Raw genomic sequence first — 71473 nt, 5'->3', positions numbered from 1 at the left:
CACACACACACACACACACACACTGACATTACCTTGGAGGACATACTGAAGCGAAACTCAATTCAACACTATAGTAAAGCTCAATTCAACACTTTAGTAAACCTCAAATCAACGCTACTATTTCACTCTCTCTGCCTCTCTCTCTCTCACACACACACACACATGCATGCACACACATATGCATTTACACACATACACACTCACATGCATGTGCACACGCACGCACACACAATCACACACACCATAAGCGTATGTCTAGGTGGGGGGACGCTGCAAATTATTCCCCATCAATATTTTGAGATGACAAAATTGTCTCCACCAATATTTTTGCTATTTGGACTATTCCGACAGCCAGGACGACAGTAAAAGAAACACTGTCATTTGATTGGCTGAAACCGTAGGGGGTTATCTGACGCGCACGTGAGAGTATCAAAGCGTACTACTTCACTTTGTGGTGACACAGGCAGACAATTGAGCGAGTGTGTGGGGTAGGCTAACTCATCAGGGATGTCTACCAATACATAGCCCAAAAAAGGCCAGTGTAAAACATTTTAATAATCCCTTCGCCTTTCCGCATGCACATGTTGCCCCTTTTTGTGCTTTGTAGATCAGCTATGCCACCAAAGAAGAAAAGGGACACACAAAGCTTTTTCATTACGCAGAGTCTAAGTAGGCAAAATAACTAGCCGCACAAACTGGCAACTACAACTGGTCTAGCCTAACATGACCAGGCTTTCAAATGCAGATTCTACTGTGAAAAATAGCATTACCTGTTGATAGTATATGTTACCCTACCAGGATATTGTCACAGCTAAACCTAGCTTCTGTAATCTTTCACCCAAGATCAGGAGTCATGTTGAATAGGGGTGTGCAGCACGGACAGTTGCATATAACACAACAGAATAGAGCTCACATAGAGCTACCAGGTCACTGACTGTTAATTAAGCCACCATAAGTTGTTGATGTAGTCTGCACAATGCAAAGACATAAAAGACAAACTATGGTGCATTTCGATACTGCTATACATGGCGAGACATGTATCTCTTCTATGATCACAGAAAGAGAAAACACAATGAATTGAATCCACATATCCTTGCACTATACGCAACTATTTTCCACTAAAACCGTGAGACTGAAGGCTAATTACGTTCACGTTCTTCCTAAAGTGACAGGAACTCAATTAGACGTACACACCACAAATGTGATTATATTAAAGACAAGTGTAGCCTAATAATTGAAATATCAATATGATGTATTGAAATTACTAGATATGTTTAGCTATTAGTAATTATGTAGATCTTAAAATACTATAAATTATTAACAAAAAATATGAAGTTTATATGAATTACAAAAATGAAATAAAAACCTATGACATAAGCCATCACTTTCTACGTGTGTGTGTGTGTTTGTGTGGAGGGTCGAGCAGAGTCTAGGATCGCCACTGGTGTGAATGATCACGCAAAATTCAATATTACTGATGCCATCAAGGCTGGGGGGCCCCAAATATCGAAATTGAGATTCTTCACTTGGTATCGGTATCAAAACAATAATTTTGGTATCATGACCATAGGAGTTGGGGATGTGTCCCCACATAAGCTGACACCAAACCTACACCCTTGAAAAACACACAGGGCCTTCAGTTGTTATGTGATCATCTGCAAGGAGATTGATGACCTTTAGTGACCTTCCTACAGGGAGATTGCCATCTCAAAACACTCAAACACTGTGAACCACAAAAACAACAGCACCTGCCTGACCTTTAGTGACCTTTCTCTCCCAACCCCCAGCTTTGTCCGTCTGTGGTGACCAGTCATCTTCCCCTATCCTAAAGTACACACACAGCTGAGTGTGTGTGTGTGTGTGTGTATTGGTTTGGACACATCTTGCTGCATGTCAGTCTGTGAGTAGCTGTGAGAGCCACACTAGAACAGCATAAGATCCACTTCAGAACCGCACTAGAACTGCATAAGATCCACTTCAGAACCGCACTAGAACAGCATAAGATCCACTTCAGAACCGCACTAGACTTGGCCAGACCTTTACAACAGAATTTGAGCATCTTGCTTGTGTGTGTGTGTCTGGAGTGTGAGTGGAACCTTACCCAGCACTATCCCTGAATAGGATCCAGTTAATGATTACTCTGCTAGTTAATCAGCACCTAACTGAATTAATCACACACACACATACACACACAGCAAACTCCCAATCATTGAAAATGATCACAGCTTTCAACTGAACTAACCACACACTCACATATACACATCTACCCACTCCTGATGCGAAGACGCCCAATGTTATGTTTAAACCCTACGTGTACAGGACAACGGGGTAAGTTGACCCAAAGCAACCTGGGGTTAAGATAAGCCACTCCTTTTTCTAGGAAACTGTAAACAAACCAAAACAGCACTGTGCCTACCTACTTCAGAGGCCACTGTTCCCACTTCTTTTGGCCTACCATCAAATGCTTGACCTCTTTAGATAGCTCAGACCCTGTAGTTTCTTAGGAAACGATCGGAATAGCTGTGTGAAGTGCTGACACAGAGCTACAGAGGCTAGAATATAGTTTTTGCTTTAAATGATTATTATTTCAGCCCTCTAGGTCAGTGGTTCCCAACCTTGTGTCTTGTGTACCCCCTGGGCCTATTTGTCATCCCCTGAGTACCCCCTCACTCATACGTGCTAATGGTTCTTCAAAAGTAGAACATGACTGATTATTGAATGAAAATAACTTTATTTCATCTACTTAATTTGAACATTTCATTCTCAGGCATTTTCTTAAATTTAACTCAAATTAAGAAGAAAAAAAAAGTAATATAAACAAATAAATAAATACGAAATCAAAATAATCAATTTGCTATATATATATATATATCTTGTAACATTTAGGCCTACCACAAAAAAAAACTGGAGCCCCTTTGAATAAGTCCCCTTTAAACAGGCATTTAAACTTTAAACCTGGAACAAAACACAAAATAATATTCATTCACTAATAGGCCTAGCAGTTCTTTTCCTCAGTCATGTGAGCTTTCATGAGACACCTAAGCATCAGTCATGTGAGCTTTAACGAGACACCTGAGCTTCAGTCATGTGAGCTTTCATGAGACACCTAAGCATCAGTCATGTGAGCTTTCATGAGACACCTGAGCTTCAGTCTCCACATCTAGTCTGTTCCTCTGCTTGGGTTTTGATGTCAAAGCTGAGAAGGTCAACTCACACATATAAGTAGAACCAATATAAGTAGAACCACGTTCCATTTTCAGCCCACGTTCTCCATCTTCAGCCCACATTCTCCATCTTCAGCCCACGCCACGTTCTGCATCTTCAGCCCACGTTCTCCATATTCAGCCCACATTCTCCATCTTCAGCCCACGTTCTGCATCTTCAGCCCACGCCACGTTCTCCATCTTCAGCCCACGTTCTCCATCTTCAGCCCACGTTCTCCATATTCAGCCCACGTTCTCCACATTCAGCCCACGTTCTCCATCTTCAGCCCACGCCACGTTCTCCACATTCAGCCCACGTTCTCCATCTTCAGCCCACGTTCTCCATATTCAGCCCACGTTCTCCATATTCAGCCCACGTTCTCCATCTTCAGCCCACGCCACGTTCTCCATCTTCAGCCCACGTTCTCCACATTCAGCCCACGTTCTCCATCTTCAGCCCACGTTCTCCATCTTCAGCCCACGCCACGTTCTCCACATTCAGCCCACGTTCTCCATATTCAGCCCACGCCACGTTCTCCATCTTCAGCCCACGTTCTCCACATTCAGCCCACGTTCTCCACATTCAGCCCACGCCACGTTCTCCATATTCAGCCCACGTTCTCCACATTCAGCCCACGTTCTCCACATTCGGCCCATGCCACGTTCTCCATCTTCAGCCCACGTTCTCCACATTCAGCCCACGCCACGTTCTCCATCTTCAGCCCACATTCTCCACATTCAGCCACGTTCTCCATCTTCAGCCCACGTTCTCCACATTCAGCCACGTTCTCCATATTCAGCCCACGTTCTCCACATTCAGCCCACGTTCTCCATCTTCAGCCCACGCCACGTTCTCCACATTCAGCCCACGTTCTCCACATTCGGCCCATGCCACGTTCTCCATCTTCAGCCCACGTTCTCCACATTCAGCCCACGCCACGTTCTCCATATTCAGCCCACGTTCTCCACATTCAGCCCACGTTCTCCACATTCGGCCCATGCCACGTTCTCCATCTTCAGCCCACATTCTCCACATTCAGCCACGTTCTCCATCTTCAGCCCACGTTCTCCATATTCAGCCCACGTTCTCCACATTCAGCCCACGTTCTCCATCTTCAGCCCACGCCACGTTCTCCACATTCAGCCCACGTTCTCCACCTTCAGCCCACGTTCTCCATATTCAGCCCACGTTCTCCATCTTCAGCCCACGCCACGTTCTCCATCTTCAGCCCACGTTCTCCACATTCAGCCCACGTTCTCCATCTTCAGCCCACGTTCTCCATCTTCAGCCCACGCCACGTTCTCCACATTCAGCCCACGTTCTCCATATTCAGCCCACGCCACGTTCTCCATCTTCAGCCCACGTTCTCCACATTCAGCCCACGCCACGTTCTCCATCTTCAGCCCACGTTCTCCATCTTCAGCCCACGTTCTCCACATTCAGCCCACGTTCTCCATATTCAGCCCACGCCACGTTCTCCATATTCAGCCCACGTTCTCCACATTCAGCCCACGTTCGCCATCTTCAGCCCACGCCACATTCTCCATCTTCAGCCCACATTCTCCATATTCAGCCCACGTTCTCCATATTCAGCCCACGTTCTCCATCTTCAGCCCACGTTCTCCATCTTCAGCCCACGTTCTCCACATTCAGCCCACGCCACGTTCTCCATCTTCAGCCCACGTTCTCCATCTTCAGCCCACGTTCTCCATATTCAGCCCACGTTCTCCACATTCAGCCCACGTTCTCCATATTCAGCCCACGTTCTCCATCTTCAGCCCACGCCACGTTCTCCATCTTCAGCCCACATTCTCCACATTCAGCCACGTTCTCCATCTTCAGCCCACGTTCTCCACATTCAGCCACGTTCTCCATATTCAGCCCACGTTCTCCACATTCAGCCCACGTTCTCCATATTCAGCCCACGTTCTCCATCTTCAGCCCACGCCACGTTCTCCATCGTCAGCCCACATTCTCCATATTCAGCCCACGTTCTCCATCTTCAGCCCACGTTCTCCATATTCAGCCCACGTTCTCCATCTTCAGCCCACGCCACGTTCTCCACATTCAGCCCCCGGTCAGATGGTAATTCCATCAGAGGCTCGTCCAGCCTGGCAGGAAGGCTGTTGCTGCTCTCACTCACCATGACTGGGTTCCTCGCCCAATCCAGTCTTTCTGACTTTTTTCAATGTCCTGAAAATAATGGCTTAAAATCAGTGCAGAGTTTGGACAGATGTGCTTGCATCAGTTTGACCACTGGACCCCTGGCAACATCAGTGGTGGCAAGATGGGTATTGAGTTGCACCAGTTTGACCACATTTCCTCTCCCATAGTTTGAGCTTTTTTGTGAATCCTTGAACTTTGGACTCAGGATAGTAGTACATAACTTTATTGCCCCCGTGGGGCAGTTGGGTTTGCGGCGCAGTCGCAAGGCACTTCATGACAGGACATCAGACATGTGACACAAACAAATAGTCCATACATCAGACACAGACAGACATAACATGAAGAACATACATCACACACTACAATACACTATACACCCTTGGGTATGACCAGGCCAGCTGGACATCTAGCTTATTTTGACTGATTTAAAGCTTTTATGGCTTGTGGTATGAAAAAGAATTTGGATCTGTTCTTGGTCAGGAGGGGTGGACAGAAAGACGTCTAGATGGCAGTAGTTTAAAATGAGATGCCAGGGGGTGTGTATAGTCACATACAATGTTATTGGCCTTTCTCACCAGTCTGTCTTTGTAAATGTGTTCCATACTCGGTAGTCTTATCCCAAGTAACTTGCTGGCAGTTGTAACTGTTTTTCTGATTGTCTTTTTCTGAGACTCAGTGACATTTTTTTCTGAACCAGCAAGTAATACAGCAAGTTAAAACACTTTCAATAAAAGCAGTATAAAACATTTGGAGCATTTTGTTATTGACATTAAAAACAAGCAGTTTCTTTAAATAGTACATTCTTTGCTGTGACTTAGTGTGCAAAAGATCAGTCCATGAGTCCCACGTAAGCTTGTTGTCCAGTACAATGCCAAGGGATTTGTAGTTTGTAACAACCTGAATAGTCTCCCCTCTGATAAAAGTGTCGGTGGATTGCTGCGATTTTCTAAAATCTATGGACATTTCTTTGGTCTTATTGGTATTTAAAATTAAATGTGACTGGTGGCCATTCTAAAAAGGAGCTGTGGATGTTGTCATCGCATCAGACAGAAATGACCCACTGTGACCCGCTGGACTCTACTGGTAGTATTATCTATTATCTGGGCCCGAGCCCGGCCCTGGCCCGAGGGGGGGGGGGGGGGGGGGGTTGGGGGGGGGCGGCGTCAGCCCGGCCCGACAGGTTTTCAGAATTCTCAGGCCCGAACCCGTATCAAGCCCGACTTTTTTTATTTTTTAACCTCCCATAACAATGTTTTAGCGTGATAGAACACTATATTCATTGGATTTGTTCGAAAATTTAATCTGCCGCTCTGAAAATGGGATAACGCTCTGCAGTTAGAAAAAAACAGCATTCTATTTTTCTGTGAATAAACCAACGGTTTCTGACAGATCAAAGTGGACATTGTGTTGCCCCCTGCAGGTAACCCCCAGAACCTAGTCAACGTCAGCCGTTTCTCAGACGTAACCCCAGGCCTAAGCGGTTAAAACCTACGATACCTCCCTGGAAGTTATTGTAGATGGCAGGGACCTACTGTCGAGTGCAGTCGCACGACTTCCCTCTGCGGCGCAGATAACCCAAAACTCCTATTATTAAATATCCCCCTTGGAAGTTGATCAGGCTTCCGTGGTGGATTTATTGAGATGTCTATGAAATAAGGAGCGACTACGCCTAGGTCTCGAACAGTTGGCTAACGTGCGAAGATGTTTGACCCTAGAGTTTATCTAGAGACACAGGTTATAGGCTACTTCTTGCTCAGGTTTTATAAGGATGGAGAATTAGTTACCGTCCAGCAGCACCTAAGTCCAACTAACCCAAGTCTTAGAAAGAGCAGATGAATAACCACAGAAGAAACCAGTTATCTTACCCTCCTGCTGGAATTCGTAGAAAAACCCAAGAAAAGACAAAAAATACTGCTTGAAGAATGAGATGTCAAGGTTAAATGAGTTCTTTACTTTTCAGCACTCTGGAGATGATAACAAAATGCGGCGTAATATCCACTTGCAGGTTACAATGTTGTAGAGAATATAAAAAGAGTAAATCCACAAAAGAGAGTACGATAAAAATAGTAATCCACAGATGGAGAAGAGAATACAATAGTAAATCCACAAATGGAGGAAAAGTATAAAAAAGAGTAAGTCCTCAAAAAAAGGGAGAAAATCCGCTGATAGTCGTTCGGCAGTCTCTTTACTGTCGGAGTACAGTGCGATCCCGGCAACAGGTGGTGCGGAGTTCCGATCCGCGGCTTCAGCCTGGCACAAAGTTCCAACACTCGGTTTCTCAACGAAGTACGGACAACGAATCCTGACAATCAAGCGTAACAGCAAACAGCACGTAGCAGTAGAAGAAAAAAAGAAGAAGCAGCCCCGATTGTCTAGTTCAGCCCCTATTTATACTAGGTAGACTTGACCTCCCCCACACATTCCTGAGACAAATCAATCCTATTTTCCCACGACAGTTTAGAAACTTCTAGAAGTTCCCACGAGGGCTGGGAATATTCTCACGTTAGCTGGGAAAATAGCTGGGAATATTCTCACGGCAGCTTGGGAATATAGCTGGGAATATTCTCACAATTGCTAATACATTCTAGAAGTCACTGATCTTACCCAACAATTTAAAATGACACGCATTCACATCCTTCTCCGGGTTACATTTCGGAGATGATACATCACATTCAGGTTTACAGATAGTTTCCAGAGGTTACACAAACAGTTTACATTCAATGGCTATTATCCATATGACACATTACATTTAGCAACATACACTTTACAGTCATCAAGAGATCGATTACATTCTTACAGGTTACAAACACTTATGGCATTAACCTTCACACAATGCAATCTGAATACATTCATTTAAACAGTTTAAGACACTTTACTCATTTCACAGTTTTGAGACATACAATTCTTTTCATGCATAATTTCCTAGACTTTATAAGGTTATGCTACTAAAATACTTGTAATGATACATTTCATTCATCGCACTTTATTATTTATTATGAGGTCATAATACTGCAGTGAGTTGGGAGAGAGAAAGGAAGAACACATAGGCTACTACTGGCAAATCCTCTCCAATTGTTTACAATTGGACTCTGGGCGTTTGGAAACAGCTGAGGGAAGAGGCTACTTGAAACTGCGAGTTTCGGTCGGTGTGAGCGAGCGGACTTTCAGTTGACAGTAATTAACACCCTTTTGAACAATCTAAGCTGTGCGAACGTCAGAGGGCGGTCTACGCTGATTCATCATTAGTGAGACGCGAGGACAGCTGCAGGCAATTCCTGTCAGCATAACAATAGAGGCTGTTGCTGAAGCGTCAGCGTAAGCGTCAGCCCTCGTTTCAGCCGTCCTCGTTTAAGACGGACGCGGTCAAGACAAGCAAGTTTACCTGTGCAAGTTCACCGAGCACAGGCGCCGACAAAGGCAAAAATGTGCCATTCCACCATATCTGTTATCACCGGCCATCGCAGAAAACGGCATCATGCCAAAAGGGGCAGAAATCGCCTTAACCTACAGCAACTTAAACGGTCCTCACCTACAGAAACCTCTTTCTCCATGGGCTTGTGGAACTGTCAATCCGCAGTCAACAAAACGGACTTCATAGCTGGCTATGCCAACCATCTTTCGTTGGAACTCCTTGCTCTCACTGAGACTTGGATCAAACCAGAGAACACAGCCACCCCGGCTGCACTCTCCACTAACCTTACACTATCCCACACCCCTCGTCCATCTGGACGAGGAGGTGGGGCAGGCCTGCTGATCTCCAACAAATGGAAATTCACCCCGCTACTGCCTTCAAACAAATATGTCTCATTCGAATTCCATGCCATCACAGTGATCGCCCCAGCAAAACTCTACGTGCTGGTCATCTACCGCCTTCCAGGCCAACTAGGTGACTTTATGGACGAACTTGACACTCTGCTGTCCTCCATCCCTGAGCATGACTGTCCGCTTCTTCTTCTCGGCGATATCAACATCCACTTAGATGCCCCAGGCTCAGCGGACTTTCTGGCCCTGATCCACTCCTTCGACCTCAAACTGGTTCAAAGCCCACCGACACACAAAGCTGGCAAAGAGCTTGACTTGATCTTCACTCGGAACTGCAGCACAGACACCCTCACGGTGACGCCTCTCCATCTTTCTGACCACTTCTTCATCCGGTTCAACGTCAGCCTGACAGAACAGCCTCCGGCTCCTCAGCCGATGGTCACGTTCCGCCGCAACATCCGGAACCTGTCTCCAACGCACTTTTCCTCTGTGGTTGCCTCCGGTCTACCTCCACTCAACACCTTCTCCTCTCTGGAGGTTAATGAGGCCACAGACTCGCTCTGCTCCACACTGAGCTCGTGCCTAGACGAGCTGTGCCCTCTTACCACAAGGCCAGCTCGATCCAAACACTCTCATCCATGGCTAAATGATACCCTCCGATCGCAGCGCACCAGACTCAGAGCCGCGGAGAGGAAATGGCACAAATCCAAACTAACTGATGACCTCAAAAACTACCAGACACTCCTGGCCTCCTTCTCAGCCAGCATCACTGCTGCTAAGACGGCTTTCTACAATGACAAAATCAACAGTGCTACAGACACTCGAAAACTTTTTTCAACCTTCAAATCGCTACTCAACCCTCAGATGCCTCCTCCTCCATCCAGCCTTACTGCAGATACCCTCGCCTCATTTTTTACAAACAAAGTGGCGGCAATCACCGGTCAATTCTCTACATGCCCACTCAACGCATCGGACTCAGATACCGCACTCCTACAACCTCTAGGGACTGCTAGATCATCTTTTTCAGCATTCACGCCTCTCTCCGAGAATGAAGTATCTAGACTCCTGACATGCAGCCGTCCTACCACATGCTCGCTGGACCCTATACCTACAAGCCTACTTCAGTCCATCAGCCCGACCATCGCACCAGCTATCACACACGTGATCAATGCATCGCTAACCTCCGGCACATTTCCAACAGCGTTCAAAACGGCCCGGGTAACACCGTTACTTAAGAAAGCTTCTCTCAACCCTGCTCAAGTCGAGAACTACCGCCCTGTCTCACTCCTGCCTTTCTTATCCAAAGGCATTGAACGAGCAGTCTCCAAACAGGTCTCTGACTTCCTTTCACAGAACAACCTTCTGGATCCAAATCAGTCTGGGTTCAAAAGCGGCCACTCTACCGAAACGGCTCTGCTGTCTGTAACAGAAGCCTTAAAAGAAGCCAGGGCGACCGCTCGGTCATCAGTACTCATTCTGCTTGACTTATCGGCTGCCTTTGACACGGTTAATCACCGCATCCTTCTCTCTATACTCGCTAACATGGGAATCTCCGGCTCTGCTCTCTCCTGGTTTGGATCCTACCTCACAGGACGCTCGTTTAACGTATCATGGCTTGGTCAGCTATCTGCACCTCACCATCTCACCACAGGGGTCCCCCAGGGCTCAGTACTGGGCCCCCTTCTCTTTGCTATCTACACCACCTCCTTGGGACAGATTATCCGTTCGCATGGCTTCTCATACCACTGCTATGCAGACGACACACAGCTCTATCTGTCCTTTCCACCTGATGACCCCTTGGTTTCAGCACGGATCTCGGATTGCCTCTCAGACATAGCTACATGGATGAAGGCACACCACCTCCAGCTGAACCTCTCAAAGACTGAACTGCTGGTCCTCCCAGCTAAACCTACCATACACCACGACATCAACATCAAATTTGACTCTCTGTCTGTTTCACCTACCAGGACTGCAAGAAATCTAGGAGTTGTTCTCGACAACCAACTAAACTTCTCAGATCATGTTGCCTCAGTCGCCCGGTCATGCCGTTTCGCACTCTACAATATACGGAAAATCAGGACTTACTTAACTCAAGATGCCACCCAACTTCTGGTTCAGGCAATAGTCATCTCACGACTCGACTACTGCAACGCCCTCCTGACAGGTCTCCCAGCCTGCGCAGTGAAACCACTTCAGATGATCCAGAACGCGGCAGCACGCCTGGTCTACAACCAACCCAAGAGGGCACATGTTACCCCGCTACTCATCCAGCTACATTGGCTACCTATGGCGGCCCGCATCAAATTCAAGGCTCTAACGCTTGCCTACAAAGTAGTCTCCGGTTCTGCTCCCACCTACTTGAATGCCTTCATACAGACATACGCTACCTCCAGACCGCTGCGCTCCTCAGACGAACGACGTCTAGCTCTACCTCCGGTACGCTCAGGCCAATCAAAACTTTTCTCATCTGTTGTTCCTCGCTGGTGGAACACACTGCCAGTTCCTACAAGGGCAGGAACATCCCTCTCCATTTTCAAAAAACTCCTGAAGACCCAGCTCTTTAGAGAACATCTCCTCTCATAGCAACACTTACAACAAGTCTTGCTGATCCTAGCACTCACCAGCCGTCTTAAACTGACACGTAACTGTTAAAAACAGCACTCACTGATGCACTTATTCTTACTGTACTCTAATGTTTTTTTAAATTGTCCTAATATTGTTGAGAATTGCTCTAAACTTAAACTGTTTACCATGTTGTTAGTCGCTTTGGCTAAAAATGCGTCAGCCAAATGTAATGTAATGTAATGTAATGTCATTGTTTGCAGTTATGGTTCATCATCCATTCTTTTATTCACATTCAATAATCATCAAGTATTTCTGAGGTCAGGGTGATCTGGTTTAGTAATCCTGCACATTGTTCAACATCCACTTCAACACATTCATTCACTTCCACGCTTTCAGGTGATCTTAATTCAAGAGTAGGTTGCAAAGTAATTGGTTTAACATTACGATTCAATTCCTGGTCAGTTTCTTTCCTAATTTGTCTAATCATATTTTCTAGATCATAGAGGTTACCTTGATAGCTAGCGCTGAATCTAGCCTTTCTGCGTTTTCGCCTTGTAAGACGTATTGGTTTTGTGCTACCGCTCTGTGGTCCATACGGTCGGTGTCCTGGCGACACGTCAACATAAAAGAGCAGGTTAAAATATGGGCTCATGTTTCGATCAGCAGCTTAAGAACTCATTCATATACAGTAGGTGCAGACCACAAACCTTAACTGAGCACTTTTAATGGCATAATGGCACTTTGGTCGTTTTGGTGTCGTTTTTGGAATTGTTTAAACACCACACTTAAACCTCATTACAGTGTTTATTAGTAGGCTAAATGTAGCAAAAGCCTATCAAAAAGACAACAACTCTTGCCTGGACATAGTAGGCCTAGAACTCAAAAAACAAGTCTTCACCTCAACATGGCGATACAATTATAAGAACAATTACAGCCTATAATAACAGCCTTTACGTCCAATTTAACAACATTGAGCCGCTTAACATGGCAAAAGTCCTCCGTTGTTTGAACACCACAAGAGGAACAGTGTATTTGGCATCATGCAGAAAAAGAACAGCATCCACCGTTTCAGGGGCAAGTCCAGTCCTCCTTTCCTCCATCACTCTTCCAGCTGCGCTAAAAGCTAAAAGTTAAAAGCTAAAAGCGCGCTAAAAGCTAAAAGTTAAAAGCTAAAAGTTAAAAGCTAAAAGCGCGCTAAAAGTTAAAAGCTAAAAGCCAAAAGCTAAAAGCGCGCTAAAAGTTAAAAGTTAAAAGTTAAAAGCTAAAAGCTAAAAGCGCGCTCGCTGCTGCTGCTGCTGGCCGGGACACTGAAGACCATGCGGCCAGACGTGCCAGTGACGGCAATGTGGTCTCGTGTTGCTTCCACCAGCTCAGTAGATCCCTTCCATCAGCTCAGTAGATCCCTTCCACCAGCTCAGTAGATCCCTTCCACCAGCTCAGTAGATCCCTTCCATCAGCTCAGCAGATCCCTTCCACCAGCTCAGTAGATCCCTTCCATCAGCTCAGTAGATCCCTTCCACCAGCTCAGCAGATCCCTTCCACCAGCTCAGTAGATCCCTTCCATCAGCTCAGCAGATCCCTTCCATCAGCTTCCATGGTGGGGTTGAGGCTGAGGTAGACCTAGATTTCATCAGTATCCTCGTTCTCCACTCTGACATTTTCCCACGCGTCCTCAAACTCCGCCAGTGCTCTCCTCTTTGGTGCGGGACCAGCAGCTGCCACTGCGCCCGACCCAGCGTAAATCAACACAATTAGGCTATTTATAAGGCCTATAGCTACATTAATAGGCTACAGGGAAACTAGTTTGGTGGTTACGCTGGTGCGTAAAGTAAAAAGACAAATAGGCCAAATGTAATAGGCAAACATAGGCTAATAAAACAAAAATACCTGATTGTGTAGACTGCTCGTGCCAACGCGCATCCTCTCCCTCCCTGAAGCGGTTTGTCTGGATTCTCACCTGTTGCTGGATGTCGGTCCTCTCAGCGAGAGTAAACATTCATAGTTGGTTGAACTTTAGCCATAAGAAGATGGCAATTTTATGAAGTGGCTGGATTTCGATTTTTTTCATTAACCAGTCAAGGTGTCGTTGGCGGATGACAGCCTGGGAAGGAGTATCAGCCACGTCTGGTTGGCAGTGGCTTTTCAGCTTGTTGGCCCAGAGAACGACAAGGTGCAGTGTTGGGTATTTGTCCCCTTCTGGCTCCTTTTGCGCGTCGCTAAATGGGCGCAGAAATTCCACCAGGAAGGCTAGAACATCTAGGGAGACATCGCGCAATCGTGCGCTCTTACCACTGAAGCTCTTGCAGCTCTGCATGGACTGACTGAATTGACTCCAGTTTGAGGAAGACCGCTATACCTGGTCTCTGCCTTTTGTTTAACATTTCTTGGCAGCTGACTGACCAGGCCTGACTGTTGTAGGTAGCGGACTAAAGCCTTGGCCGCCAACTGGTTCTCTGCTACTTCTGGGACTACTGCAGCCAGCTCATCTGTGTTTAAGGCATGTCGGAGGACTGTGTTATACGGAGGACTGTGTTGTACAGGTGATCTTAAGGCATGTCGGAGGACTGTGTTGTACAGGTGATCATGTCGGAGGACTGTGTTGTACAGGTGATCATGTCGGAGGACTGTGTTGTACAGGTGATCATGTCGGAGGACTGTGTTGTACAGGTGATCTTAAGGCATGTCGGAGGACTGTGTTGTACAGGTGATCTTGACAAGCCAGGTGCCTGTATGGATGGAAAGCGGCCACCACGTTTGCGCCCTGGTCGGTTACCCAGACAACATAGTTTATAACTGATGCAACAAAGCCGAGGACTGTGACTAACTGCTGTTGAAGCTCTTTTCGGATATTATTGTTTTAGCATGGTTTGGGAAGCATGTTGTGGTGAGTAGCTTGCTCTTGAGTTCAAATGTTGGTGTTACATAGTGACATGTGATAGCCATGTAGCTCATCTTACGGAAATCATTTGTCCACATATCTGTTGTCATGCCAATATGTATGAGTGACATCACCTCCTTTATCTCCTCAACTGTCCCTCCTCTCCTTTCACTCGCCAAATTTTGCACCTTCGGGAGATTGTAGCACTTTAAGCTTCACACACTAATTTTGCACCTTCGGGAGATTGTAGCACTTTAAGCTTCACACACTAATTTTGCACCTTCGGGAGATTGTAGCACTTTAAGCTTCACACACTAATCCTGACGCACAGCTCTCCCATGCCCACATCCACCGCTGAAGTGCCCTTGAGCAAGGCACCTAACCCCTCACTGCTCCCCAAGCGCCGCTGTGCTGAAGTGCCCTTGAGCAAGGCACCTAACCCCTCACTGCTCCCCGAGCGCCGCTGTTGTTGCAGGCAGCTCACTGCATCGGGATTAGTGTGTGCTTCACCTCACTGTGTGTTCACTGTGTGCTGTGTGTGTTTCACTAATTCACGGATTCAGATAAATGCAGAGACCAAATGTCCCTCACGGGATCAAAAAATACTTATACTTATCTGCAGCCTTCAACCGTGTGGTTGGTGCCATCGATGGCTGCCAAGTCAGGGTAAAGGCCGCAGCACAAGATGCTGCCTGTTATTTCAAGTTCTACTCCATCCAGCTGCAGGCCATCTGTGATGATGTGGGGAAGTTCCTAGATGTGTTCGTGGGGTACTGTGGTTCAGTTCATGACGCTAGAGTACTGAGGAACAGCCCCTTCTACTACCTGCAGTCCTACCCTCCACCAGGTTACAGCATACTTGGAGATGGGGGCTACCCTCCACCAGGTTACAGCATACTTGGAGATGGGGGCTACCCCTGCCTATCCCAGCCCATCAGCCCCATCACACCCTCCAGGGGTAATCGTGGTCGTAGTGTCAGTAGGAGAGCAGGTGTACGTGGTAGAGGCAGCAGGGGTGGTCAAAATAGGGCTGGGATTTCACATGGTAGAGACAACAGAGGTGGGCAAATTAGTGATGATATTGATGGTTGGATTCATTTGGGAAATGAGGAGGTGTTTTAGGAAAGGATCAAGCCCTTTGATGAGCCTGTTGGATATCAAGGAGTCAGAAATGTATCCAATGATAACCCCCTAGATTTTCTGTCCCTGTTTCTGACAGAGGATTTCTGGAACCTAATAACAATTGAAGCAAACAGGTATGCCAATCAGTACTTAGACTCTCAACAGCTAAAACCCCAATCCAGAATTTTGGCCAACTTATACACCTGGCTTTGGGACTATAATGACAAGGAACAGATTTGAAATTATTCTGTCTTTCCTCCATTTTACTAACAACAGTGAGTATGTTGGGCGGGGTCAACCAGGTCATGATAGACTGTTCAAGGTGCGTCCCATAATAAACCTGATCATTCCGCGCTTTTCAGCTGTTTATGGTCCACACAAAGAACTCTCTCTAGATGAGATGACCATAGCGTTCAAGGGAAGGTCAACGTTGAGACAGTACAACCCCAATAAGCCAGACAAATATGGCTTCAAAGCATTTGTTTTGAGTGAATCCGGCTCTGGTTATGTTTTGCAATGGTAGTAGGATGTAATGTCATGATGTGTAATGTGATGAACCATCTTATAGGAGAAGTTCGGTGTGATATTGACCTAAAGTGTGTTGAAACATGATACCGAGTGTGAACTTCTGTCTCATAGCTCATCTCGGCTTGTCCCCTGCACTCCGAAATCTGGCGCTAGTTAGCTGATGGTAACAGGTTTTCAATGGGGGTCCCTCGGGCATCGGCCTAGCCATGCTAATAAATCAGTTTTACACCATTTACGAGGCTCAAAGTAGCTCCACACTTCATTGGTAGACTTCTGAGGGCCCTGACATTTAAAACGAGACATTGAGAACTTTGAATATGGTAGTTTGTTTACAAGACGATTTATACAGACGTACCTTCAGGAAGTTGGACTACGGAATTATTTTTGGAATCTGATCCCTTATCATACCTGTTCATTCTTACTCGTCGCTCGTCTTATCGTGACTAAATTCAAGATGGCGGCGAATGGTAAACGTCCTGAAGGTACTGTCTGTATAAATCGTAGGCTAAAAGTAGGCTAACCCTCCGTTTTCAAAACAAAACATCAAAACTTATCATCAAAAGATGAAGCAAACCCGACCTTTCACGTTTGTGTTGGGGAGCGATGTTCCAACATTCCATTTGTTTACTTCGGAGAACTGGCACAATCGTAACACTTTTCTATTCTCTCCGTTCAAACTCGATTTACATAAAGCTGTTAAACGTGAAAGCTGTGAAATTTGGCCAGAAAGGAGTCATACATGTTTCGTTCATGAAAGAATTAAAAAATATGTTCTAGTTGTTAAGAATTTAAAATCGTGATAACCTTGTTGATAAACTGCTTATTTCTTTCATGTCTGAAGCATTTGGTCCAGTGGTCTTTGAAGTTGCAGCGGCTGTCTAAAGTTTAACTGGCTGTGATGGCTGATAGCGGCACAAAATTCATAATCCGTTTTTTTTTTGGGGGGGGGGGGGGGGGGGTATACCGCAAAATCGAGGTAATTTCTTGCATACCGACCGTGGTAAGAAAACATCCATACCGTCCCATCAAATGCGTCTGTATGTAGCTCATAACAGCTTCGGTGTGTCGTCATCATCTTGCTGTCCCCCCTCCGTTCTGTGATTGGTTCCTTCGTTGAGGTGAAAACGAAGTCCATGGAATTCACGCTGCTTTAAAATCGCGCGCAAAGCAGCATGGGAAAACCCAGGCTATCCAGGAGTTGTGTCTGGTGCAGATTTGAGACAGAGGATAGCAATGTGACTACATTTTTTTTTTTAAATCTGAATAAATTACATGACCATTCTGCAGAATCTAATGTGTTAGATATTATTAAACATTGTATTAAGCATTGTATGTTTCAGTTCATACACCAGAGGTAAATACATTGTCTACTTGTCCCCCGTGACATTTCTTATCAGTTTGGTAAAGTAGGTAGGTAGTATTATAAGGAATCGTTGATCAATCGTGAATGTGACTTTACCAATTGGTTCAAAGGTAAACATACAAGTGTACAACCAATTCCTTGTAAAGGTTTTACTAATTGAGAAGGTTTTACCAATTTACCAATTGAGAGCAGCCAGACTCTATTCACAATGTGAAAGTCTGGAGTAGTGATGGATTTTATTGTTCGTTCTCATGACAGTTTGCGTCGTTCAGTTCGCCAAGATGATTCGTTCTGAATCGTTCGTTCAGTCAGTGCATTTCCGGTACAACGTAGTTAAGCGGCTCCTCGTTTGTGCAAACGGTCAACACAACACTGTAATTGTAGCGGCAAATATATAGCTGCAACTTCATGATTATGTGTACTTTTAGACAAAGCAGCAGTAGCTAATGTGTTCATTCACCTTGACATTAAATTGACATATTGAAGGTAAATAGAGTAGACTACGGCTAGATCGGCTAATTTCTTTTTTAAAAATGTGTTCATTCATAAAGGAACAAAGACCCAGTAGGCTATGCCGACAAACATGTTTAAAGGCTTGGCAGAAAGATTATATTGATGAGAAGGTTTCAAGTCCCCATTTTTCCTAGGCTACAGAGCCATAATCACTCTGCTTCTATCCAAGAACGAGTGACTGACTGAATGAGAACGACAGACCGAAGTGAAACAGGTGGGGGGTCTTGGCGTGAGAACGAACGAGACAGATTGAAGAGACATTTATTAACCTGGCATGACACAGAAAATACAAAGACAGCATGCCTTTACCATTAGACAGATATTTAAATGTAAATGCCAATATTGAAATGTAAAATGGAATTGTTAATGTAAACCATTATCATTATTTTGTATCGTATGCTCTCCCACTAGTCTCACTAGCCCATTTGTTTTTTTTCATGGAAACGGTTGTTATGCTTTCATGCCCCTCATTGGCTAATTCGATGAGAATGTTTTAGAAACAATACAAACAAAAGCATACGATTGGTTTGGCTCTCGCCTTAGGAAGCTGGGCCGTAGGCATTCACAGCAGCACTAGGTCAGTGTTCAGCGACGAACGAAAGAACGAACAAGAACTGGAAAGGTGAACCAGTTCAGGTCGTTCATTTTAAAGACCCGTTCGAACGAACTGATTCATTCGCGACCGACCCACCGCTAGTCTGGAGTAACCTAATCAGGCTCACCTGAAAAAAGATGTGAAGGTGTGATATAACGAGTGACACAGTGTGAATTATTTGTTACATATTTATTTATTTCACTTCTACAGTTTATTAGTGAATTTATCTCAAATTGCCAGGAGGCGCTCGTCCCTGGCAGCCGCCTCTACCTCCTTATCCCTCGTCTCCCTGAAAATCCTCTCCTCCCTCTCCTCGTACTCTGCAGCCTCTCTCACTCCTCCTCTCTCTTTTGCTGCTCTCTCTCTCCTCCTCCTCTCTCTCTCCTCCTCTCTTTTGCTGCTCTCACTCCTCCTCTCTCTTTTGCTGCTCTCTCTCTCTCCTCCTCCTCTCTCTCTCCTCCTCTCTTTTGCTGCTCACTCCTCTCTCTTTTGCTGCTCTCTCTCTCTCCTCCTCCTCTCTCTCTCCTCCTCTCTTTTGCTGCTCTCTCTCCTCCTCTCTCTTTTGCTGCTCTCTCTCCTCCTCTCTCTCTCTCCTCCTCTCTCTCTTGCTGCTCTCCCTCCTCCTCTCTCACTCCTCCTCCTCTCTCTCTTTCCTCTCCTCCTCTCTCTCTCCTCTCTCTCTCCATCTCCTCCTCCTCTCTCTCTCTCCTCCTCTCTCTCTCCTCTCTCACTCCTCCTCTCTCTCTTTCCTCTCCTCCTCTCTATCTCTCCTCTCTCTCTCCATCTCCTCCTCTCTCTCTTGCTGCTCTCCCTCCTCCCTCTCCTCCTCTCTCTCTCCTCCTCTCTCTCTCCTCTCACTCCTCTCTCTCTTTCCTCTCCTCCTCTCTATCTCTCCTCTCTCTCTCCTCTCACTCCTCCTCTCTCTCTCACTCCTCCCCTCTCTCTCACTCCTCTCTATCTCTCCTGTCTCTCTCCATCTCCTCCTCCTCTCTCTCTCCATCTCTTCCTCTCTCTCTCTCTCTCCTCCTCTCTCTCTCTCCTCTCTCTCTCTCCTCCTCTCTCTCTCTCTCCCATCCTCTCTCTCTCCTCCTCTCTCTCTCTCCCTACAAACACTAACAATGCATTTACATTTCTTACTTACAAAAATACACTACCGTTCAAATGTTTAGAGTCTCTCAATGACCTCAATCACCTAAAACACTGATGATGATTCCCAAACAATCCTAAAGGAGTTTTTTCCAAGATATGCTGAGCACCTGTTGGCCAATTTCAGTTCAGTCATAATTAAAAATGACTACACAAACCTTTTAACAATGGTGTATATTACAAAGCAAGAACTATTCGGACAACTCCACACACATCTTTGTTGCCTTATGCTAAAATGTAATGTAGATCATAGTGTGACATTTCACTTCACTGGGGAAAAGATATGTATGGAACAACCTTGTATTTCTGCACCAAGTTCTCCCGTCGCTTCCTGATGACTTTGTAGTCCAGCCTCCACTCCAACCCCTTTTTCTCAACGAGTTCCCTGGCCCACTACCAGAACAAATAACAGGACACGAGTACTGGGTTCACGAACGCACGAAATGCAACTACAATATTTGTTATGTTTGCTTGCAACAACAAAATTACAACATTTATTTTGAAGAGACAGTGTTGTAGTACTCGAGTCCGAGACTCGAACTCGAGTCCGAGTCATTAGCTAAATTTAGAGACTCGTGACTTGACTTGGACTTGAGCACTGATGACTCGAACTTGGACTCGGACTCGTGCATTCGCACTCGCGATGACTCGTCGAGGACTCAACTTTTTTTGGTAATATATCATAAGGCTATAATTGTAGTATGTCATTAGGTTATAATTTGCTATATGATTTTAATATCTAAATTATTCGTAATACTAGTTTTAGTTCAAGGGAATGTTAGGCTACTGCTTCTTGTCGTAGGCTACATCGCAAGTCACATCATGTTCACATGCAAAGTAAACTAACGTTAACTTTAACACCAAAATGCCTGGAGATATGGCCGCCGCTATTTCAATGTAGTAGCCTAGGCTATTGCCAGGCAATATTAGTTCTCATACATGACATAACATTACCTAAGATTACACTCAGCCTAGGCTAAACAACACACACTGCTGCTGGATAGCTGATCATCGTGACTTGGTGAACAGTGTATTCCCTGACTGACGTGAGAAGCGAGGTTCCATTTATTCATTTTCATTCGGGGCATGCCCTGCCGTGCTTCTGTCTGTTAATTTGCAGCAGGCTTTTATTGGATGAAAGAAAAATAAACTAAACGTTTTCCCGATCAAGATATAGCATACTTCTTAATTTTGGTGTCATAATATAATAAGAAGCATAACATTAAATTGCCTAGTAGAGTGCATGTAGTGTCAATGTAGGCCTACGTGTCTGCGAAAGTGAAACTGACAAACTGAACCTCTCGTGGGTATAGGCCAGAAACAACTATATTAAAAACCACAAATGAACTGGATTACTGTTACTGTTCAAACGAGCGATTTGATAGCCTAATCCACTGCACGAAAAAAAAGGTTCTATTTCTAACAGGTGACTATCATAGCAAATAGTATGGCGATGGCAGCTTAAAAAAACATTTATTTCACTCATCTCGCTGAAATGAACGTGGCCTGTTGCACAAATAAATTAATTAGACAGATGATCTACATCTTCGTTAACCTAAAGCTAGTTTTCATCTCTATTGTTGACGTGAAATATGTCTCCATAGTGTCAGTGAAGTGATAACATAATTATGCAGTTGCCGGTAGCCAGTGTTCACGTCACGGAAGTCAGAAAGAAGCTACCAAGACGGGCCCTGCTCTGTTTCTGTCCCTCCCAAACTGCGCTAAAATTGTGTAGTCTATTTAACAGCCAGAATAAAAAAAATGCCCTTTTATGATCCACATTACCTTTTACAAAATAGGCTTACTCCAACGTTCATCTAGCTCTTGTGAAGTATGACCTTCTACAAAACTGCCTATACAATTGTCAGCAGTCAGTAACAGCATAATGTGACTTAATGGCCTGTGTGATTGGGATGTGGATTGCTCATTTTTTATGAGTAGGCCTATAGGCTATGGTATAGCTATGGTATGGTATTCTCTCCGATATAATAAATACAACACATTGGGTTTGGCAAGAAATTTGGCAATACTACTTTCACACAAGTGATGCCCCCCCTCTTGGAGACAGAAGATTGTCCGTTTTGCTTTTAAGGATTTCATCTGCAATGGAAAATGTAGGCTATGCTTACTTTAGTGCTGGACTTGGACTCGACTTGATCAATAGGGACTCGACTCGGACTCGACATGGATCAATAGTGACTCGACTCGGACTTGACTCGGATGAGTAGTGGACTCGACTCGGACTTGACTTGGAATTTTTTTTTAATGACTTGGACTTGACTCGGACTTGAACACTGAGGACTCGAACCTGGACTCGGACTCGAGGCATAGTGACTTGACTACAACACTGTGAAGAGATTATTTGTTCTGGGGTTGGGCCAGAGATGCATAGACTGCTTTACATGTGTTTAGCCTCCACTACAGCACTGTCAATAACAACGAGCATATGTGATCACGTTAGTTTGAAATGATTTTCAAAGTTCGTAGCGTAATACAACTGGTAATGCATACTTACTCGAATCCTGTAAGGGTCGCATTTCGCCTGCCTGTAAATAAATCAGCGTTGGCAGCACGCCATGGGATAAGCACAAAAAGAACTCATAGTAGGGGGGCCTATGTGTCTAATTTGGGGGCCTGTGGGATTCGCATGTTAATTTTTGGAGAGTATTATATCTTTGTTCTAGGGGTTCTTAAGAGTAAAAAAAAACATGTCTCCATTTTTTTTGAAGGTTTTGAAGGACCCAAATCAAAGGTCAAATTCAGAAAAGGTCAAATATGGTGTTTTGTCCATAAACCTCACATTGCTGGTATTATAGCATAGGGTTTGGTGCCTACAAGGTGTGCAAAAGTGGGCCACATAAACAATACAACATAGTAAAACATTTTTAGGCTGATGATTGATCTCTTTAACCAGAAATTGTGCCTAAAATTCTCGAAATTGTCCGCTAAAAAATAATACCGGTACTTCAATATCAATACAATCAATTCATGCCTATTAGTGTGCTTGAGTGTAGGCCTAGCCTGCTCTGTCAGTTCTTGTCTACACCCATTCAGAGCACAAAGTGCAGAGATCTCTGTTAAATCAAGTGTAATAGACTTAATAGACTTTTACATAGTACCAGCTGAAGTCTGTGCCTTCCGTAGCTTATGTAAGTGTGATGAAAAGAAAGGCTAAAGGATCAGATAGACAAACAGACAGGTGTGTGTGTGTGTGTGTGTGTAACAGAGAGAAAGAGAAAGAGAGACACTACCAGCATGGATGGATTATGAACTTTCAGGCCCATGGGCCCAGGTGTATTAAGGGCCACCCACTAATTGTTTTGCGGGGGACATTTTTAAAAATGTATTTGATGTGATTTCCTATATTCTGGTGCATTTTGGGGATGGCCAATACTTTAATTCAATCAGATTCATAGCCTATATGTTGATATGATGTGTTGATATTGAGGCAATGATTCCATGCAATGGCTTGGGCCCCCTGACTCCTTGTCTCCCCTGGGCTTGGGCCCAGTAGGCCCATGCAGTAATCCATCCCTGACTACCATTGACAGTTGGCTGATGATAGCTGGCAGTGATATAATTTAGAATATCGAATAACCTGAAGCACATAGTGCTCTGTTCTTCATGGTTGGTGATATTAGTGACCTTCTAGCCTTCTACATTTGAGCAAGCACATTTTCATAGTCCATGGTGGCACAGTCTAGTTAGGTTATATTCTGAGGTGTGTCTTTCTGTTAGTCAGGTGATGGCACACATATTCTAAAAGAAACAGATTTTGGGCTATGTATCCAGTGGCAGATATGTGTGGACTGGTGAATGAACCATCACTAGAGACATATGCCAAATGTCTTGTTTTTGTCCATGAGAGAGTATAGAGATGGGGATCACAGATCAGCCAACGATTACATTGTTACAGTGCAGTTATCTTACAAGAGAACAAAGCAGTTTGGCACAGGAACTGCTACAAATCCACCTGTAACAGTGAGCATCTGCAGCATGCTAAGATTCGCTACTAGAAATCATGTGAAGCAGGCAGGACTCAGTGTCTTCAGAAAAGACGTGGTAGACCATCCTCTAAACCTGCAGCAACACCTGCAACTGCATCAAGTCCATCTAGAGGGACTTTGTACACTTGTTCAGCAGCAGCTGCTGGCAGCATAGATAAGTGCTTCTTCTGTCAGAAGCAGACAAAAGAGCGTCTTCATGAGGTGTCCTCTTTCAATGCAGGCAACCAACCAAGAACTATAAGAAATATTTTGAAGTCAATTACTTTTAACAGGTAGCCAGTGTAAAGATGCTAGGATGGGGAAAATATGTTCATATTTTTTGTGTGTGTGAGCAGCTGCATTTTGAATAAACTGTTAGCTCTTTAGACAGGTATTATTACAGCCAGCATAATAGCATTGCAATAGTCTATCCTTGAGATGACAAAACATTAATTTCTTGGCATCTGGTAAGGAGAAGGTCTTCCTTATCTTTGAAATGTTCCTTAAATGGTAAAATTAAGTTTTGGTGATCTGTTTTATGTGATTACTTAGTGCTAGGTCCTGGTCAATTATAACTCCCAGGTTTTTAACACTTGTGGATGAGGTCAGTGGAAGATCACTATATGTAGCCTGTAATGTGGATAGGACATCCCTCATCTTTTTGAACCTAAAACCATGACTTCTGTTTTATCTGAGTTCAAAAGCAGGAAATTATTCGTCATCCATGTCTTTATAGCTCTTATACATGAGTCAAGTTTGGCTAACGGGGTTAATTCATCAGGTTTTATGGAGAGGTATAGTTATGTATCATCTGCTAAACAACAGGGGCCCCAGTACTGAGCCTTGAGGCACTCCATATTTTACCATAATCTTGGTAGATGGTTTATTATGGACCTGTACAAATTGTTGACGGTTAGGAAGGTATGATCTAAACCAAGCGAGTGCTGAGTCTTTGATGCCTATCAAATTTTCAAGCCTAAGTAGTATCTATGCTGTCAAAGGCAGCTCTGAGGTCCAGGAGGACCAGTATAGATACAAGGCTAGGTTTTTTTGTGGGAGAGCTTAATAACAGATGTCTTAAACGACTGCGGTACATGCTCTGACAGAATTATTTATAATCTAGAGCAAAACATTATCCAGGAAGGGGAGACCAGTCTTAAGAAGGTGAGTACAAATAGGGTTTAGTAGACTAGTTGTAGATTTTGATGAGGACATTGTGGAGGTGAGATCTAATATGTTGTGTATATGTAAATGAATTAAATGTTGTTTGAGGTCTCATCTGTGATTCAGTGATTTTGCTATCTTTCAGCAATGGAGTATGTGTATTTGGTGAAACTGATTGGTTATTGATCTTATCTCTAATTGTTTAACATACAATCATAATACTGACATACAATCATACTGTTGAAAATAATAAAATAAATGTTTTATGAACTTTATTCAACATAGCCAGTGATTTAGGCAATATTTATGGTGTTAATTATAGTGAAATATACAATTTAACAAAAATAGGGTTAAAACAGGTTTAAAAAAATGGAGACATAATTTTTCTCCATGTTCAATGACCTCTAAAGACAGTCCAACCACTCTCCAAAAATTAACATTTCAATCCCACAGAAACCACATAGGCCCCCTGACTATCACCTTGCCTGTCAGTAGTATATGTGATATCTAATATTACATCGACACAACACTGTATTCGCCAGCACATAATTTAAAAACTGTCACGAAACTATCATTTAGCTCTAGAGTGTTTAATAACTTACTAGCGTTCACATTTATAACGTGCTCGTCCCAATGGCTGACTAACGTGCTAGGTAGCATTAACATGTAGCGTTATATTAACTCGCCAAATGATTATGTCGGCTTCGGTCAGTTAGGACATGTTAGTAATGCATTAGACGACAGTAAACGTTTCGTATTGCTACTGTTACTTACATTAATATGATAGAGTTCACATTTATAATGTGCTCGTCCTAATGGCTGGCTTAACGTGCTAGGTAGCATTAACATGTGACTTCACACTAACTCGCCAAATAATTAGGCTATGCCGGCTTGAGTCAGTGAGGGACATGTGATGCATTAGACGACAGTACAATGTCTCGTATTACCATTACTTACATTTATATGATTGAGGTGTTGCAGCTCCAGCTGTCTTGACTGAGTTGTCCGCCATCATTTCAAATTTGGGAAAACTTCCGACGTCCCTGGTCCCTCCCCTTGACCTGTAGTCAAGATGGCGCCCGTTCAGTGCGAGTAGGGTCTATGGTTACACACTGAGCTTTTTGACCGTTTTTAGGGGGTCATCCGGGTACCTTCAGTGCACTGACTTTTTGTGTTATCTACACTATATACTTAAAACTAAGTGTTCAAAGTGTGGGAGTAGGCGGAATGAGACAGCCACTGTGTTACTGATCTGAAGTGGATTAGTAGCTATGTTACTGTGTTACTTAGCAGGAGTGGATTAGCAGCTGTGTTACTAAAATGGAGTGGATTAGCAGCTGTGTTACTGAGCTGGAGTGGATTAGCAGCTGTGTTACTGAACAGTGGATTAGCAGCTGTGCTAAAGTTGCTAGGTTACGGGGACGCTGGCGAGACACGCCGCTCCGTCTGGCATCATGTTTTTGTTTGTTTTTATGTAATGTTCGTAATTTTATGTAATGTCACGTTTATTTTTTGTATTGATTTGTCTAGTTAAATGTTTTCTCTCTTTATTTACGTTATATTTTATAGTTTTCCTGTTATTCTCTTAGTCCTTTTTACTGCTTTCAAGTCGGCTGATGTTAACGTCTGTCCATTGGGAGCTTGCTATGGCTAGCTTTTGCCCTGGGCCTCTTACATCCTTCCCATCCATCTGTCAGCCGGTGCTGCACTTCACTGTCTGGTCGAGGGGATTTCTCGGGACAGCAGCTGGAGCTACTCTGCGAAAGATCTGCCGAGGCCGCCAAGCTGTTTCTGACCAGTGAGCTGCCATGCCAACTGCCTGGAGTCTGGATTGAGCAGACTAACGTTAACGTTGAATGACTGCATTACGGACCAACTACGGTCGCTGTTAAAAGTCCACCGAGTTGCTGATCTACAAGATCGCCCATGACTTTGGACTGTTATGCTTCCAGTGCTCTCCAGACTAACAAGGCCTAACGTTCACGTTAACTCCAGACTGCCATTGAGATGAAGAACTTTGTTGGCGTTGCATGCATCGGTTGTGGAGACACAGCTGTGCGCAGTTTCACGCGAGTCATCATTGCCCTTGGACTTTTTCAGCCGGTTGGAAATTGGACTAATTTTTATTTTTAATTTTTATTTATTTTATTTATTAATTTGTTTGTTGTCTGTCTTGTATGTCTTGGTGTCACGGGTACGCTGGCGACTACGCCGCTCCGTCCGGCATCTTTTGCGTTTGTTATTTCTTAAATGTAGTTCTGTCTTGGTGTCACGGGTACGCTGGCGACTACGTCGCTCCGTCCGCTATTGTCTTTGTTAGTCTGTGTGTCATTGACAATGTCTTATATGTGGAGCGCTTTGGGTTGCACTCTGTGCACGTTAAATGCGCTATACAAATAAAACTGACTTGACTTGACTTAATGAGTAGGAGTGGATTAGCAGCTGTGTTACTGAGCTGGAGTGGATTAGCAGCTGTGTTACTGAGCTGGAGTGGATTAGCAGCTGTGTTACTGAGCAGTGGATTAGCAGCTGTGTTAATGAGTAGGAGTGGATTAACAGCTGTGTTATTGAGCTGGAGTGGATTAGCAGATGTGTTACTGAGCTGGAGTGGATTAGCAGCTGTGTTAATGAGTAGAAGTGGATTAGCAGATGTGTTACTGAGCTGGAGTGGATTAGCAGATGTGTTACTGAGCAGTGGATTAGCAGCTGTGTTACTGAGCAGTGGATTAGCAGCTGTGTTAATGAGTAGGAGTGGATTAGCAGCTGTGTTAATGAGTAGGAGTGGATTAGCAGCTGTGTTACTGAGCTGGAGTGGATTAGCAGCGGTCACTCTGGACTTCAGGCCACATCAATGAGCACGCATTAAGCATTTTACAAATATTTTTAAAAACGTCACTATTACAACATTTTCTCCCGTCAATGAACTCCATGACATTTGCATGATTGCAAGACATTTCGAGAATAAAGTTGAATATCATGTCGACTTCTTCAAGTGCAACAACGATAGACACACATAATTTGGACAAACCATAGAAAATAATAGGCCTTCCTCCGTTGCCCAATCAAATACTTTCCTGTTACGTCCTTTTATCACGGAGTTACAGGCGATAAATGCGATGGTCAAAAGTAAACTTCATTAGTGGTTTATTTAGCCTATTTATTGTATTATTAAAGTTTTTCATCTAAAGGTTCGACTTCATGCTTATTCAGTAGCCTAGACTAGGCATATTAAGTGCTCTCCCCAGTCCCAGACTTTCACATTGCATGTTCGTTTGTAATGGATGCAAAACAGCTTAGGCTATTGTTGAATGTCTATGGAGGGACGAATGAAGCTGTCCTCTCGACCAGGCAACCCCGTGTAAATACACACATTTCTATGTTTATCCCCTACTGTATTTTATGCAGGTGAGACATGGAAAAGCAGTTCTAGAAAAATTAGTTCTGCCATGTTAACCTATGGAGAGTGACGGCCTGTGGGTCATGAAGGGCAGTTATTTGGATGTGCGGTGGCCTTACCCACGTAAAAACAGAGTGAAATAACATGTTGTACTATAGAAACATTATATCAATGGAAACATGTATTATTCTAGCTATATAAATGGCATAGTGCATGGAATTTCCATAACCACGAGATACGCGCTTCACGATGACGGCAATGAGTTGTTAACAGACAAGACGTAGCAGCAATCTATCTGAAATAGCCTAACACCTATTTCAAGTAGGCCTATTATTCATGAGTCACATATTGTGTGTTAGTGTAGGCTACATATCTGTAGGCTATGTTTAAACTGTATTTCAAGTTTAAAGTTGACACATTGAGATTAAAGTCGACATGACATTTCAATTTTATTCTCGACATTTTGAGTTTAATCTCAATGTGTGGACTTTAAAGTCGACATGTCGTTTAATCGCGTCAGGCAAAAATATTTTTTTCTTCATGTGTGGCCCTAATACTCCGTCGTAGAATTGAGCAACACTACAACACCCTTCCTTCTGGGAGCATATTCTGTTTAAGGTGTTTTCATGACCCATATTCTGTTTAAAACAGGCAGGTTGTGCAAACAATTTATTAGTAAACCGAATTTGCCCTTTTTCGGTTTATTTCAATCAGAATAAGGTGTTTACAAGACACACGCATATTCTGTTTATTCCCAATACACTGATTCAAAACCGTTTATTGGCTGCATGGAACCGCGCTCAATGACTGACACAATAATCTGTCCCTGCTCCCACAAGTGTGTGTGTGTGTGTGTGGAGGGGGGTTGGGCGTGCAGTTGCTCGTAAGGCCCAGCCCATTATCACTGCGGTTAATTTGAGCTTTTATGGCCAGAGTTAAAAAGGTACCGGTAATTCAGCACATCAGGTGGTATGAGGCCAGATATTACAGTGGACCTTATACACTTTGCACACCCAAGCACATCAATCAAGTCCACCATTACTAATCTCACACACACACCACAATAAACAGGTTTCTCGCTATTCTACCTCCTGGTCACAGTACTACAACTACCCTTTCCTCCCCAAAGTCCTGATACTGCCTTTTCTTCCCTAAAGAAGAGGATTTCCCCCAAAGTCCTGATACTGCCTTTTCTTCCCTAAAGAAGAGGATTTCCCCCAAAGTACTGATACTGCCTTTTCTTCCCTAAAGAGGATTTCCCCCAAAGTACTGATACTGCCTTTTCTTCCCTAAAGAAGATTTCCCCCAAAGTCCTGATACTGCCTTTTCTTCCCTACTGCCTTTTCTTCCCTAAAGAGGATTTCCCCCGAAGTCCTGATACTGCCTTTTCTTCCCTAAAGAAGAGGATTTCCCCCAAAGTACTGATACTGCCTTTTCTTCCCTAAAGAAGAGGATTTCCCCCAAAGTACTGACGCTACGCTATTCTTAGAGGATTTCCCTGAACCGTCACCCTGTGGAAGGAGAGAGAGAGAAACTCAGGAGGACATTTGAAACACTACACATGAAGATAAACGCAAAGGTAAACATGAAGAAGGCACACACGCTGGCTCACCTTCTAGAGAAACAGACACGACACAGCTAGCAAGTTTAAAGATTTTATTGAGGTGTGTTTGATCAGTTATTGGCATCTGGTGATTGATGAGACAGATATGAGATTCATAGTAAGGCATCAACAGAACAATGCAAACACAAGCATAATACTGGCATTAGTTCCTCTCCATCCAAACACTGTCAAAGTGTGAGGGGTCTGTGTGTGTGTGTGTGTAAGAGTGTGTGTGTGTGTGTGTGTGTGTGTTTGTGTGTGTGTGTGTAATGTGTGTGTGTGTGTGTTTGTGTGTGTAATGTGTGTGTGTGTGTGTGTGTGTGTGTATATATATGTGTGTGAGTGTGTGTGTGTGTGTGTGTGTGTGTGTGTATGTGTGTGTGTGTTTGTGTGTGTAATGTGTGTGTGTGTGTATATATGTGTGTGTGTGTGTGTGTGTGTGTGTGTAACTGGCCTCTAGGGGCAGGAATGATTGACAGACAGAGCTGGCCTATGGCAGCACTCCATTACAGCTCTCACACACACACACACACACACCTTTGACGCGGTGAGTACGTAGCTTCTCTTCACACACACACACACACACAGTAGAGAAGATAAGTCAAATGCGGGTTGCACCAAAGAGTCAAAAACAAAGACGAAGGGAAGATAAATGCAGACGGATTGTAGATTTATCAGGCTCAGTGGTGCTGGTGCCGACATGCTGGGCTGATCCGATTGGTGCAGACATGCTGGGCTGATCCGATTGGTGCAGACATGCTGGGCTGATCCGATTGGTGCCGACATGCTGGGCTGATCCGATTGGTGCCGACATGCTGGGCTGATCCGATTGGAAAAGGTTCAATGGAACTTCTACCCATAATTCCACCAGGTCAGAGGTCAAGGGGGTTTGTAGTCTGTGACCGAATACTTGCAATCACGACTTCCTGAATCAGACAGCAAACTTAATCCACGACTCATATTTGTGCGTCTTAGGATAGAACATCATCATCATCATAATAATAATAAGCGTCAGTGCATCTTAGGATCCATATTTAACAGATCATCTTCATCATCATCATCTTATCCGTTTAGTGCATCTTCACACTAATGCTGCAAACACTACATTTCAAATCTCAAATAAAACACAACAAGGTGGCAATGCCATCATGAGACAAACATAATTCCTTATCGATCACATGACAAATAAAAAGAATTCCTTATCGATCACATGAAAAGTCAGATCTTCTCAATCATGTGACAAATCAAAGCAGTCTTACTCTGGGGAAGAGTGGTAGCCAATCAGGACATTAGGGACACACTTCAAAGCAAAAACAGACAAACAAACAAACAAAAGCCAAACTTCACTGGAATGGGTAGCAGTTATTCTGCACTGCTGTTCACTGGCCACCAGATGTCCCCGTTTCGCTGGAGAGGAGCGTCAGAGTCCACAAGTGTCCCCACACACACGCGCACACACACACACACACACACACACACACACACACACACACACACACACACACACACACACGAGAGCCACAGTGCACTCGTCTCAGCCGGTACACTGCGCACAGTCCGAGTCGAACCCTTTTCAGGTTACAGCAGGCGTGTGACTGACCCGACGCATGGGGGGACACCTGCTGGTGAAGCAGAGGTGGTGCGGGAGGCAGTCTGGGGGGACACCTGCTGGTGAAGCAGAGGTGGTGCGGGAGGCAGTCTGTGGGGGCTAGTGGGATCCGACTGAGCTTGGGATTGGCCCCAGTGTGGATAACGGATAACATTGTCTGCCACTTCATACACACTCACACACTTCATACACACACTCACACACTCCATACACACACTCACACACTTCATACACACACTCACACACTTCAACAAGTCAAATAGATACGGGGGGGGGGATTCAGGTTCCCTTGGGCAGCAGCCTGGAGTCCTGTTTGGTCTCAGAGATTTGTCACACACGAGGTTAAAGAAAAAACACTTCAGTCCCATTCAGTACAGTAACAATCAATACCCTTCTCAATAGTATACTAATGTAATCAATATTCTTCTCAATAGTATACTAATGCAATCAATACCCTTCTCAATAGTATACTAATGTAATCAATACTCTTCTCAATAGTATACTAATACAATCAATACCCTTCTCAATAGTACACTAATATGCACTAATACAATCAATACCCTTCTCAATATATACAATCAATACCCTTCTCAATAGTACACTAATGCAATCAATACTCTTCTCAATAGTACACTAATACAATCAATAGTACACTAATACAATCAATACCCTTCTCAATAGTTATGGATTTATGGATTTAGCAGACGCCTTTGTCCAAAGCGAGTACACTAATGCAATCAATAGTACACTAATACAATCAATACCCTTCTCAATAGTACACTAATACATTACAACAACCTTCTGGGAGAAAGAAACCGCAATATCACTTATTTGTGGAACGTTTTTATGATTTTCAAGTTTTACCAGAGTAGAGGAAGCAAAGTGGTCTGAGAGACATTTTCCTGTCGGGCACTTTGAGTGCACTAAACTCATACTGCATACTTCTATACTAAACTCATACTGCATACTTCTATACTAAACTCAAACTGCATACTTCTATACTAAACTCAAACTGCATACTTCTATACTAAACTCATAACTCTGGAGGCAGCGCAGATGCATACTGCATACTTCTGTACTTCTCTTCCCTCTTAGGGAATTGTGTGTATGTGTGTGTGGCAAGTAGTGCATATTCCCTCACACACACACACACACTACTGTCTGCATACTACAATTAAAACGTCAGGCTATAAAAGCAGATCAGTGCAAGAGAGAGACTCGGTTCTCTTCTGGATAAAAACTACACTTCTCTGGATAAAAACTACACTTCTCTGGATAAAAACTACACTTCCCTGGCTGCCTACCAGGAAACGTCAGTGAGTCTGTGTTAAGCTGCTCTCTGATTGGCTGGCGGATGAGGTCCTGAGATGGGCGTTAGTGGAGGGGGTGGGGTTAGTGGGCGCGGTCATTTAGAAGAGGCACGGCATGTTGATGATGTGTTGTGACTCCGCCCACTAACGCACACTCCTTTATGTGAACACAACCTATAACCCCCGTCCCTTTAGAATGACCACGCCCAACAACTCCACAAGTCCCGCCTCTTGTGTTTAGTGGGTGTGGCCACTGTGCTTAGTGGGTGTGGCCACTCCGTGTGTTTAGTGGGTGTGGCCACTGTGTTTAGTGGGAGTGGTCACTCGGGTGCGACGGCCGTGCAGGCGGCCTGCAGGTCGGAGGTGTGCTCGAAGGCGGCCTGAGCGAACTGTCCGAAGAGGCGGTCCATGTAGCCCTCGCCACGCGGGTACAGCCCCTCCAGGAAGCCGATGTGCCCGCCATGTGATGTCACCAGCAGCGCCACGTTGGGCAGCCGCCGCGCCAGGGACACGGGCAGAGCTGAGGGACACAGAGGAGGGGTCAGTGTGTGTGTGTGTGTGTGTGTGTGTGTGTGTGTGTATGTGTGTGTGTGTGTGTGTGTGTGTATGTGTGTGTGTGTGTGTGTGTGTGTGTGTGTGTGTGTGTGTGTGTGTGTGTGTGAATGTGTGTGTGTGTGTGTGTGAGTGTGTATATGTGTGTGTGCGTGTGAGTGAGTGCGTGTGTGAATGTGTGTGTGAGTGTGCTTCAGGTGATACAAAATGCAGCAGCTAGGATTCTAACAAAAACTAAAAGAACTGACCACATTACTCCAATTTTTAAGTCCTTGCACTGGCTTCCAGTAAGCCACAGAATTGACTTTAAAGCACTATTGCTTGTTTATAAATCAGTAAATGGAGCAGGACCTAAATACTTGTCAGACATGCTTCAGCAGTACACACCTTCTCGTCCTCTCAGGTCCCAGGTGAAAAACCTGCTAGTAAAACCTACGGTTAGCACTAAACATGGTGAAGTAGCTTTTAGCTGCTATGCGGCTCAGCTGTGGAACCAACTTTCGGATGACATCAAAAAGGCCCCAACTGTTTTAAATCTTGACTTAGAAGACCAAACTGTTCTCAGATGCTTTCTGCTAACTGTGCCGAGTTACAAATTCTGAATCTGCCTTGATAATTATTCTACTTTATCTTTTATTACTTTTTTTTACTACTTTTGCCTTTGTTTTTTGCTTACTAATTATCCTTTATTTTTAAATTATTTTACCTTGTGTTTTATGGGTTTTTTTTATATTATGATCTTTACCTTTTAACTATTCTTTGACTATATTGCCTTTCTATGCTTTTATTTGTTATTACTGTTTGGTTTTGTTTATGTAAAGCACATTGAATGACCTCTGTGTATGAAATGCGCTATATAAATAAACTTGACTTGACTTGACTATGTGTGTGCGTGTATATATGTGTGTGTGTGTACCGTGTTTAGGTGAGAAGGGGTCATCGGCGGCGTTGAGGCACAGCACGGGGACAGTGGTCTGGGGCAGCTTGTATCCAGGACTGGCCGCCTGGTAGTAGTCCAGACACGACTTGTAGCCAAACATCACCGAGGTGTAGCGCTCGTCAAACTCACGGATGGAGCGCGCCTGACACACACACACACACACACACACACACAGCTTTAAATGTCTGCGTATCAGTATGTGTGTGTGCGTGTGTGCGTGTGTGTGTGTGTGTGCATCTGGATAACAGATTTAAATCTATGTGTGTGTATGTGTGTGTGTGTGTGTGTGTCTGTGTGTGTGTGTGTGGCATTCACCTTCAGCACATGGTCCACGTCCACCACAGCCTCCAGAATCCTCCTGTGCCTGAGGGGACCAAGAACAGAGCAGTCAAACTGTGTGTGTGTGTGTGTGTGTGTGTGTGTGTTATGGACAAAAAATAATATCTTGATATTTTTTGTAACTTTGACAATACAATAATTAGTGGATATCCTTTGAGAAATGTAAGTTACGTATAGCTCATTCTTTATGAAAAGCATGATTATGATAAGAAACAATAACCTGTGACTCCACACAAATCAAACGATATCACGCTGACACATTTCCAATTCTTGTGTGTGTCTGGCTGGTGTTGCCAGCTATTACATTACATTTGGCTGATGATTTTTAACCAAAGTGACTAACAACATGGTAAACAGTTAAAGTTTTAAAGCAATTCTCAACAATTTTAGGACAATTTAAAAACGGTAAAGTACAGTAAGAATAAGTGCATCAGTGAGTGCTGTTTTTAACAGTTACGTGTCAGTTCAAGGCGGCTGGTAAGTGCTAGGATCAGATTATTAACTGAAGCGAGATAACAGTTTCCCAAGAGAAAGCCTGAACCAGAAGTTCCTTTCAAACCTTTACTTATGTCTCACTGGATAGAGATAGATAGATAGATACTTTATCAATCACGAACCAACTAACTATTAAAACTATTGATGTGACGAGATCTCGTGCCACAAGATGCGGCGATACAAGAACATCACAATATTTCTTGTCAAGGTAAAGATCAGTCTTGTGGAGAAGGATCCAGCTGTAGCCATGACTGACGAGTCTGACTAAATTAGCATAGAAGATGCTTTTTTGTGTATCAGCAAACGGTGTAATTGAGTGGTATTATTATTAAAGTAGCGGTTATGCTACAGTGTGTTTTAGGGGAAACGGTGTAATTGAGTGGTATTATTGTTTCCATCCAAAATGCTGCTACACAAAAAAAGTAAAAGTGGGTGGGTCATGCTGGCTACAGCTGGATACTTTTCCATGAGACAGATTTTTACCCTGACAAGAAATATTGTGGTATTCTTGTATCGCCGCATCTCTCGGCACGATATCTCGTAAAATTTTTACTTTGACGAGAAATATCATGACAGATCTCGTCACATCCCTAATTAAAAAAGTTAAAAGCAAACGATTTCTGCCCATGTAATACCGTGACTATTTAACTCATCACTTGGAGTATTGGAAAACTGAGGGCACAAAATAGCCTAAACAGTACTGTGTGTGACCACGCTGACCCACTAGCGACCATGTGACTTGCTCTGCTGCAGCCAGGGGCTTCTGCTCCTCCTCATTTAGTAAATGTACCTACTCGGTTTCAATGCGTGATTGAGTGGTTTTTTCAAAGTAATTTAAATACTCGATAATGTCAATTTGAACATTGTTAAAACAATAATCACAATATTGCCGTAGACGATATATATCCCTAGTGTGTGTGTGTGTGTGTGTGTGTGTGTGTGTGTGTGTGTGTGTGTGTGTGTGTGTACGTGTGTCTTGACCTCACCACAACAACCACCACCTCTTCTCTAAAAAACAACTGAAGTTGGGCAGTGATGTGCGGACTTGTGCCATGTATGTCTCCATGGCAACACTCACCGCTTGATGGCGCGGCACAGGTTGCCATGGTAACTCACCGCTTGATGGCGCGGCACAGGTTGCCATGGTAACACTCACCGCTTGATGGCGCGGCACAGGTTGCCATGGTAACACTCACCGCTTGATGGCGCGGCACAGGTTGCCGGTGAGGTGGCGGTTGAACAGGAGCCAGTTGATTGGCTGCTCCAGAGATGCGCAGGACTCCAGCGTGTCCCAGCTGACGGACATGGTGACGCCCGCCAGAAGTCCCGCCTCCTGGCCTTTACGCGCCAGGTAGTTCAGCAGCAGCATCCTAACAAGAGGTCAAAGGTCAGGTAGTGCAGCAGCAGCATCCTAACAAGAGGTCAAAGGTCAGGTAGTGCAGCAGCAGCAGCATCCTAACAAGAGGTCAAAGGTCAGGTAGTTCAGCAGCAGCTGCATCCTAACAAGAGGTCAAAGGTCAGGTAGTGCAGCAGCAGCATCCTGCAGTGTTTCCCATACATTGACTTATTTGTGGCGGACCACCACAATTATCAACACTGACCACCACAATATCAACACTGACCACCACACAATGACTTTCTACATTGTGCTTAAATCTGGTTAGCATCATGGCTCCAGCCGTGGCGTAACTGGCTGGGGCACCTGCACCGTACACCGGCGTCCCGGGTTCGATTCCCGCCCCGTGGTCCTTTCTGGATCCCACCCCAACTCTCTCCCATTCGCTTCCTGTCATTTTCTTATCCGCAATAAAGGCATAAATAGAAGAAATATACTTTAAAATGTTTTTTAAAAAAAATCTGATTAGCATCATAACGACGCTGCGCTAATTTGTTAAAAACTGCTCCATTCAAGTTAATTTTGCAAACCTACCACCACAAATTCACCACATATCCACACACACACTCACACACACACACACACACACACACACACACACAGGCTGAGACATGCTGACAGTGCAGCACAGAGTTCCACTCACCCTCCCAGTGACACTCCGGTTCCGAGCAGAGGGGCTTGTGGGTAAAGCTCCTTTACGTGCGTCACGACCTGCTCCAGGTCTGAGGTGTCCGCCGCGCAGAACGTCAACGGAGTCTGGAGAACGTGAGATTAGAGAACGTGAGGTTAGAGAACGTGAGATTAGAGAACGTGAGATTAGAGAACGTGAGGTTAGAGAACGTGAGTGCTGTTTGGAGGGGAGAGAGGAGAACGTGAGGTTAGAGAACGTGAGTGCTGTCTGGAGGGGAGAGAGGAGAACGTGAGGTTAGAGAACGTGAGGTTAGATAACGTGAGTGCTGTGTGGAGGGGAGAGAGAACGTGAGATTAGAGAACGTGAGTGCTGTGTGGAGGGGAGAGGAGAACGTGAGATTAGAGAACGTGAGTGCTGTGTGGAGGGGAGAGAGAACGTGAGATTAGAGAACGTGAGTGCTGTCTGGAGGGGAGAGAGGAGAACGTGAGATTAGAGAATGTGAGTGCTGTGTGGAGGGGAGAGAGAACGTGAGATTAGAGAACGTGAGTGCTGTGTGGAGGGGAGAGGAGAACGTGAGATTAGAGAACGTGAGTGCTGTGTGGAGGGGAGAGAGAACGTGAGATTAGAGAACGTGAGTGCTGTGTGGAGGGGAGAGAGGAGAACGTGAGGTTAGAGAACGTGAGATTAGAGAACGTGAGGTTAGAGAACGTGAGGTTAGAGAACGTGAGTGCTGTCTGGAGGGGAGAGAGGAGAACGTGAGATTAGAGAACGTGGGGTTAGAGAACGTGAGATTAGAGAACGTGAGGTTAGAGAACGTGAGTGCTGTCTGGAGGGGAGAGAGGAGAACGTGAGACAGAGTCCTGCACGGGTCCAATTTTTTAAATCCGCACCCACCCGTACCCGTCATGTTTGAAACCGCATCCGACCCGTTTTCCGACACCAGAGCTAGTTAAAATCCGTACCCGACCCGACCCGCATTAAATAAAACTGACACCCGACCCGTACCCGAGTTAAACAGACACGTTTAAGGAACTAATTACACAACCATTAACATTGCAGATCCAACTTCAGCTGAAGTTGACAGGCATATCCTACATGATGTATTGTGGTAGCCTGGCTCAACACCCGAATGATAACATTTTACCACTTTTCAAGCAGATGCGTCTACAAGGCTATCGCCACGCAAATGCCTAATTTAGAATTCAAACACGGCCTTGCACACACAACTTATTAACAGCAGTAGTAGGCTAGCCTACATTAAATGAAGGAATGATTCGGTCATAACCTACACCGGATTATGCATTAGCCTGTGAAACTTTATGGAAATAGGCATAAGACGTGTGACACTATCCCGTTTATTTGAGGGCAAGATTGAATGGGGAAAATGTGCCTATACCTTTTCCCACGCATAGGAGAAATCTCGCTCGCTTGCAGGGATGTCAATAGATCTCACAATCTAGGCAATATTGGGAATTAAACGAGCATGCTCTCTCCACCATGACAACATGTCAAAAGAGTCATCTTCAAGCGTTTTTTTTATCAATGTGCAGCCACTTTTGTTCTGAAAGACTGCAGGCAGATCCCGCGCATGTGATTTTTAAAAGTGAAATAGCCTATAGGCGCCTGTTTTGGGAAGGCACGTACGAAACGTGCATTTCAAATGCTTTTATCAACTTGAATTGCAGGCATATTATTTAGGATGTGTTACTGTAGAAAATATTGTTACATATGCACGTGATGTTTATGAAAGGCCAATTCTGACCCATGTCACCCCCGTGTCCGACCCGACCCGCACCCGCATCCGACACAGTAGAATATTTTTCACCCGTTTCATTAAAATTTGCGGGTCACCCGTCGGGTACCCGCGGGTACCCGAACCCGTGCAGGACTCTGACGTGAGATTAGAGAACGTGAGTGCTGTGTGGAGGGGAGAGGAGAATGTGAGATTAGAGAACGTGAGTGCTGTGTGGGGAAGGAGAGAGGAGAACAAGAATGGGCGGGGGGGGGTGAGAGGGAGCACAGACAGACAGACAGAGAGAGAGGACATCACAACATGGGAACAGACATCACAACATGGGAACAGACAGAGAGGGAGGACACCACAACATGGGAACAGACATCACAACATGGGAACAGACAGAGACATCACAACATGGGAACAGACATCACAACATGGGAACAGACAGAGAGGGAGGCAGACAGAGTCGGGGCAGCGTAATACTCACCAACAGCTCCTCTCCCCCGAAGCCCCTGTTGTTGAAGACCACACACCTGGTACACAACACACACAGAGAATCGTCACACACACACACACACACACACACACACACACACACACACACACCTGGTACACAACACACACAGAGAATCGTCACACACACACCTGGTACACAACACACACAGAGAATCGTCACACACACACCTGGTACACAACACACACAGAGAATCGTCACACACACACCTGGTACACAACACACACAGAGAATCGTCACACACACACCTGGTACACAACACACACAGAGAATCGTCACACACACACCTGGTACACAACACACACAGAGAATCGTCACACACACACACACACACACACACCTGCACACCTGGTACAACACACACACAGACACACACACACACACCTGGTACACAAAACACACAGAGAATCGTCACACACACACACACACCTGGTACACCACACACACAGAGAATCGTCACACACACACAGAATCGTCACACACACACACACACCTGGTACACAACACACACAGAGAATTGTCACACACACACAGAGAATCGTCACACACACACACACACACACACACAGAATCGTCACACACACACACATAGAGAGAATCGTCACACACACACACACACAGAATCGTCACACACACACACACAGAATGCCTGGTAGAACACCTGGTAGACAACACACAGAGTTGTCACACACACACATACAGAAAGCAGTGAGCTCCAAACAGGGAAAGTTAGGAGTGTTACTGGACACAGAGAGCGTCCGCAACAACACCTCAGGACAACACCTCACTACACAGGACAACACCTCCGGACAACACCTCACCACACAGGACAACACCTCAGGACAACACCTCACCACACAGGACAACACCTCCGGACAACACGTCACCACACAGGACAACACCTCCGGACAACACGTCACTACACAGGACAACACCTCAGGACAACACCTCACCACACAGGACAACACCTCAGGACAACACGTCACCACACAGGACAACACCTCAGGACAACACCTCACCACACAGGACAACACCTCAGGACAACACCTCACCACACAGGACAACACCTCAGGACAACACCTCACCACACAGGACAACACCTCAGGACAACACCTCACCACACAGGACAACACCTCACCACACAGGACAACACCTCAGGACAACACCTCACCACACAGGACAACACCTCAGGACAACACCTCACCACACAGGACAACACCTCAGGACAACACCTCACCACCTCAGGACAACACGTCACTACACAGGACAACACCTCACCACACAGGACAACACCTCAGGACAACACCTCACCACACAGGACAACACCTCAGGACAACACCTCACCACACAGGACAACACCTCAGGACAACACCTCACTGGAGTATGGATATGGAGTTATTTAACTCATTTATGAGTGTAGATGTTAAAGAGTTGTTTAACTCACCGGTGAGTGTATATGTGAAAGCTGTTTAACCACTGACTAGTTGTGAAAGCTGTTTAACTCCCCGGTGACTAGATGTGAGCGCTGTTTAAGTGAGTGTACATAATGTGGGAGTTGTCACATCCACAGTTATGTCTACAGTTGTGAAAGTTGATTAACTCACAAGTGAATGTAGTCCGAATTCAAGTGTAGATGTGTGGTTGCTGGACTCACCGGTGAGTGTAGTGAGTTGTTAAGGTCACCAGTGAGTGTACATGCGTGATTGTTGAACACATCTTTTTCATTTTGTTGAACTCACCCGCAAGTGTAGTAATGAGCTGTTAAACTCACCAGTGAGAGTAGAGGTGAGTTGTACAGTCACCGGTGAGTGGCGTAATGAGTTGTTAAACTCACCGATGAGTGGCGTAATGAGTTGTTGAACTCACCGCTGAGAGTAGAGGTGAGTGACATAGTGAGTTGTTAAACTCACCGGTGAGTGGCGTAGTGAGTTGTAAAGTCACCGGTGAGTGGCGTAGTGAGTTGTTAAACTCACCGGTGAGTGGCGTAATGAGTTGTTGAACTCACCGCTGAGAGTAGAGGTGAGTGGCGTAGTGAGTTGTTAAAGTCACCGGTGAGTTCCGTAGTGAGTTGTTAAACTCACCGGTAGCCTCTGCGCGAGGCCTGGATGACGGCGTGGAGCACGTAGGTCTGGCGGCTGTTCCCGGTGAGCCCCGGTAGAATCAGCACCGTGGGCCGGACCGACCCGTCAGGGTACTGCTCACACCCGGAGTTATCCACCCAGTCCAGCGAGATCTGACCACCGTCTCGGGTCTTCATCAGCTCACTGGCACACACACACACACACGCGCGCGCACACAGACACGCACACACAGACACGCACACATCGCACATGCACGCACACACGCACACACACACGTGCACATGCGCACACACACACGCACGCACATGTGCACACACACACACACACATGGAATATTTATAAAAGTTATAGAGGAGAAAATAAATGACAAAAAATAATAATAAGTCCAGATTCTGAAGTCGCGGGTCGTACTTCCTGTAAGCGACGGCGGGGCTGGACTTGATGAGGACGCGCATGAGCGTCTGCAGACGGCCGCCCCAGCACCACGGAGTCGGACGGAAACACTCGGCCACCACCGGACAGTGCCGCTGCAGGAACACGCGGAAGCCATCGCTACACACCAACACCGGAGTCTGCAGGAGAGAGAAGGAGGAGAGAGAGAGAGGAGGAGGAGAGAGAGGAGGAGAGAGAGAGAGGAGAGAGAGGAGGAGAGAGGAGGAGAGAGGAGGAGGAGAGAGAGGAGGAGGGAGGGGGAGAGAAGGAGGGGGAGAGAGAGAGAGAGAGGGAGAGAGAGAGAGAGAAGGAGAGAGAGAGGAGGAGAGAGGAGGAGAGAGGAGGAGGAGAGAGAGAGAGAGAGAGAGGAGGAGAGAGAGAGAGAGAGAGAGAGGAGAGAGAGAGGGGAGGAGGAGAGAGAGAGAGGAGGAGGAGAGAGAGAGAGGAGAGAAGAGAGAGAGGAGGAGAGAGAGAGCGGAGAGCAGGAGAGCGGGAGAGCGAGAGGAGAGGGAGGAGAAGAGAGAGAGACGAGGAGGAGGAGAGAGAGAGGAGGAGAGAGAGAGAGAGAGGAGAGAGAGAGGAGGAGAGGAGAGAGGAGAGAGAGAGAGAGAGAGAGTGAGGAAGAGAGAGGAGGAGAGAGAGAGAGAGGAGGAGAAGAGAGAGGAAGAGAGAGAGAGGGAAAGAGGGAGGAGGAGGAGAGAGAGAGGAGGAGGAGAGAGAGGGAGAGAAGGAGAGGAGGAGAGAGAGAGGAGAGAGAGAGAGGGAGAGGAGGAGGAAGAGAGAGAGAGGGGAGAAGGAGAGGAGGAGAGAGAGGAGGAGAGAAGGAGGAGGAGGAGAGAGAGGAGGAGAGAGAGAGAGGGGAGGAGGAGAGAGAGGAGGGAGAGAAGGAGGAGGAAGAGAGAGGAAGAGAGAGAGAGGAGAGGAGAGAGAGGGGGCACGGAGGAGGGAGAGGGAGAGAGGGAGAGAAGAGAGGAGGGGGGAGGAGGGAGAGAGAGAGAGGAGGAGGAGAGAGAGGGAAGAGAGAGGAGAAGAGAGAGAGGAGAGAGAGGGAGAGGAGGAGAGAGGGAGAGAAGGAGGAGGAGGAGAGAGAGGAGGAGAGAGGAGGGGGAGGAGGGAGAGAGAGGAGAGAGAGAGGGGAGGAGGGGGGGAGAGAGAGAGGAAGAGAGAGGAGAAGAGAGAGAGGAGGAGAGAGAGAGAAGGAGGAGGAGGAGAGAGATAAGAAGAGAGAGAGAGAGGGAAAGGAGGAGAGAGGGAGGAGGAGAAGAGAGAAGGAGGGAGACAGGAGGAGGAGGGTGAGGAGGGAGAGAGAGGAGGAGAGAGAGGGGGGAGGGAGAGAAGGAGGAGAGAGAGAGAGAGGGAGAGAGAATGATAAGAGAAATGTAGAAAAACAGACAGGAAGAGAAGAGAAAGATGGAGGGAGAGAAAGATGGAGTGAGGCCCAAGAGATGGAGGGATGAAAACAGAGAGATGCAGGGTGAGCGGAGGATGCGGAGTACAGCAGGAGGGAACGACAGAATAGGGTCATTCCGTGTCAAATCACCCAGTGGCTGGCAGGTCACCCTCTCCCAAAAAATCTGAAAAAACTCACAGGTGTTTGTAGACCAAACCTATGCATAAATCTTAAATAGTATATCTGTATCACTAATGGTTCCAAAACTACAGCCCTTTGAAGTTTTAAGTCATTTTAAGCATCGTGGTGAACAATCCTTTTTGTTCAACTTCCAACATTATTGGCTCTTTTGGTATTTCACACAGATTAGTGAAACTATGTGAATAGAAGTACATTTCCCTGTTGAATTTAACAATCCAATCAAATCAGGTGTATCTTGTGTAATTCCCCCTCTGCAAAGCTCTGAAAATGGCTATAAATTCATAATGTGAAAAAACATCACCACCTTTGAGGGCTTCTCATTCAAAAAGTATGTGACACAAATTCATCAGATTTTTTTCCCACTCATGTATGGATTATAAGGTCATGTCCATGCATTAACTTTGGTTGTTAACATTATCACATTGTCAGAGCATTTTTATTAAATTGGGCTTGATTTTCAAAAAGCCCGTTTTCATCTTCTCATTTCACCACGTGGACACTTAACAGGATTTTTTTTAAATTTTACCATATATCATTCTGTATGTGAGGATCATCTGCCCAAAATTTGGGCTTGTTGCTGAGTTTCTTCATTGAGAAGATTTTGTTAAAATATTGTCTATAAATCCACTGAATTTGTACTGGATCTGCAGTACCACTTTGCACCACATGTGGGGCTCTTTTAATACAATGGAAGTCAATGGAAGAGTAAGAGTCACTTGTTTGCTGCACATATCCAATCTAAACACACAGTTTATGGTTCATATGGTTCAAGTAAAAAGGGGTTTCTAAAATTTAGTGCATTGTCAGATGCATAAAAATCAATACTAACGATTTATCATCTTTTTACATATGCCTCTTGGATCCACGAGTCCTCAAACCTTGTTATGAATACTTGTGATGAAAACACACATGGTCATCTTCATCAAGTGAAATACCTTGATGAACTGAATTTTAGAAACCCATTGTTTCTTGAATATGTTCCTTTATGACATTCATTTTCCAACTTCTTTCCCAGATCACATGGAGACAAAGCACTGATCTCCATCTTGATTCTCTTTGTCTATGTATCACAGAGGACTGCATCCCATGCATATGACGATGGATATAGACTTTGCCTAACCAGTTGGCTAGTAATTATTAAAGTACTCACATAGGCACTGATAGGTTAAAGCTGGTGTAGAAAACTCATTACAAAGATGGTAATTAAATCCTCTTGTTGCATGTATGATGACCAGTCAGTCTTATGTGTGTATAATTTACTTGATCAGTTTATTTTCTTTAAATAAGATTTATGTATGAGTAGTATGTTGTTCATGTTGCAATAATTATTTGGACCAATTCAACTATGAACCATAAAGTGTGTGTTTAGATTGGATATGTGCAGCAAACAAGTGACTCTCTTACTCTTCCATTGACTTCGATTGTATTAAAAGAGCACCACATGTGGTGCAAAGTGGTACTGCAGATCCAGTACAAATTCAGTGGATTTATAGACAATATTTTAAAAAAATCTTATCTCAATGAAGAAACTCAGCAACAAGCCCACATTTTGGGCAGATGATCCTCACATACAGAATGATATATGGTAAATTTAAAAAAAATCCTGTTAACTGTCCACGTGGTGAAATGAGAAGATGAAAACAGGCTTTTTGAAAATCAGGCCCAATTTAAAAAAAATGCTCTGAAAATATGAAAATGATAACAACCAAAGTTAATGCATGGACAGGACCTTATAATACATATATGAGTGGGAAAAAAATCTGATGAATTTGTGTCACATACTTTTTGAATGAGAAGCCCTCAAAGGTGGTGATGTTTTTTCACCTTATGAATTTATAGCCATTTTCAGAGCTTTGCAGAGGGGGAATTACACAAGATACACCTGATTTGATTGGATTTTTTAATTCAACAGGAAAATGTACTTCTATTCACATAGTTTCACTAATGTGTGTGAAATACCAAAAGAGCCAATAATGCTGGAAGTTGAACAAAAAGGATTGTTCACCACAATGCTTAAAATGACTTGAAGTTTCAAAGGGCTGTAGTTTTGCAACGATTAGTTATCCAGATATACTATTTAAGATCTATGCATGGATTTGGTCTACAAACACCTGTGATTTTTTTCAGATTTTTTCGGAGAGGGTCACCTGCCAAATTGTGCTGAAATTGGGTGATTTCACATGGAATGACCCAATAATATATTTCACACAAAATGAAAAAGAGTGATAATGCAGACATGCAGATTTGACAAGCTCAGTGCCGTCCAGTGAGGAGGAGATTACATGGGACATGACCGGAATGACCAGGCGGGAGGTACAGGACACGTGCACACACACACACACACACACACACCACACAGACACAAACACCACACAGACACACTTACACAACACAAACACCACACAGACACACACACACACTTACACGACACACACACACACACACACACACTTACACGACACACACACACACACAAAAACACCACACAGACACAAACAGTGCACACACAAACACGACACACACACAAAAACACCACACAGACACAAACAGTGCACACACAAACACGACACACACACAAAAACACCACACAGACACAAACAGTGCACACACAAACACGACACACACACAAAAACACCACACAGACACACATACACACACAAGACACGGAAGAACTTATGTTATTTGAGGAGCAGCAGGAGAGGAGAGGAGGAGGATGTGTGTGTGTTGCACAGTGGATCGGCCTTCTCAGGGCAGGCTAGTGAGGCTACGCTAAAGGGGTGCTGGGTCCCCTCCAACAGGAGAGCCAGGACTCTGAAAAGGCCTTTGTGCCCCAACTGAAAGAAGTAAGCAGGAGAGAGGAGGCTTTGGGCCGAGTGTTTGTGCCAGGAGGGCGCAGGACAGTGACACGCCTGGAACAGACACAGCCAGCAAAGCAGCAGCAGCAGCAGCAGGACAAGATGGAGGCTGAGGAACACACGTCATGTCATGGGTCACATCACACCAAAGACATATGAGACATGATTACAGCTCTCTTTACTGACCAGAGACAGACCAATGATGTGTGTTATTAGTGCAACCTCGGCAGTGTGAAAGGATGGATGAGCGATGGGTGCCAAAATAGCCTGCTTGGATCGGAAGCACGGAGAGGTCGCGTCTTAGGAGGGATAGGGGAGCAAGGAAGGCCATTTAAGGATGTCGCTTCTAGCGAGTGGCTGGGAGTTACTGGGCCTCCGTTCGCAGACTAACCTGCCCCTCGCGGCCCCATAGGTAGTACAGGGCGGCGGTAACGGTCCCGATGAGCACCGTGCACGGTCTGGAAATGTATTCCAGGCACGCTTTCCACAGCTCGGAGTGAGAGAGCAGCATGACGGGCAACTGGGATGAACAAACAAGCGGGTCACACACACCGTTCTGTTACCCCCACCCGGGGTAACAACAGCCACAGCCTACTTCAGTGAAGCGGCTGAGTTGCGTTAATGTATAGTTACAGACTAGAAAAAAATGTTTCCTTAATGTTAACTTAGCGTTTAATCAATGTGCTTTACCTTAGTGTGTCTGCGATGCTTGTTCGCTTGGATCCGTTTATTATTTCTTCTACTAAACACAACTGAATAACATTACTTTCTGGTGTCAAGTTAAATTAGGCTAGCTGCTTAGGCTGATCAGAACCACAAAATTAAGACGAATCAATTTTGCCAATAAAAAAAAAACTTTTAACGTTAACCTCGAGAAAAAGAGCTCAGACCAGTCTAAAGCTACAATAGGCTACTGACTAATCATTTTACGTTGCAGTTAAATAAGACAGTAACTTAGCTTAAAAACAGAGAGATAAGATCTACATCTAGAGATAAACACTACAATAATTTTCAGAACAGTCAAGTGTTATTATCAGACAGACAGTGATCATGTCAGTCCCTCTAATCGGGAGAAAATGGTCCAGAGACTCGTTATGTTAAAACAGCTGGCGGTAAGGTCACACCTGCCTTGAAAAGAATCATCAAAAGTTGCGTTTGAAATCGATTGGTCCTCTGTCTTCGTCCAAATTCGACTCCAACTCAATGGGCATATGACTCCGAATCACTCTAAGAGTAACCTCATAGTTTTGTTTTCCGTTAGAGGGACACCGAAGACCAAACTTAATTTGCTGGGTCTTCAGTCAATGGACAACTTCATGCCGGGGTAACGTTACAGCAAACGGATTCCGTCTCCTAATCCTTTCTTCCTTCTTCCGTTTGACAGCCGGCAAACCGGTAAGCGTCCACTTACGGATGCTTAAGCGCCACATACAGGAGCGGAGTTCAACTTCGTTTCGTTTTTTTTATTATTATTATTTTGCACATTAAAAAAATAGAGACCCTGCAGGTTCAGACAACAGACAATAATTGCAACAACTTATGTGCACAGTTTCAATATAGGAAATATGCTATTATACATTTAAAACAAACTATATCAAACATTAGTAGACAAAAGAAGGTTCTCCGCGCTTCTGTCGTTTGGAGACAAGGTGCAACCAGGGGCCTGTACTACGAAGCGGGGTTACTGGCTTATCTGGGTAACTTTGAGAGTAACTTGATCACGTGTGGCGTAACTTCCCGATTAACCCGTACTACGAAAGGTGGATAGGTTTTAACCGAGATATGCTGCCATGGCAATTTACGCTGCATCTCAAACCTGCTCCGACCAGGTTATGTTCTTGGTTAACCCGAGGTTTCCGTTAACCACACCCTTTATAAGTACCACCCCTCCACTAACAATTTCTCCCGAGACATGTCGGCGTACCTGGATGATCCATACGACATTGGAGCGCAAATCGTGAGGCACTCTTTTCGCATGCGAGGAGTTTGAGAGACCACCAGAAAATATATATAGCCGGACGATATTCTCTATGAAGACATAGATTGTCAGCCGAGGGAATTCGTTATCTTTGTCAGATGATCTAGGAAGACGTCTCATAGCAATGCCCGTACGTGGACATTAATGTATTCCATCGGTGATGCAAGAATACTGTATGTCCGAAAATAAATCGGACATAGGCCTACAGTATGCTGAACATCTGAGCAAGAATAGCCTAAAATAAATCGGACATAGGCCACAGTAGGCCTAATAAATTAAAATCACAATTTTAACAAACTTGTTGAATTGAATGTCATATTACTGTACCCTGCACATAAAGGCTACACATTACCACAGCACCAGAATCCGACCGAATGCCTCCCTCAACCCCCTCCATAATCGGCCTTCCAATATTATTTGCGATGGCCAACTCTTCTGCTACTGCTGTAAAACACTCTGGTGCCTTTCCTCCTACAGTAGTGTTCAAAGGCCAAGTGAAGGCTATAAGCTAGGCCTAGGCTACATGTTTTCATAATTAAGAAATATTAATGAAAGCTATAACTATATAAACCTACTATTCTGAATAATGTTTTTGTGTTTCATTTTCACCTGCTGCCATGTGCGTTTGGCAATGGTGTTGCATCTGAAATGTTCATAGGATTAGGCATACACTAAATCAGTCAATGGGGGCTACTTAAACATTCAATTATCCTTATTACTGTAATCTATATGCCCACTTCTGAATTGGGTTGCATCTGTAGGCCTATCTATGAACTCAAAATAGGCTATTTATTTCAACTCATTCCAGACATTCCGCAAGCTACTAATCCTCCGTAACACATATTTGAAGAACATGTGGGAATAAAACTTTACTTTTAGGCATTTAGGCTACCCGATCTGCAATACGTTGCCAACAGCCTTGCCTTGCTTTGTTCACTGCCGACGTATTTGATTTTTGTCGTAGAGTGGGTTTTAATTCCTCATAACTTGTCATAATAATTTTGCATTCTTCATCCGTAAAATAAGGTGAACGCGTCATCACTGAAAGTGGTGATTTGCGCTGCAACCCGCCCCTTTTATGTGAACGCGCACAAACTCCAATGAGGTTAACCCCGGCTCAACAAATCAACTTCATAATCAGCGTCGTAGTACCTATTAACACCACTAAAGATAACCAGGTTTTGTCAACCCCGGTTTAACAAAGTAACCCTGGGTTACATCTGGGTAGGTTAAGCTCCCTTCGTAGTACAGGCCCCAGGCCAGGGGCCTGTAGGGAGCTTAACCTACCCAGATGTAACCCAGGGTTACTTTGTTAAACCAGGGTTGACAAAACCTGGTTATCTAAGGTACTACGACGCTGATTATGAAGTTGATTTGTTGAGCCGGGGTTAACCTAATTGGAGTTTGTGCGCGTTCACATAAAAGGGGCGGGTCAGAGCGCAAGTCACCACTTTCAATGATGACGCGATCACCTTATTTTACGGATGAGGAATGCACAATTATTATGACAAGTTATGAGGAATTAAAACCCACTCTACGACAAAAATCAAATACGTCGGCAGTGAACAAAGCAAGGCTGTTGGCAACGTATTGCAGATCGGGTAGCCTAAATGCTTAAAAGTAAAGTTTTATTCCCACATGTTCTTCAAACATTTACATGTGTTACGGAGGATTAGTAGCTTGCGGAATGTCTGAAATGAGTTGAAATAATTAAATAGCCTATTTTGAGTTCATAGAAAGGCCTACAGATGCAACCCTATTCAGAAGTGGGCATATAGATTACAGTAATAAGGATAATTGAATGTTTAAGTAGCCCCCATTGACTGATTTAGTGTATGCCTAATCCTGTGAACATTTCAGATGCAACACCATTGCCAAACGCACATGGCAGCAGGTGAAAATGAAATACAAAAACATTATTCAGAATAGTAGGTTTATATAGTTATAGCTTGCATTAATATTTCTTAATTATGACCGCCGCGCAGCGAAGCGGCGGTCATATAGGTTTAGTCAGATTGTTTTTTTTTCTTGTTTTTTTTTCCGCATGCCCAAATTTCCGTCAATGATTCCCGGGACACTGAAAGACCGGGGTACACGAAACTTGGTGGGCATGTAACCCCACATGGATAGCATGGAACCAGTGGCGCAAAAAGTGGGTATGCGCTATATGCGGCGCATAGGGGCGCAGCTCCATGGGGGCGCCAAAGCGATGGTAAAAAAAATATATATATATTTGGTATTTTCTATATGTAGCTACTGCTGTCCGTTTCTAAATATTTTCAACTTTTTCTCAATGTTCTATAACATTTTAGAGGACTAACAGGCTAGAGTAGGCGCCCTATCTCATAAGATTCCATTATAGAATTTTGACATAGAAGAGGGAGTGGGGACGCCGTGAGCGCTGGGCGAGCAGATAGGCCTACGAGTAATGAGTTGCCGTCTATGGAAAAAGATGGATACAGCAAAAAAAAGCTGTTGACGACTAAAAATAAAAAAAGAAAGAGGGAAAAGGAGATGGCATGTCATGCAACAGCAGTTAAATAAGTGGACGGTGAAAGGCAACAGGTAGGATTTAAAGTGATGACGTCTGTACTTGGAGGCTTGCAAATATGAATGTTAAAAGACTAACTAGCGTTTGTTAAGCATAATGCCGATTGAAACATAGCCTATCCCAGACAGCATTTACATCTGTGCCAGATCCGTTTTTGAATCGGCAGATTCGCGCCGCAGTCGCACTCACTATGCAGATCTGCACCAACTTTGCGCCAGACTTGTCTGTAGCTTCTGACTGTGACAGTCCATCCAGCGGGTGCGGCGCCTATCCGGGGCAGCTTCGCAGACCAGACGCGCCACAACTGAATTGAGTCCGCCCGGCGGGTGTGGGCCAGATCCTCAGGAGCTGCGCAGACCTGACGCGCCACAACTAACGGAACACTTTTCCCCCACATAAACCTGCTACTGCAACTACGTTATGTGATTATGCAGAGTGGAAGACAGGCTGCACCGTCTTTGTGATTATTGGTAAGTACATTATACAAGTATCATTTTAAATGTAAACTGGTGTTGATGTCATTTTAGTCTGCTAAATATTTAGGCCTGTTCTGTATTAAACATGAAAGTTTACAAACTTAGTTTACTCTGAAATTCTGACAACCTGAAACGTGCCAGACAAGCTGGGTAGTAGCTACGGTTAGCTTGTAGTCTAGGTTCTTTTAAACATGCATCCACAACTATGTAAACATGAGCTTTAAGGCTAAATTGGTGAGCTTTGCTTATTCACCAAAATCGCTTAATATCGTGTCCATTGTGTGTTAGCTGCAAATTCGTAGCCATTTGTCTGTAGCCTAGCTAGCCTGGCTGCTAGTAGCACTACAGGTAGCTTTAGACGGCCAGCGTTTTTTAAGCCTGTTTAAAATGGATTTAGAGTGGAAAAACTTGGATGTAAAGCCTTTTATCGAAGGTCCACAAGAATTGTCGCTGTCCTCCAGTTTATCCGGTTTGGGATGCAATGCGTTGTTGGCATACTATAACGTTACTGTTATAAAATAAATAATCTTTGGATGTTGAATCTAATATTTACTCTTTGTTTCTTTGCTTTGTGTGCTTTTTGTACGTCTCACAGGAGCAGTGAGGAAGAATCGCAGGTTGATGCCTAACTTTAACGTTAGTCCATTGGGCTAGTTTTTGCCCTGGTCCTCTGACATCCATCCGTGAACGGCGCTGCTATTCACCGTCTGCTCGAAAATATTTCTCAGGACAGCTACTAGCCTCTGCGAGAGATCTGCCGCTGCCGCGACCGAACTGCTGCTGACCTGCGAGCTGCCATGATAGCAGCCTGCCCTGCAGTCTGGATTGAGTAGCCTAGCTAACGTCGAAGAACTCTCACGAAACAACAAACTGTCGCTGTCAAAGTCCACCGACCTGCTGATCTGCAGGATCGCCCAACTGTTCTGTGCTTTCAGTGCTCCCCAGACTGCCAGTAATCTTCCTCCGACACAGCTGAGCGCCGTCATCATCATCGGGACATCAGCCGGTTAGATGCAACGGACTATGTTAACATGACATTTTCTTTCAGTGCGTTTAGCGGAGTTTGTTTATCAACATAAGCCTTATATTTCACATATTGGTTTCTGTTATGTTGTAGGCCTAGGCCTAAGCTTTAAAATAAAAAACTATTTTGAAAATTACAAATTGTGTGGGTCTTAATTGTCTGATAGCTTAAATATGAATCACAGACCAGGGCCAGATGAGCCCCAGATGTAGAATATGAGTCTGGGCCAGATCCGCACCAGATGCCATGGCAATACTAACTGTACTGGGCCAGTTCTGGCCCAGATCTGTCTCTGATCCGTAATTCCAACCTGTTCCGGTATTTGCCCGTTGGAAGAAATGACCCTGGGGCAGGTCCGTTTAGAGGATCTGCGCCAAATGCTAATGAAGATCTGGACCAAATCTGGCCCAAATATATTTTGCTGTCTGGGATTCCATTCAGATAGCTAAGTGGCTACCATGCTCATACTGCACTTTTAATGGCCAACTGCAAACAGAAATGTCATGCTAGCAGTAACTCATTACATTTTTCCATATCCTAACAATGAAGGCTCCTTGTAATAACTTAATATTGTGTTGTCAATGTGGTGCAAACAAACAAGGCTAGAGTGCCTATCAGCCTTATCCATTGTGAGCATTAGCTGGCAAAAGGACGTTATGAGAACCGTTTAGACTCTCTTAAAGTGGCAATGCACCATTTAAATTACTTATCAAGTATAACATCAAGTTAAACATGAAATTGGCAGCATTTCTTTAAAAACATATTCAATAGACACTAATACACAGTAATAGTGTAAAATATTGGTCTTTTGTTTTGCTTTAGTTTGTGTTTTTTTTTTTTTTTTTTTGGGGGGGGGGGGGGGGGCGCCAATATTGTTGTTGCATACCCCTCAAAAATGGGTAGTTGCGCCCCTGCATGGAACCATCGTTTTTCGTTTTGATCTGTAGCCCCCCCGCTGGACTGGACCCCCCCGAAAGGAGGGTAGGGCAGACACAGTTTTCTGTGAATATCTCGAAAACCGTAGGGTTTAGGAGGACCATTTTTTTTTGTATGTTGATCTCAAGAGGCCATGTCAACCCATTCCATAACCACTCATTTCATGTATAGCGCCACCTAGTTAAACACAAAAAAGTAAAAATGAGGTGTTGTAATCGCAGGTATCTGTGACCTAACATAGTCAAAACTGCACGAAATTGGAAGTGTAGGATCATTATGACACCCTCTGAATGCACGCCAAGTTTCGTGGAATTCCGTTCATTGGGGGCCACACAATAAATTAATTTATGTTACTATACACCAACTGGCCTGTAGGTGGCCGGAGACAGTTTTCTGTGAATATCTCGAGAACCGTAGGGCCTAGGAGGTCCACCTTTTTTATGTATGTTGGTCTTAAGAGGGCATGTCAACCCATCCCATTACCACTTATTTCATGTATAGCGCCACCTAGTTAAAAATTAAAAAGCAAAAAATTTGGTGTTTTCATCACAATATCTCTGGCTGACAAGGTCAAAACTGCACGAAATTAAAAGTGAAGGATCATTATGACACCCTCCGAATGCATGCCAAGTTTTGTGTACTTTCGTTCATGGGGGGCCTTACAATAAAATAATTTATGTGTACATTTAGTGACGTACACCAACAAGGATTCCCGGGACACTGAAAGACCGGGGTACACAAAACTTGGTGGGCATGTACCCCCACATGGATAGCATGGAACCGTCATTTTTCGTTTTGATCTGTAGCCCCCCCGCTGGACTGGACCCCCCAAAAGGAGGGTAGGGCAGACACAGTTCTCTGTGAATATCTTGAGAACTATAGAGCCTAGGATGACCATTTTTTCCGTATGTTTGCCTCCAGGGGTCATGTTAACCCATTTCATGTGCACAAACAGATACACACACACATACATTCACAGTAATCATACGTATGACACATACTCACACAGTAGACATATGTACGCTTGCATGCACAGGCACATACGCAGGCACACACACACACACATAACATAAACATAACACAAACAATCAAGAATTTCTCAGAATTATGAACAGGCAAGATGGAGGTGGGGTTGTATAAAATGAATTTTACATGTGAAATCTATGAACTAATAATGTTTTGGTACTTGTTGTCTAGCAGATACCAGTGAGAATTGAGTGTGGATAATGCAATTTAGTGAGACAGTTAGAATCATATAGCCCTTTCAGCGTGATTTCTTTTTGTGGAAAAAATGTGCTGGGCGGCGGCCTTTGAACACTACTGTAGGAGGAAAGGCACCAGAGTGTTTTACAGTAGCAGAGGAGTTGGCCATCGCAAATAATAGTGGAAGGCCGATTATGGAGGGGGTTGAGAGAGGCATTCGGTCGGATTCTGGTGCTGTGGAAATGTGTAGCCTTTATGTGCAGGGTACAGTAATATGACATTCAATTCAACAAGTTTGTTAAAATGGTGATTTTTATTTATTATGTCCGATTTATTTTAGGCTATTCTTGCTCAGATGTTCAGCATACTGTAGGCCTATGTCCGATTTATTTTCGGACATACAGTATTCTTGCATCACCGATTTAATACATGAATGTCCACGGAGAGGCATTGCTATGAGACGTCTTCCTAGATCATCTGACAAAGATAACGAATTCCCTCGGCTGACAATCTATATCTTCATAGAGAATATCGTCCGGGTAGGCTATATATATTTTCTGGCAGTCTCTAAAACCCCTCGCCCTGCGAATAGAGTCCCTCACGATTTGCGCTCCAATGTCGTATGGATCATCCAGGTACGCCGACATGTCTCGGGAGAAATTGTTAGTGGAGGGGTGGTAGGCTACTTATAAAGGGTGTGGTTAACTGAAACCTCGGGTTAACCAAGAACATAGCCTGGTCGGAGCAGGTTTGAGATGCAGCGTAAATTGCCATGTCAGCATACCTCGGTTAAAACCTATCCACCTTTCGTAGTACGGGTTAATCGGGAAGTTCAAGTTCACGTGATCAAGTTACTCTCGAAGTTACCCAGATAAGCCAGTAACCCCGCTTCGTAGTACAGGCCCCAGGCAGGGGCGGAGCTTGAGGGGGTGTGCGGGGGGTGCGGCACGCCCCCGGTGCGAGGGCGCCCCTCCCCCACCTCCGGGTAAGGTGGGACGGGCCTCTCCCACGGCACAAGGCCGGAGGAGCTAAGATCATGCAAACGGTTTCTTTTCAATCATTTTCATCAGAGTGGGACGTATTAGGCTTATAGGTTGCCCCAGTCAGGACGAGTTATGACTCACGGTTGCTGAAAAGTTTTGAAATTTACTTTGATGATTTAGTAGGTGTAAAATATTGAATAAAATGTTCTGCTGTATGACTGGCTTTATTTTAACTCTCATATTGAACTTTACGACGTGCAAATTTACAAAATTGGATCAACGATATTGTCTCCTACAGGCGTCAATGAGAGAACACTTACACTTACATGATTTTGGTTTCGATTTTCTAATTGGAGTAAGTCTTTGTGACAACACGTCATGATACATTTGATAATGTTTGATCGTTGTTTTGGTATGAAGCATATTTACGTAGCCTAATGAATGCGCTCTAGAAAGTGAAAGTAGCCTAACCTAGGCCTACAGTATATGCGCTCTGTGTCTGAGCTGTCTGTGCACGTCCGCAATTTACGTTCCTCAAATGGAGAACACATCAATCCCATGGTATTTTTTGCCCTAAAATGCATGAAACATGCAAGTTCAAAATCCCGCCAGTAGCCACGTTACATCTCTGTTTCATATTTGCCTAGGCTACTAGCCTACAATAAATGAATTGAACGAACTCAACTGACAACAGGTACCTATTGATTCGGTCATTGTGACTACAGAATACAGACTACAGAATACAGTACACAGTGGCGCAAAAAGTGGGTATGCGCTATATGCGGCGCATAGGGGAGAAAAAGTGGGTATGCGCTATATGCGGCGCATAGGGGAGAAAAAGTGGGTATGCGCTATATGCGACGCATAGGGGCGCAGCTCCATGTGGGCGCCAAAGCGATGGTAAAAAAATAAAATAATATATTTGGTATTTTCTATATGTAGCTACTGCTGTCCGTCTAAATCATTTCAACATTTTCTCAATATTCTATAACATTTTAGAGGACTAACAGGCTAGAGTAGGCGCCCTATCTCATAAGATTCCATCATAGAATTTTGACATAGAAGAGGGAGTGGGGGCGCCGTGAGCGCTGGGCGAGCAGATAGGCCTACGAGTAGTGAGTTGCCGTCTATGGAAAAAGATGGATACAGCAAAAAAAGCTGTTGACGACTAAAAATAGAAAAAGAAAGAGGGAAAAGGAGATGGCATGTCAAGGGATGCAACAGCAGTTAAATAAGTGGACGGTGAAAGGCAACAGGTAGGATTTAAAGTGATGACGTCTGTACTTGGAGGCTTGCAAATATGAATGTTAACAGACTAACTAGCGTTTGTTAAGCATAATGCCGATTGAAACATAGTCTATTCCATTCAGATAGCTAGGTGGCTACCATGCTCATACTGCACTTTTAATGGCCAACTGCAAACAGAAATGTCATGCTAGCAGCAACTCATTACATGTTTCTATATCCTAACAATGAAGGCTCCTTGTAATAACTTAATATTGTGTTGTCAATGTGGTGCAAACAAACAAGGCTAGAGGATCAGCCTTATCCATTGTGAGCAATAGCTGGCAAAAGGACGTTATGAGAACCGTTTAGACTCTCTTAAAGTGGCAATGCACCATTTATCAATACTTATCAAGTGTAACATCAAGTTAAACATCAAATTGGCAGCATTTCTTTAAAAACATATTCAATAGACACTAATGCACAGTAATTGTGTAAATGAATTGGCCTTTTGTTTTGCTTTAGTTGTTTGTGTTTTTTTTTTTTTTTGGGGGGGGGGGGGGGGGGGGCGCCAATATTGTTGTTGCATACCCCTCAAAAATGGGTAGTTGCGCCCCTGACAGTACAACAAACTTTCCGGGGTACAGTAGCCTAATTGCCTAATGTCTTGACAATAGTTTTTCTTACCGGCTTGCTGTTTAAACTGACTGCGCCGCTCTGAACTTTCCTGCCAGGTTTATGACGTAAACCGCTACATCTCGGCTCTGGCATTGCCTAAACTCATCGTGTGGGAAATCAGATTATCTGTCAATATTGGGCTTTGAAAGTAAGGGATATTTGCTCAGTAATAGGCTACATTTTGTAACATTTATAGAGAAACCGAGGGGAAGTTAAATTAGAAATTAGAATCGTTGGAAATTGAAAACACATACAAAAAAAGATTCGGGGCTTTTGAAAAACCCCCTCGCTCCGCCAATGCCAACCACCCAGCAGTAACTTCTGCATTCAGTGAGATTTGCACCGCCCTCATTTTATTTTTGACTCTTCCCGTCACCGTTGCAACCTCTGAGCGCTCATTCTCCAAGTTAAAGATCATTAAAAACCACTTGAGGAGCACAGTGGGACAGGAGAGACTGAGTGGACTTGCCATGTTGTCCATAGAGAATGAGAGAGCAGAGAAAATGGACATACACAGAGCATCGTGGACGAGTTCGCGGAGCGCAAGGCTCGTCGTATGCCCTTCAAATAGTGCTGCGTATTATTGTTGTTTTATTATTAGGGGTCATGTAGCCTAATGTTTTTGTTGTTGTTCTCTTGGTTACACTTCATGTACGTTCGATGGACTTCAAAATTACATAGTTGCTCTCCGTGGCGCTGGCGCTTGTAAGACCCGCTGTTGCGGGCATGTGTATATATGTTGTAAAATGATGTTATGATGAGTTTAATAAAGGGCCCGGTCATGTGCCCCGCCCCCTGCCCGGCTCTGACTTGAGAGATGCCGGTGCACCTCAGATGTCTTCTTAAGTTTCTTTATTCTTTTAGTAAAAGGTGCAGAACATTATTACACGTAGACTAACGTTTCGGTGTAGTCACATCTTCATCAGAGTCCTTGGAAGGAATGGGGGGCAAGGCCCTAATAAGGATTACCAACAGGTGTGATTGAGCATAAAGGGGGCATTGGCTACCTGAAGATACACCCAAAGCTACCAAGGAGCTACACTCACATTAGTCATTAAAGGCAAATTGCCCACAAGACAGAAAAGTGATTAAAATAATCGAACAAGCACGTAGCTTATATAAACAATAGTGAGTGTAGCTCCTTGGTAGCTCATTAACAATTGGAGCATTTAGTTATAAGGTATGGCTTGACATTAAGATGAATAAAAATGCTAAAAGAAACACAAAATGGAGAGACACACAGGATAGACTAGTACTACATGCAGGACACACAAGATAGACTACTGTAGGACATGCAGGACACACATGATAGACTGGGACATGCAGCAGCAGGTGATTACAGGTCCTGTAGCGCCAGAAGAGATTATTATCTGAGACCTGCACAACTGGCTCTAGGCTCCTCCCCCTCGGCAGTCTGCTAAATGACTACATGTACTACTAAATGAAAATGTCTCCAAGACGGAAACCAGTCGCAGCAACATTGGCTGAGATTCAGTTTCGTTTCCTTTAGCACTTACATCACTTTCCTTTCTCACAGCACAGGCGTTGGGGGGAAGTTGCTGCAGAGGTATTTACTCCCTTACACCTTTATGGAGATATTTACTCCCTTACACCTTTATGGAGAGAGCAGACATGGCGTCCACAACCTCATCGATTGTGTCCAAACTGAACCTGGAAATGGAGTGGCAGCTGCTTCAACTCTTTCCCGGACCTGTCAGGCTGCATCTGCTTTTCCAAGCTAGTACGCATGGGTTCAAACAGACTACATTGCAGGGTAGAATCGATAAGACTGGGCAATTTGTCATCCGTGTATCTGAAGAGGGGTGAAGCAAGGGGAGCTTACCTCGGTAGAAATGAGAACGATGGAAATAAGTTTCAAAAATGGTTTCTTTTCAATCTGACATCAAAACAAGCTACTTCAATCCCTACTAAATCTGAGGCTGAGGCTGATCAGGGCCCATGGAAATATGGAAATGCCCTCAGGATGAGCGAGGAATACGAGAGGGTGGGTTACAAGTGGTCTGTGGATTTCTCCTCTGATGAGATGTACAACACGGGCTGGGCAGAGGAGTCTGTAAACAACAGAGATGGATCACTCAGCTGAAGTCCTACCTGCGTTCCATAATGACCCGTGACCCTTTTGACTGTTTCTCCTGTGTTCCATAATGACCCGTGACCCTTTTGACTGTTTCTCCTGTGTTCCATAATGACCCGTGACCCTTTTGACTGTTCCTCCTGCTCAGCTGAAGTCCTACCCTGTCCGAGCGGAGCGGAGCGGAACGCCCACCTCACTGACGCTGTGCGACGCGCCCCCATTGGGCGACTCCGACTCAGAGGGCCTGTCCTACTCAGACACCCTGGCCATCCTCAACGGCCACGTCTCCGATGGATACAAGGTGCTCTGCATGACCCCCAAAAGGGCATTAAAGATATGAAAATAAACAGTGTCTAAACCAGGGGTGTCAAACTCATATTAGGTAGTGGGCCGGATTTGTTGGAATGAGAGCTCGTGGGGGCCGTCATGGTCATTATCATTTTCTGCATGGGTATCAGAGTGTTATTTGATGATATCACTTATGAGCAAACAAGTACAAATAATGTACTGCTGTCATATACTCTTTCTCTCTTGAAATGCCCTATTTCCAAGTTTTCCGCTTCTTCCATCCTGAGGATGGTTTGTAGTGCTAGGTTATCAATTTATCATATCATAGAGATATTGCTTATTACACATTGTTGAAGACAACTGGTATTTTTTTCTAATTTTCCCTTCCTACCTAAAACATCTGGGGGGCCGCATGAAACCTGCTGGCGGGCCTGATTTGGCCCCCGGGCCTTATGTTTGACACCCCTGGTCTAAACATTTAAATATACAAAACCACAAACCCCCGAAAAGCACCTTAAATATACAAGAGAACAAACAGTGTCTATGCATCTAAATCTATGAGATATATCTAGATATACGAGAGAACAAACAGTGTCCACTGTCCATGCATCTAAATATATGAGATATATCTAGATATACAAGAGAACAAACAGTGTCTATGCATCTAAATATATGAGATATATCTAGATATACGAGAGAACAAACAGTGTCTATGCATCTAAATATATCTAGATATACGAGAGAACAAACAGTGTCTATGCATCTAAATATATGAGATATATCTAGATATACGAGAGAACAAACAGTGTCTATGCATTTAAATACAGACTGTCCCGTTCTGTTCTGTTCCCAGTTTGGGTTTGAGAGCCCCATTAGTCCCACAGAGCCGTACAGTAATTTCCTGTGTATTAGCCGCTTTGTGTATAAGCAGCAGAACAATGTTTTATGCAAGTTAAAAAAGGAAACCACACCATATTAGCTGCCACCATGTATTAACCTCATAGCTGAAGAAATCTTGCAAAATCAATGTATAAACTTCGGCTAATAGTTGGAAAATTATTATAATAACAATAATAATAATTTTGGTGCGATCTAGATGTGCTGTAATCTAGGTGATCTGTAGTACATTGTTGTGTCACCTTGCAGATATTCCCCAGGTGATACTACTCACACATGCAGACCAGGTGTGCCATGCTGTCAGGGAGGATGTCCGCAACGTCTACACTAGCCGCATACTACAGGAGAGGGTACGGGTCACTGCAAATGCTACACTAGCCGTATAAATCAGGAGAGGGTATGGGCAGAGACTTTCTAATGAGGAGACACAGCACTCAAAGAATCTCCCATAGAAATGTATGGGGTTAGTTTGTAACGCAAACATGGCAGTCGTCTACACATATTCCGCCCCTTCTGGCGCCAAAAGATGACATGTGAATGCATTGTGCCAATCATGTGGTATGTTGTAAATACATCGTACCAATCATGTGTTGTGATCTTGGCACTGGAGCGAGGTTGGTGTCGTAAACCTTGCGCACGCATAGTTCTGCCCAAAATAGATGCCCGATAAGTTCCCAAAATGCGTTGCAATATGGCACCAGAGTGGAGGGACTTGCCTAAAAGGACTTTGGTACGGGTCACTGCTAATGCTACACTAGTCACATACTACAGGAGAGGGTAAGGGTCACTGCTAATGCTACACTAGCCGCATAGTATAGGAGAGGGTACGGGTCACTGCTAATGCTATCAGCCGCATATGCTAATGCTACACTAGCCGCATACTACAGGAGAGGGTAAGGGTCACTGCTAATGCTACACTAGCCGCATTATACAGGAGAGGGCAAGGGTCACTGCTAATGCTATCAGCCGCATATGCTAATGCTACACTAGCCGCATACTACAGGAGAGGGTAAGGGTCACTACTAATGCTACACTAGTCACATACTACAGGAGAGGGTAAGGGTCACTGCTAATGCTACACTAGCCGCATAGTATAGGAGAGGGTAAGGGTCACTGCTAATGCAATCAGCCGCATATAATAATGCTATGCCAGCTGCATAGTACAGTACAGGGTAAGGGTCACCGCTAATGCTATCAGCCGCATAGTACAGGAGAGGGTACGGGTCACTGCTAATGTTATCAGCCGCATGCTAATGCTACACTAGCCACATAAAACAGGAGAGAGTATGGGTCACTGCTAATGCTACACTAGCCACATATGCTAATGCTACACCAGCCGCACAGTACAGGAGAGGGTACGGGTCACTGTTTCTGCTATCAGCTCAAAATATACATGTAGAGGCTGGACACACAAAGGCAAACTCGGAGTCCATGAATACTAAACATTGTAGAAAATTCATCAGGTTGGAAAAATAGCTCTACATTAACCCTGCTAACTGCTAACCCCGCCTACAGTTTTACCTACAGAATTCACCTGGGATGTACAGAATGTGTGGGTGATATCTGAATATTTGTGTGTGTGTGTATAATCTGGTTTAGATTAACAATGAGCGCATGGAATCTGGTTTAGATTAACAATGAGCAGCTATAATCTGGTTGATTTTAACGATGAGTAGCTGTAGTCTAGTTGAGATTGACCATGAGCATGTGTAATGTGTCCAGATGCAGAAGGCTGCGGAGCTGCTGGGGATGCCTCTGTCCTACGTGTTCCCCTTGAAGAACTACAGCTCTGAGCTAGCGGTTAGCTGCAACACTGACATCCTGCTGCTGACAGCGGTTCAGCGCATGCAGGAAGCTGTGGACGACACTCTGGAGGACCTGGGGGACGCCTCTGCAGCTGGATGCCCTTCCTCTGCGCCTCTCCCCAGTCCAGCTGGACCACCTGCACTGACTGTGTGATTTGGGGGGAGCTCTATGGTTTATATTACTGATATTTACATTATATGCAGACAGAATAGGCCATCTGCACCAACTATGTGGAGCTCTATGGTTTATATTACTGATATTTACATTATATGCAGACAGAATAGGCCATCTGCACCAACTATGTGGAGCTCTATGGTTTATATTACTGATATTTACATTATATGCAGACAGAATAGGCCATCTGCACCAACTATGTGGAGCTCTATGGTTTATATTACTGATATTTACATTATATGCAGACAGAATAGGCCATCTGCACCAACGATGAGGAGCTCTATGGTTTATATTACTGATATTTACATTATATGCAGACAGAATAGGCCATCTGCACCAACTATGTGATTGGGGGAGCTCTATGGTTGATAATACTGTACTCTATAATCTGTAGCACCATGGTAACATTGTGTATTTAGGCTAGACTATATCATCTGCAGCACCATGGTAACATTGTGTATTTAGGCTAGACTCTATCATCTGCAGCACCATGGTAACATTGTGTATTTAGGCTAGACACTATCATCTGCAGCACCATGGTAACAGTGTGCATTTAGGCTAGACTCTATAATCTGCAGCACCAGGGTAATAGTGTGTATCATCTGCAGCACCATGGTAACAGTGTGCATTTAGGCTAGACTCTATAATCTGCAGCACCAGGGTAATAGTGTGTATCATCTGCAGCACCATGGCAACAGTGTGTATTTAGGCTAGACTCTATAGTATAGTTTAAGTATACTGTATATACTCTTTTGATCCCGTGAGGGAAATTTGGTCTCTGTTTTTATCCCAATCCGTAAATTAGTGAAACACACTCGGCACACAGTGAACACACAGTGAGGTGAAGCACACACTAATCCCGGTGCAGTGAGCTGCCTGCAACAACAACAGCGGCGCTCGGGGACAGTGAGGGGTTAAGTGCCTTGCTCAAGGGAACTTCAGCCGTGCCTACTGATCGGGGTTCGAACCATCAGGGTAATAGTGTGTATTTAGGCTAGATTCTGTAATCTGCTAAATTAGTTGTGCCCCTATACTACACTGCTGAACTACGTAGCCCCTATACTACACTGCTGAACTTCATGTTACTCAAACTGTCTGTGTGCAGGAATATAATTGTTTTTCATCTGGAAATTTGGCACTTCTATTCTGTTGGTTAGAATGGCTTTATTGAGTGCTTCAGATAAATCATTCACATACACTGAAAACAGTTAGGCAGGAAATTCTGAGTGATGCATTGATTGGTTTCTGGCATAGGCTTAGGTTAGATGCATGCAGCTTTCTGTGCAGTTAACACATGGGTATTCTTGTCTTATCTTATCTTGTTGAAATCTGTATAAGCAGCAGTGTTACGTTGTTCCACCTGTAGGGGGAGTAGAACGGTGCTTGTGCTGTTGTGCTCTGTCTCTGCAGGTAGCTGTGCGTGCGCTGATTCAGGGGGCTGAACCTCCTGCTATTTAAGCCGCCTCCTATCCATCCTGTCGGCCTCTCCCATCCCCTCGCCGCACTTCCTCGTTACTGGGCGCTTTGTCAAGAGATGTGCTTTCATCGGCACTTTGTTATTTGTGTTAACACTTATTCGTAGAGTTAATCACATGGCTTAATTTATTTAATTCATATTATACTTTATGGTACTTGCGTTGGCGGTGGCTTGGTGACGGGTTGACACTTTTGTATTATAGGTTTAGTTGAGGAAGGAAGTGACCCGGAAGACTCACAAACTTTTCTGTTTTTTGTTTTCAAACGCGAGCAGAAAGTTAACACCATATAAGTCAATAAATCCAAGGGTTTTCTTTTACATTTTTGTATTATTTTCACCGCCACGTTATTCCGTCTGTCTGGGAGCTTTACTTTATTAAACTTGTTAACTTTACACTACGTCGACTTTATGGCTTTTCTTATGTTATGTTGAATTACATTAATACACAGGATTAGATGTTAAAATCCCTTGTGCCAAAATCCAAGGTAAAACACATTCAGAAGCCCCTGCTCAAGTTTAACTTTAAAAAGCACACTACCCACAAATCCGCCAACAAATGGTCACAAGCACAATACAAATGGCCTATCCAACAGCAGTAGCCTATATAGTATGCGGCATGTCATTGGGGTTATCAAGTGGGCACCCTCATTCACCGATGTTTCGTTAAGTTAGGCCCACGACACCTCATGAAGGCTTAACAGTGAAACCAGCGTCCTGGAGACACTCCCCTCCATGCTGCCACCATATTACCACATTGAAATATCCAATACCCAAAATACTCTTAACCAGCCCAGGCATGGTCAAGGTTGGCTAGGTTGGTCCGTACCGTTGATGTGGACTGAACCATAACCATATCCAAATGAGCCAGTTGAACCATTCTTTATAATTTATGGTCACGTAACAAGCAGGATGAAATAAGAGTGACTGGTGAGCGGGGGGTCCGTGTAACGCTTTGCAGTGCTGTGTTCTATTTGCAGAATTCACATGAAAAAATATAAAAATAGGCTTAAAAATCCGTTATCCATTCTTTAGGCCGGCACAGTAAATGGGTTATTGTTGCATATTTTGATTTTCAATTGAGCACAGTCACGGTTTTCTGTTCAGAAGTTAAAAATTGAAATGATTTCTAATTTTCCTTTTTTGAGCTTTTCGTTGGACTGAACCACGAGCACCGGGGGGAGAACACCATCTAGCTGGGCCAGGCTAGACAAAGTGGTTGACGAGAGCGCCGCCTGAAGTTGTTTGTGATTTTTTTAGAGATTAATAAATAAAACTTCTTCTCTGTGAGACATGAGTAGAACACGTACTCATAAGTGTCAGGACGCAGCAATGTCTCCCTCTGCATCTGAAGTTCTGGGTGGCGAGGGTGTCAGGGTTCCACCGTTCCTGATGTAGTCATTGGCAAGTTGCAACGCCGACACCAGATTGGAGGAACTGGGGTGGGATTCGAGTGGTTCTCAAGTTAGCGCCGAACAGGGAATCGGGTATGCCTTTAGATCGAGTGTGCATTCCAAGCCTGTATGAAATTGCGTATCCCAAACGTCCCATGTCAAACAGTGCTTGAGGTAGCAGCCTATAGGCCTGTATAGCCTAGACTGACGTCGATGTCAAAGCATTATGCTTTGGGGGAATTATCATGGCCATGGTGTTCAAATAGATAGATAGATACTTTATTGATCCCCAAGGGGAAATTCAGGGGGTCTCAGTAGCATACAGACATCACACACAACATGCACTTGCAGCAGAAATGGTGAAAATAAGTATAAGTACACTGCAAAAAATGAATTCTAACCAAGTGTTATTAATCTTATATTAAGATTACAAAATCTATTTGGTATTGTTTTTAGTATTAAAAGACTTACCTAGCGCCCTCTCAAAAGAAAATTTTGACTTAATTTAAGAAGACTTTGACTTATTTTAAGTCAAAGTCAAAGTCAAAGTCAAAGTCAGCTTTATTGTCAATTTCTTCACATGTTCCAGACATACAAAGAGATCGAAATTACGTTTCTCACTATCCCACGGTGGAGACAAGACATATTTTACCAATTTTAAGTCCACAGACAAACATAACATTCAAGTAAACAAAAAAGTAAGTAAATAAGTAAATAAGAGGGCACATATAATGAAAAAATAAGAGCAGCAAAATTTGGTTGAAATTGTGCATAGACAGTCAATAAAATAAAATACTAGTGCAAAGTCAGGCCAATAAGAGGCTGAGGTAGTTCTGTTTGACCTAAGTAAGAAATAAAGTGGCATAGTGGTGCAAGTTATGTAAGAGCAGCAGAAGTGTTGTGTTTTCAGGACAACAGCAACAAGTTGCAAAGTGTACAAGTGTGCAAGTGGAGTGGTGCAGGCGGCCATTGTGGGTCCAATGTCCAGGATGTTATGTAGCTGAGGGTGGAGGGGGGAGAGGAGGGAGAGAGTTCAGCATCCTAACAGCTTGGTGTATGAAGCTGTTGGTGAGTCTGGTAGTGCGGGAGCGCAGGCTTCTGTACCTCTTCCCAGAGGGCAGTAGATCAAACAGATTGTGAGCGGGGTGACTTGCATCACTCACAATTTTGGTCGCCTTGCGGGTGAGGTGGGTGGTGTAAATGTCCTTCAGGGAGGGGAGTGAAGCACCAATAATCCTTCCAGCTGTGTTCACTATGCGCTGCAGGGCTTTCCTGTTGTATTCAGTGCAGCTTCCGCCCCACACAGCGATACAGCTGGAGAGGATGCTCTCAATGGTGCCTCGGTAGAATGTGGTCATGATGGCTGGTGGAGCACTTGCTCGCCTGAGTTTCCGCAGGAAGTACAGGCGGCGCTGAGCTCTCTTCGCCAGTGATGCTGTGTTGGTGGTCCAGGAGAGGTCTTCACTGATGTGCACCCCCAGGAATTTGGTGCTGCTCGCTCTCTCCACCACAGCACCGTCGATGGTCAGTGGCAGGTGTTGGGTGTGACCTCTCCGGAAGTCAACAACAATCTCTTTGGTCTTGCTGACGTTCAGCAGGAGGTTGTTGTCCCTGCACCACGTGGTCAGATGGTCGACCTCCAACCTGTATTGAGTCTCGTCGCCCTTGGTGATGAGACCCACCAGAGTTGGCAGCAAATTTCACTATGTGATTGTTGCTGTAGGTTGCAGTGCAGTCATGCGTCAGCAGGGTGAAGAGCAGCGGACTGAGCACGCAGCCTTGGGGGGCCCCTGTGCTCAGTGTGATGCTGCTTGAGGTATTGTTGCCAACACGTACTACTTGAGGCCTCTGACAGAGGAAGTCCAGTAGCCAGTTGCAGAGGTAGGTACTGAGTCCCAGTTTGTCAAGTTTGCAGATGAGTTGTTGTGGTATTATGGTGTTGAATGCAGAACTGAAGTCTATAAACAGCAATCTCACATATGAGTCTCTTTTTTCCAGGTGGGTGAGGGCTGGGTGGAGGGCAGAGCAGATTGCATCCTCTGTAGACCGTTTGGCTCGGTATGCAAACTGGAAGGGGTTCAGGGTGGGGGGGAGAATGGATTTGATATGTGACATGACAAGCCGCTCAAAGCACTTCATGATGATGGGTGTCAGTGCCACAGGGCGGTAGTCATTGAAGCAGGATGGAGCAGTTTTCTTCGGCACAGGTATGATGGTGGCAGCTTTGAAACAAGATGGGACGATGGCTTGCTTCAGGGAAGTGTTAAAGATGTCTGTGAAGACATCCTTAAGCTCCCCTGCGCAGTCCTTCAGCGCACGACCAGGGATGTTGTCTGGACCTGTTGCCTTACGGGTGTTGATAGCAGCAAGTGTCCTCTTCACGCTGTCGGCAGAGAGGCACAGGGGCTGCTCATGTAGAGGGGGATGGGTCTTCTGTGGGCAGGTGCTGTTTTGTGCTTCAAAGCGAGCAAAGAAGCGGTTCAGGTTGTTGAGCAGAGGGATGTTGCTCTCGCAGCTCTGTGGCGCGGGCTTGTAGTCCGTGAGGGCCTGAATGCCCTGCCATAGACTTTGTGCGTTCCTGCTGTCTTTGAAGTGGGTGGTTATCTTGTGAGTGTATTCCTTTTTTGCTTCCTTGATGCCACGGGACAGGTTGGCTCTCGCTGTTCTCATGCCAGCTTCATCCCCAGCTCTGTAGGCTTTGTATCTGGCCCTCAGCAGCCTGAGGACATCCCCTGTCAGCCATGGCTTCCAGTTAGCCCGAGTGATGATGTCTTTTGTGTGGGTCACATCATCAATGCACTTGGTGATGTAAGAGGTTACAGTGTCTGTATACTCCTCTATGTCTGTCTGGTTGTTGTAAGTGGCTGCCTGCTTAAACATTTCCCAGTCTGTTGTGTCAAAGCAGTCTTGAAGAGCATCGGAGGCTCCCTCAGGCCACACTTTTACCTGCTTACGAACCGGTTTGTTCACTTTTACCCTTTGTCTGTATGCGGGCATTAGCATAACAGTGATATGGTCTGAAAGTCCAATGTGGGGGAGGGGGGTGGCTTTGTATGCTCCTTTGTGTGTAGTGTAGACCAGGTCCAGGATGTTATCTCCTCTTGTTGGAAAATCAACATGCTGGTGTAGCTTTGGAAGTACAGTTTTAAGGTTAGCATGGTTAAAATCTCCAGTGAAGATGGTGAAACCGTCTGGGTGTGCCGTCTGTTGTTCACTGACAGCCTGGTACAGTTCACTAAGAGCCGCGTTCTTATCGTTGTTGTTGTTGGTAGGCGGGATGTATACAGCGACTAGCAGAATCGCAGTAATTTCCCTTGGCAGGTAAAAAGGACGGCACTTTATGATCATAAACTCCGCCAGTGGTGAGCAGTGTTTGCATACTACTACAGTGTCCCGGCACCATTCCTCACGGATGTAAACACAGATTCCTCCTCCTCGTGATTTACCTCCCTTTACAATGGCCCGGTCTGCTCGATAGCATGCTAGCTGCTCCAGTTGTACAGCAGAGTCCGGAATGTTGTCATTTAACCAAGTCTCAGTGAAGACGAGCACACAGCAGTTACTTACTGTCCGGTTCGTTGATCTCAGCAGTCGTATGTGATCCATTTTGTTGTCCAGTGATCGTACATTTGCCAGGAGAATGGATGGTATGGCTGGGCGAGTTGGGCTGGCCGCTAGCCTGGCCCGGACGCCTCCGCGCTTGCCCCTCTTCTGCTTCCTCGCACACCGCTTCCGACGCTTTCTTTCCGGGGGAGGAGTAGCAGGCGAGTCCGGTGTTGTTGCAGGCCGGAGTAGTCCGAGTTCCTTTAGCGTCTCTGTTGCAAAGTCCAGAACGCTGCAAAACTTGCTTTTGCAGATGTCAATTAAAAACTGTCTGCTGTACTTGTAGTACGACGTAGTAAGACGAGACGAACACGTAAAACTTTCGGACAAACACTTTTTAAACGAACAAAACACCGTATGGTTGGGACAGAGAGAGGTCGCTGCGTGTGTACGCGCCGCCATCTTGGATAAGGACTCTTATCAAGACAAATTTGCTCAACGCACTGGCAGACAAATTTGCTTGTTTTTAGGACAAATTTGCTTAACGCACTGGCAGACAAATTTGCTTGTTTTCAGGATGAGATGTCTTAAAATAAGTCAAACTTTTTTTAAATTAAGTCAAATGTTTTCACAAGAAAGTGCTAGGTAAGTCTCTTTATACTGAAAACAATACCAACTAGATGTTTTTATCTTGATATAAGATTAATAACACTTGGTTAGATTTTGTTAGATAAGCAGTTTTTGCAGTGTATAAACATATAACCAAACTCCACTGTACAATAGAGACAGTAGGAGATAAGAAAAACTAACAAAACAAAATACTAAATATACTATATAAATTAAATGTAAAACATCCAGTGTGCTTGAGGGTGATCAAGCATGAGACGCTTGTAATGACAGGGCCTGTAGTTCTGTGTGCATAGTGAGGTGCTCAAGAGAGTGAGTGTCATGGTGAAGGTGCAAAAGTAGTTCAACAGTAGTCCTGTAGTTCTGTGTGTATGGTAAGGTGCTCAAGAGAGTGAGTGTCATGGTGAAGGTGCAAAAGTAGTTCAACAGTAGTCCTGTAGTTCTGTGTGTATGGTAAGGTGCTCAAGAGAGTGAGTGTCATGGTGAAGGTGCAAAAAGTAGTCCAACAGTAGTCCTTTAGTTGGACAAATAGGAGAGCAATATATACTGTAGATACGTTCAACATAGGCTGAAAGTTATGTTTAACGTCCCATCTCCCAAAAATCGGAGACATTTTATTTATTAATCTCTAAAGTAATGAGTCAAAATCACGAACAACTTCAGGCGGCGCTCTCGTCCACCATCTAGCCTGGCCCAGTTAAATGGTGTTCTCCCCCCGGTGCTCGTGGTTCAGTCCAACCACAAACGCAAAAAAGGAAAATTAGAAAATTGACACATCATTTCAATTTTTAACTTCTGAACAGAAAACCGTAACTGTGCTCAATTGAAAATCAAAATATGCAACAATAACCCATTTACTGTGCCGTCCTAAAGAATGGATAACGGATTTTTAAGCCTTTTTTTATATTTTTTCATGTGAATTCTGCAAATAGAACACAGCACTGCAAAGCGTTACACGGACCGCGGGGCCAGCCTACATTTATTTATTGCACTGCTTGCTTGAATTTCCTATTGTCCTACGTCATTTAGAACGACCATTAACACTATGTTATTTGAACACCTATGAAGTAGATCCCATTTTTACGAGGAAGAAAGTAGTTCTACAAACAAGACAGTTTTAGCGATTAAATCGTTTAAATTGTAACAGGAAATGAAGGCAAGTGGCAACAGCGGAATAAGCGGGATAATGGACTCCACGGTGGTCTGTTAACAGAAATGAATGCACTCCGCTTCGGGGCCGTTTTACAATCTCGACCGTGCATTAATTTCTGTTTCAACAGACCACCATGTCGTCCATTATCCCTTACATAGAGCTTTTCTCAACACTCAACAACATGTTACATTTATGTAGAGCTTTTGTCAACACTTAACAACAACACATTACATTTATGTAGCGCTTTTCAACAACACTCAACAACAACATGTTACATTTATGTAGCGCTTTTGTCAACACTCAACAACAACACGTTACATTTATGTAGCGCTTTTCACAACACTCAACAACAACATGTTACATTTATATAGGGCTTTTGTCAACACTCAACAACAACACATTACATTTATGTAGCGCTTTTCACAACACTCAACAACAACATGTTACATTTATATAGCGCTTTTCTTGACCCTCAAAGCTCTTCACAGTGAAGG

General features: G+C 44.5%; 1 protein-coding gene across 1 annotated transcript; it reads right to left on the bottom strand.

Moving 5' to 3' along the window:
- Positions 1–30031: 30031 nt before the first annotated feature.
- Positions 30032–47810, bottom strand: LOC143110086 (protein ABHD1-like). The gene is made up of 10 exons (XM_076272918.1): positions 47166–47810; positions 46867–46995; positions 42009–42169; positions 41598–41780; positions 39490–39535; positions 37277–37389; positions 36434–36607; positions 34719–34767; positions 34380–34545; positions 30032–33431 (listed from the first exon to the last, which is right to left on the bottom strand). Exons 2-10 carry the CDS (start codon positions 46984–46986, stop codon positions 33232–33234), a joined length of 1212 nt encoding a protein of 403 aa, XP_076129033.1. The 5' UTR covers positions 46987–46995; positions 47166–47810; the 3' UTR covers positions 30032–33231.
- Positions 47811–71473: the final 23663 nt, after the last annotated feature.

The sequence above is a fragment of the Alosa pseudoharengus genome, unplaced genomic scaffold (assembly GCF_046254945.1).
Source record: "Alosa pseudoharengus isolate Yale_2024_CS ecotype anadromous, Long Island Sound unplaced genomic scaffold, YU_APseudo_1.1 YU_APseudo_1.1_scf_7, whole genome shotgun sequence".
In the NCBI taxonomy this organism is placed as follows: Eukaryota; Metazoa; Chordata; class Actinopteri; order Clupeiformes; family Clupeidae; genus Alosa; species Alosa pseudoharengus.
Note: the sequence above shows the minus strand (reverse complement) of the source record. Positions and strands in the feature narration are given on the sequence as shown.

What these genes read in the sequence shown, in the direction of transcription:
- LOC143110086 (XM_076272918.1), bottom strand. Translation starts at nt 46,986, where the DNA reads ATGCTGCTCTCTCACTCCGAGCTGTGGAAAGCGTGCCTGGAATACATT. An exon ending in CTGTGCCGCGCCATCAAGCG is followed by an intron (nt 34,768 to 36,433) that starts GTGAGTGTTACC and finishes TGGTCCCCTCAG; the next exon opens with GCACAGGAGGATTCTGGAGG. An exon ending in ACGTGGACCATGTGCTGAAG is followed by an intron (nt 34,546 to 34,718) that starts GTGAATGCCACA and finishes TGTGTGTGTCAG; the next exon opens with GCGCGCTCCATCCGTGAGTT.